The sequence below is a fragment of the Prionailurus viverrinus genome, chromosome B3 (genome assembly GCF_022837055.1).
Source record: "Prionailurus viverrinus isolate Anna chromosome B3, UM_Priviv_1.0, whole genome shotgun sequence".
NCBI lineage: Eukaryota > Metazoa > Chordata > Mammalia > Carnivora > Felidae > Prionailurus > Prionailurus viverrinus.
Genome location: NC_062566.1, coordinates 67,388,788 through 67,449,735, shown reverse-complemented (window position 1 = coordinate 67,449,735; position 60,948 = coordinate 67,388,788). Strand labels below are relative to the sequence as shown.

The 60,948-nt window shown below is 50.2% G+C and overlaps 3 protein-coding genes and 1 pseudogene across 17 annotated transcripts; 1 reads left to right on the top strand and 3 right to left on the bottom strand.

Moving 5' to 3' along the window:
- Nucleotides 1-1,097: 1,097 nt before the first annotated feature.
- LOC125167422 (cytochrome c-like) lies at nucleotides 1,098-1,405 on the bottom strand (annotated as a pseudogene).
- Nucleotides 1,406-8,558: 7,153 nt separating this feature from the next.
- Nucleotides 8,559-23,154, top strand: ZNF219 (zinc finger protein 219). 7 transcript variants are annotated; one of them, XM_047861475.1, is made up of 5 exons: nucleotides 8,559-8,712; nucleotides 19,637-19,728; nucleotides 20,021-21,428; nucleotides 21,738-21,869; nucleotides 22,095-23,154. In XM_047861475.1, the coding sequence occupies exons 2-5, from the start codon at nucleotides 19,723-19,725 to the stop codon at nucleotides 22,694-22,696; spliced, it is 2,148 nt and encodes a 715-aa protein (XP_047717431.1). In that variant the 5' UTR covers nucleotides 8,559-8,712; nucleotides 19,637-19,722; the 3' UTR covers nucleotides 22,697-23,154. The 7 variants fall into 7 exon arrangements, with proteins under 7 accessions (XP_047717431.1, XP_047717432.1, XP_047717434.1 ...); XM_047861476.1 differs by lacking the exon at nucleotides 8,559-8,712 and adding an exon at nucleotides 14,309-14,408; XM_047861477.1 differs by lacking the exon at nucleotides 8,559-8,712 and adding an exon at nucleotides 14,485-14,510.
- Nucleotides 9,380-12,119, bottom strand: TMEM253 (transmembrane protein 253). 6 transcript variants are annotated; one of them, XM_047861522.1, is made up of 7 exons: nucleotides 12,037-12,105; nucleotides 11,774-11,917; nucleotides 11,314-11,424; nucleotides 11,165-11,221; nucleotides 10,736-10,846; nucleotides 10,471-10,617; nucleotides 9,380-10,108 (listed from the first exon to the last, which is right to left on the bottom strand). In XM_047861522.1, exons 2-7 carry the CDS (start codon nucleotides 11,879-11,881, stop codon nucleotides 10,028-10,030), a joined length of 615 nt encoding a protein of 204 aa, XP_047717478.1. In that variant the 5' UTR covers nucleotides 11,882-11,917; nucleotides 12,037-12,105; the 3' UTR covers nucleotides 9,380-10,027. The 6 variants fall into 6 exon arrangements, with proteins under 6 accessions (XP_047717478.1, XP_047717476.1, XP_047717477.1 ...); XM_047861520.1 differs by having other exon boundaries at nucleotides 9,380-10,617; XM_047861521.1 differs by having other exon boundaries at nucleotides 9,380-10,617; nucleotides 11,774-11,912; nucleotides 12,037-12,095.
- Nucleotides 23,155-23,662: 508 nt separating the features above from the next.
- ARHGEF40 (Rho guanine nucleotide exchange factor 40) lies at nucleotides 23,663-42,736 on the bottom strand. Of its 4 annotated transcripts, XM_047861465.1 has the most exons (24): nucleotides 42,509-42,736; nucleotides 39,767-39,964; nucleotides 37,933-39,178; nucleotides 37,628-37,795; nucleotides 37,379-37,499; nucleotides 36,695-36,791; nucleotides 36,503-36,583; nucleotides 36,269-36,385; nucleotides 34,843-34,938; nucleotides 34,646-34,761; nucleotides 34,140-34,266; nucleotides 32,381-32,503; nucleotides 32,135-32,278; nucleotides 31,027-31,637; nucleotides 30,660-30,891; nucleotides 30,233-30,319; nucleotides 29,185-29,400; nucleotides 28,297-28,467; nucleotides 26,894-27,071; nucleotides 26,024-26,128; nucleotides 25,655-25,798; nucleotides 25,020-25,150; nucleotides 24,317-24,363; nucleotides 23,663-24,068 (listed from the first exon to the last, which is right to left on the bottom strand). In XM_047861465.1, exons 1-23 carry the CDS (start codon nucleotides 42,509-42,511, stop codon nucleotides 24,322-24,324), a joined length of 4,554 nt encoding a protein of 1,517 aa, XP_047717421.1. In that variant the 5' UTR covers nucleotides 42,512-42,736; the 3' UTR covers nucleotides 23,663-24,068; nucleotides 24,317-24,321. The 4 variants fall into 4 exon arrangements, with proteins under 4 accessions (XP_047717421.1, XP_047717422.1, XP_047717423.1 ...); XM_047861466.1 differs by lacking the exon at nucleotides 30,233-30,319 and having other exon boundaries at nucleotides 42,509-42,705; XM_047861467.1 differs by lacking the exon at nucleotides 42,509-42,736 and having other exon boundaries at nucleotides 39,831-39,945.
- Between the last annotated feature and the right edge of the window lie 18,212 nt (nucleotides 42,737-60,948).

Sequence of the window (60,948 nt, the reverse complement as noted above, 5' to 3'; positions counted from 1 at the left end):
GACAATGCAGAGCCTGCCTGGGAGTCTCTCTCTCTGCCCCTCACCCTGCTTGCTCTCTCTCTGTCTCAAAATAAATAAATAAACTTAAAAAAAAAAAAAGAAATATATGTGCCCAAATCAGATGTTCTGACTTATTTTTTCATGATATGGCTTTCACCTCCTACTAGTGTTTTCATTTATTTATTTAATTTTTTCCATGATCTGTGATTTTGTTTTTAATTATCTTAAGCCTTAACACATAATTTACAAATTTGTGTTGATGACATATCTCCTCTACTTTAACCCACGAGTTGGCAATAGCCATTATCAGTCATACATATATATGGTAATTCCACAGTTGTGTTTTAAATAGCTGTTTAGAAGACAACCCCAAATTATAACTTAGTAAAGAATTCACAAGCCAAGCCTGCTGCTATACCTTATACCTGAATTTTAAAAGCATCTGACCTTACAGATCATCTATAAAATGTGAGAATTGCTAATATTCTTGATTTAATGTTATACATTAACCACACTAAAATGCCTTTCATTAAGCAAAAGGCAACATTTTAAATGGCATAGTTAAGACTAAAAAGATAAAGTGGACATTGCCAGCTTATCTTCAGCCCTTGCCTTTAACAGGCTAACAAACAACTTGAAACACAGCTGAGTCTTGCTGTTCTGATACAGTGAAGGGATTTCCTTAGTATTTAAATATATTAATATAATATAAATCTATTTTATATAAATCTAAATATAAAATTATAAATCTAAATATATACATTTGTATAAATCTAAATATAAAACCAATCTCCTGTAAGTTTAAACATGGAATTTACCATCTCTGTGAGAAGCTGAACATTATTAATTAATTCCAATCTATTTTTCGAAGGGGAAAATGGGGACAGCACTTGCTGAACCAGAATTACTATCAAAGTTTAAAAAGCTGATCACATTCATTTAACCACAAACTAATCTTATTTAAATCAGGACTGTCCAAAAGAAATAGTCCATGATCTGAATTCTGGCGTATGAGATCAATTTAAACATGGTACACATAAAAAAAAAAAAGTCATGAGACATTTTTGTTTTGTAATAAATAAGGCAATCGCCAAATATTACTCCTTAGTAGCTTTTTTGAGATAAGCTATCAAGTCTGCTCTTTCCCCTGCCTTCTTAATGCCAGAGAAGATCATTTTTGTTCTAGAGTATACTTCCTGGGATTCTTCAAGTACTCTATCAGTGTCTCCTCTCCCCAGGTGACTCGTTTGTTCTTGTTGGCATCCGTGTAAGAAAATGCAGGGGCTTGACCTGTCTTTTGCCCAAATAAACCATGGAGATTTGGCCCAGTCTTGTGCTTGCCTCCCTTTTCCACAGTATAGCACTGAGCACACTTCTGAACAAAAATCTTGCCCTTCTCAAAGTGACCCAATTTTTTTTTTAACGTTTATTTATTTTTGAGAGAGGGGAGAGAAAGAGAGTGAGAGTGGAAGAGGGGAAGAGAGAGAGGGAGACACAGAATCTGAAGCAGGCTCCAGCCTCTGAGCTGTCAGGCTCAGACTCTGGGCTTGAACTCACGAACTGTGAGCTCATGACCTTAGCCGAGGTCTGATGCTTAACCGACTGAGCCACCCAGGTGCCCCTCAACATCACCCATTTTTAAATCACTCTTTGGTCGTGCATGAAATGAAGGTGCCTGCTCATAAACCATGGGCCCTGCTATTTATTTTTTATTTAAGTAATCTCTATGCCCAATGTGGGGCTTGAACTCAGAACCCTGGGATCAAGAGTCGCCAGCTCTACTGACTGAGCTAGCCAGGAGCCCCCCCTACTAGTGTTCTAATTGTTTTGCCTTCTCAGTAATGTCTGCAACAAACAGCACTGACCCCCACCCTCCAGCCCATCACTGAGTCAATACTGTCATTGTCATCATCATCATCATATCATCATCATCCCTGGGCTAATCAAAAAGAAAATAGTGAGAGGCCTAGGGGCACCTGGGTGGCTCAGTCAGTTAGGTGTCTGACTCTTGATTTTGGCTCAGGTCGTGATCTCACAGTTTGTGAGATCGAGCCCCAAGTCAGGTCCCGGGCTGACAACATGGAGCCTGCTTGGGATTATCTCTCTCCCTATCTCTGTCTCTGTCCCCTCCCCATTTGTGTGTATGCTCTCTCTCTCTAAAAATAAAAATTAAAAAAAATTAAAATTGTGAGAGTAAGAGGGTGAAGTGCAAAGATAGGGTGGAAGTGTCTATCATAAACATTAAAATTTTTTTTTAAATGTTAAGGCTGCATGCCAATGCCACCTTCCTCAGATTGCTGACACTGAAGAGTGAAGGGAGAGGATGTGGGAGATGGCACTGGAAAGGCAGGCAGGGGCCAGGTCATAGGGGTCATTGTATCATTTTTAAAAACTTGAATTTGGTGCATCTGGGTGGCTCAGTGGGTTGAGCATCTCGCTCTTGATTTCAGCTCAGGTCACAATCTCACAGTTTGTGGAATCGAGCCCCAAGTGGGGCTTTGCGCTGACACTGAGGAGACTGCTTGGGATTCACTGTTTCCCTCTCTCTCTGCCCCTCCCCCGTTTGCTCTCTCCCTCTCTCTCTCTCTCTCTCCAAATAAATAAATAAACATCTAAAAAAATAACAAAATAAAAAAACTTGGACTTGATTTTATAGGTGATGGGGACAACTGAAGGGCTTTTAAGCAGGGAAGCCATGTGGTCACATTTGTGTGGTTACATGGAAGATGTATAGGAGAAGGACAAGCCTGGAGGCATAGAAACTTTATGAAGCTTTTCCTGTGGTCTAGGTGAAGAAGTGAGGGCTTAAGGTGGGGCAGTGGTGAAGGAGAGAACTGATTCAAGAGCAGGAGGAGAATCTATAGAACATGGGGAGCATTTGGCCATAGGAAATGAGGGAGAAGAGTTTAGCATGCAGCTTGTGTAACCAAATGAAAATATCAGTTAAGACAGAAAATTCAGAGGAGGAATAAGAGGCGGACAGTGGGGGTAGGATTTCAGGCTTGGGATGTGCAATATGGCTCTTGTAGGCCTTTGTACGTCTCTTCTTTTTCAGTATAAGAATCTGGGTGAAGTTAGACATTAAGTTCTTGAAATCTTATATCTCTCTAAGGCATTGGTTTTCAAGGAGGAGGCTGTTTTGCTCCCCAGGAGACATTGGCAATGTCTGAGACAGTTTCAATTGTCACAACTGGGGGGGGGGGGGGGGGGGGGGAGGGGTGCTATTGGTATCTAGTGGTTAGAGGTCAGGGCTGCTGCTAAGCATTCTACATTCCCCAGGACAGCCTTTCACAACAAAGAGCTATCTGGTCCAAATGTCAGTAGTCAGGGTTGATAAACTCTGTTCTAGAGACTAGAGGAATCTTTTACACCTTACTTTACAATTTTGCCCAGGGCCAGGCATTCAAATTAGAGAGGATGGATGTGTCAATTAAAAACATCACCATTGATGAAAAACCAAATCCTACTGTTGTAAAATAAATTAGAGGTCATCTGGTTTTTTTTGTTTCATGTTTATTTATTTTTGAGAGAGAGAAAGAGATACAGAGCATGAGTGGGGGAGGGGCAGAGAGAGGGAGACACAGAATAGAACCAGGATCCAGGCTCTGAGCTGTCAGCACAGAGTCTGACGCGGGGCTTGAACTCAAGAACTGTGAGATCATAACCTGAGCCGAAGTTGGACGCTTAATTGTCTGAGCCACCCATGCACCCCAAAGGTCATCTGTTCTAATCATTCAGTTGATATATATATATATATATATATATATATATATATATATATATAAATGTTTATTTATTTATTTTGAGAGAGAGAGAGAGCATGAGCAGGGGAGAGGGGCAGAGAGTGAGAGAGAATCCCAAGCAGGCTCCACACTTAGTGTGGAGCCCAACACAAGGCTCAATCCCACGACCCAAAGCAGGCTCTGTGCTGACAGCAGAGAGCCTGATGAGGGGCTTGAACTCATGAGCCATGAGATCATGACCTAAGCCAAAGTCAAACGCTTAACCGACTGAGCCACCCAGGCATCCCCAAACAAGAAAACTTTATAAAGGCAAGGTAAAATAGCCAAGAATCAACAAGGAGAACTTATTAATTTTGGACAGAATATAGGAAAAGTTTCTAATGAAAATAAACCGAAGATTCAGATGATATGTAGAATAAAAAATAACATGGAGTATAAAATAATGAAATAAGGCAGAAAAAATATACACAAAGAAGGAAAAACAAAAGAAATGGAAGACAACTCCCATTAAGTAAATAGCATCTGAATTTTCAAGAGAAGCACTACACACAGATGGCTTAGTAGCAAGCCATCTAGTGTGAGGCCCTAAGAAATTATACAAGGAGGCCTTTCCCCCTGAATTTTTATACTGGGGGAAAGCTGGTTAAAATAAACACCAAGGCTGTCCTCTTCCTCCTCCCCTTCTAGGGTTAGGGGTAATGGGGTTGTGGTACAATCAGGGCTCTCCATAAAAAGGTGAACATACAGAAAGTATACGGGAGGGGCTAACATGAGGGGCAGTTCTACACATTTGCTTTAACAACTGGAATGTTTTTAATACAGTATTATAGTGGGAAAAAAAATAGCACCAACTAAAAGTGTTTTCTGCCTTTCCCCTCTTGCAGAGTCACTGCTCAGTCACAAGTAGCCCAGATTCCCTGTACCCTAGAGAGGGGCCTCTGATCAGTACAGGGCACAGATCCTGTCATGTTTACAGGAAACGTTGCCTCACACTGACAGCCCTGCCTCTGTACTGTACTGCTCAAACCCGTCAATCAAATACCGAATTTGGAGGAGCATGGGCTGGGCAAGCCAAGATGAAGCGTGGACACAAAGCAACACCGAATGGGCCTAGCCAAGAAAAAGGAATCCAGAAACCCAACGGGGTAATCTCTCCTCGCTGAGATTAAGAACATCCCAGCCCTGGGATGGTAGAGGCAAGAGGCTGCGGATCATTCATCCGAACAGGCAAGCGAGGCGATCTCCCATTACTCCTGGGTAGTTGACGGTGGCTCAAGTCCAGCCCCGCAGAGCAGACACGGAGGCCTGCTGGGGTGAGGAGGACACGGAAGGGCCCTGCGCCTCCCGCCTGCTCGCCGCGTCCAGGTTCCCCGCCAGGCCGCGGTGCCTCGGCCCTGGTGGACCCGCTGCAGGGGAGGGATATGGGGAGCATCTCGCTGCTTGAAGAGGTTCTTTCTCCAACTGAGCCCCTGCCACACGCCATTACCTTGCGGGAAGACTCTTTGTGAGACCTCGACCCAGGCAGCCAAGAGGCCACGAGATGGCAGCAGAGGACACAGCCCAGCACAGAAACCCTAAACCATTTGCAAAAGCAGATATTTGATTTGGGAGATACCGTCTGTTGTCTATAATCTTGTATTCAAGGCCAGAAAAAAAATGACTGAATTTCAAAGAAATGAGGGCAAAATTCATCAACACGGAGAATTTCTCAATCACCACAGAATTCAGCTGCATATGAAGCCACATGTGAATCGGTCATTTCTACAGTGCTTAAAGCAAGGGATAGGGGTCAAGGCCTTGAAAAACTGACGTCAGCAGGAACCTTGTCACAGTCACTTCTTTCTGTGAAGTTCCAATAGGCAGTAATTCAAGTAAAATATGAGTGACTTTCACAGAGGCTGCCAAAGTGATAAGGGTGATTGCTGGGAAGCATTGTAGCAAAGCAGAATGCTTTCCCGCAGCAGCCAGGACTCTGGAGACAAGCAGTGTGGGGGAGAATAATGAAGATCACAGGATGTCTCAGACCATCTTCATTCGCAGCTGGGAGAAGATAATGCATATGGAAGGGGCATTAGTAACACTGAGACTAAATCTCTGATCTTCTGACTTCTCATCTAATCATCTAATGCTCCTTCCATTCTAACCCCTCACCTGCCCCCAACACCAGTTGTTAAAACTAAAAATATCTCTAGACATTGCCAAATAACTCCTAGTGGGCAAAATGCCCCCTCCCTGAGAACTAATGCTGTAGAAAGATATTGATTTAAAAAAAAAAAGAAAGAAAAAAAAAGGTTAAGAACACAATGTCTCTCCAAGAGTCTTGAATTTCAGAAAAGACCTCGAAGGCCTACAAGAAGTGTATCGCACACCCAAAACCTGAATTCCCATCATATGTTTGAATAACAAGGAGACTAAAATTGAAAGACTCTAGGCTGAATCTGATCCTCAATTTGAAAAGAAAAATATTGTTCTCAACATTGAAAAAATGAAAAAAATTTTTTTAACGGTTTATTTATTTATTTATTTATTATATTATATTATTTATGTCTCACACGAGAGACAGAGTGTGAGTGGGGAAGGGGCAGAGAGAGGAAACATAGAATCTGAAGCATGTTTCAGGCTGTCAACACAGAGTCCAACAGGGGGCTCGAGCCCACAAACTGTGAGATCATGACCTGAGCCAAAGTCAGACACTTAACTGACTGAGCCACCCGGGCACCCCTAAAATATTTTTTTTAATGTTTATTTATTTCTGAGAGAGACAGAGAGACAGAGACAGAGAGAGAGCATGAACGGGGAGGGACAGAGACAGAGGGAGACACAGAATTAGAAACAGGCTTCAGGCTCTGAGCTGTCAGCACAGAATCCTATATAGGACTTGAACTCACGGACCGTGAGATCATGACCTGAGCTGAAGTCGGACGCTTAGCCGACTAAGCCACCCAGATGCCCCTCAACATTTTAAAATCAGAAGAGCTCACATTTAACAAGTTAGGATTTCTGACTTTTATAGGAAAATTGGAACTATGCCAGTACCAGGCCCACAGTCCCACATTTGCAATAATTGGGTAGAGTGGAGTAAGGGTAACTGAGGGTAACATCTTTTTTTATTTTTGAGAGAGAGAGAGAGATGGGGCGGGGGGTGGGGTGGTAGGGTGTGAGAGAATCTGCTGACAGTGTGGAGCCTGAAGCTGGGCTCCATCTCATGAGCTGTGAGATCCTGACCTGAGCTGAAACAGAGTCCTATGCGTAACCCACTGAGCCACCCAGGCGCCCCAGAGGGGAACATCCTGAAGTAGAATGTGTGCTCTCTGGTTTGCTACAGTTGCCACCAATCCCTGTTACTTCATACTCTATCTCTTTCACTCCTTTACGCTACTCCATAACCCTGTAGGCAATTTATTTTCAGCCTCTGGAGTGCCTTGTAGTTTCAAAGTATTTTTCCATGTGTGATTTTATTTATTTGTTATTCCTTGATATTCCAATAAGGCAGAGACGATAAATACTATGATTATAACCTCCATGTAAGCAAAATGTAGTTCCAAAAGGTTGACTTCCCAAAATGTACACAACAAAACCAGAATCTAAAGTTCCGGGCTCCCAGTCCAATTATTTTTTTGAAAAGTTTCTACAAAGAACTGCATTTAGGGGTGCCAAGCTGGCTCAGTGGGTGGAGCATGCAACTCTTGATCTGGGGTCTCTGAGTTCAAGCCCCATGTTGGGTGTAGAGATTACTTAAAAAATAAAATAAAATCTTAAAAAAAAAAAAAGAACTGCATTTAGTGGTTCATGTAAAAAAAAAAATTAGAGGTAGATATAGGCATAATTGCTGGAATGGATGAGTTCCAGCTGCTAAGCTGTTCAAGAATCACCACAAATGATTTAACATTTTTCCTTTTAATGAAATATTTCTGCTTCACTTCTTCCAGACATTTGAAAAGATTGCCCTTCTAGCCCTCTTCGAGTTGGGTGTGGCTATATGACTGGCTTTGGCCAATGAAGTGAGTGAAAGTGGTGTATGTCCTGTTGAGGCAAAAGCATTTAAGATCCCATGAACAACTCATGCTTACTTCACTCGGGTGGGGGTGAGGGACTCTAAGTCTCATGGTGATTTAGGTAGGATCTCAAAATGGTAGTGCTCTAACAGCTTGGGTACCTTGAGTAACTTCTAAAGAGTAGAGCTCACTGCCAGACTACTCTAGACATGTACTGTGAGACCAACATTTGTGGTTGAAAGCCATTAAGACTTGGGCATTTTGGGAGCGCCTGGTTGGCTTAGTAGGGAAAGCATGTGACTCTTAATCTCAGGGTTGTGGGTTCAAGCCCCACTCTGGTCACAGAGCTTACTTAAGGGAAGAAAAAAACTGGCGCATTGTTACCAAAGCCTAGCCTAACCTGACTGATAAGGTTCATTTGTACAGTGGTTGAGCTTCTCCAAGAACCAGAATTCCTAGACTTCTGATCCTATCACTAAAAGCTGTCAATCCTATCTGGAAGACACAGTGAATTGTGTGTGTGTGTGTGTGTGTGTGTGTGTGTGTGTGTGTGTGTTTACCCCCAATTTCCTCATCCACCACCATCTTCTGACTTTGAAGAAAATAATTTTCGGAGTCTTGCACGCATAAGCTCTGCATTATTGTGGCGGTTAGACTGGGAGGAGAAGGGGGAGGCCCAGATCTTGTTTTCTCCATTCAAGAGCCTAATTCCAGAACTGTCTCCACCCACTAGTACTCACACAACCTTGTCATAGGGCGACTATCACCACTCCCAAGGTGTCACAAACAGGAGCTCTGCCACTGGCACCACTGCAATGTCAGGGCAAGGCAGCCAGGCTGCGCTCTTTCCTCACTGATGCCTGGCCTTGACTAAGTTCGGAGAAGCAGCATTCTCTAGGGAAAGAAGCCTTCTCAAGTGGGAACAAAAATGAGTGTGAGGCGCACACCCATCCTGGGCACTATGTGAATTTGGGGTGAGTTCTCTTAGTACTCCAGCTGTGGTCAATTTCTAGTTTCTCTAGCGGCTGGTGCTACTGGGTCTCCCAGTTTTCCTGGGCTTTTCTCAAGCCCACTTGAGCTTGTCATCTTTGCACACGTGCAAAGGTCATAAACTGTGGGGGTTGAGCCCAACCAGAGCTTCAGCAACCGGACGCAGCCGGGATCAAAGGTCGGCGGGGCTGCGAGAGGCTGAGCCTGCGCAGTCCCGCTCCCGCCTTGGAGAGAAAGGGTGGCAGCAACGCGGGCTCGTTACACCGGCGTGCTCGCAAGAGGCGGGAAAATTTTAGCTCGGGTCGCCGCGTCCTTTCCTCTTCTTGCCCCGTCCACCCGTCTGCCCCACGCGCCTGTCCTCGTCCGGCACCGGGGCCCGAAGGGAGGGGGACGAGAAGGGCCTTGGGCTTCTGACTCATCATCTCCAACCCCTTTCTCGCGCGCGCTCCAAGTCTCAGGACTCTGGATTTGGGCTCTATGGGAGGGGGCGCGGCGCCAGCATTTGGGGCACGCAGCTTTGCCGAGGGCCAGCTCCCAGCCCAGCTCGTCCCCGAAGCTGCCAGAGGGAGGGCTGTGGACCCACAGTCAGCTCTCAGTTGCCGTGATTGGGGCCGCGGCGCCCCCGCGCAGGATAACCCGCCCGGCTCCTCCCTGCACCCAGGGCCAGTGGTCGCGTCCGAGGAAACTCTCGGCTAGGCCCCGATTTACAACGCCTCGCGTCACTCAGCAGATGCACAGCGCCCCCATCCCGGAGGGAAGGCTCTTTATTTCCCATCAGGCCAGGGGGCAGAGGGGCATCCTGGGACTCGTAGTCTTTGTTAGAGTAGAAGGGACCGGGATCGAAAGAGAAAACTAAAGCCCCCGTGGATTGACTTCTAAGAGTGGGCGCATACGGGAACCCGGGCTTGGAGTATGGGATTGTGAAATGTGGAAAGAAGAGAAATAAGTGAGATGAGACAGATGCGAAGCTGTATGGGGAGGCTATGGGTAAGGAGGGGAAGAATGGAAGGGAGAAGTGGGTACAGCTGAAAGTTGGCTTAAGGATGTCCTGCAGGCGGGCAGCTTTTCAGGCTAGTGAGGTGAGGGAATACTCTGGTTTAGGTATAGCTTCTCCTAGCGAGGAAGGGGAGAGAAAGGGGCCGAGTCCGAATGAAATTGAAGGCACTCCACTGGACTTCTTGTAGGTCTCAGAGGACTGACTTCATCTAGCTTCTGAGTTCTGTGGAGTGGGGACAAGAGGGTCTGGAAACTGCTCCTGACGGGTAGCAGAGCAGGACTTGTCTGCCTCCCCTCGCCAGCTCACTCATTTGTTCCATTTGCTGTGCTAGCCACCGTGGGGCCATTCTCCAAATCAGCAACTTCCTCCAACTCAGAGAGACCCTAAGAGCCAGATGGGTGTGAGGGGAGCAAACTGTAGGGGTGAGAAAGGGGGGAATCCCAGACAGAAACAACTTCCTCCTGTTCTTCCATTTTTTCTTGTTCCAATAGTCCTTCCTTTTAGGCACCTTCCTAACGCTGTCCCACATTTCTAGTCCCAGGCATTTAGACGCCCAGCTCCCTCTTACCCACCACTATGAGAGAAACGTCTAAAACCAGAAAACCAGTTTCTGGCTACAACTCCTTCTCCCTCTCCACCTCCCACCAACCCCATGGTTTTCCCTTAAGTGCCACTGACCACAATAGCCAGTGAAAAAATCAGCTGCTAGGTAACTGCTCCATACTGTCCTCCAAGCCCTGAATACCTCCTGCAGCTCCTGGTAGTGCAGACTCTGGGTCCGGCAGCATCCTGGCTTCCTCTGGCTCAGCAGGAATAGGGAGTGCGCTGAGAGGAGCACTCCCCCTAAGGTGAAGGTCTCAGCGCTGAGCTCCACCACCAGCAAGCCAGCCAGCTGCAGGTAGACAGGGCTGAGAATGCTACAGGGGACCCAGCACCTGTTTGCTCTTGCCCCTTTCCCTCTCCATCTCCTCTTGCCTCCTCATCCTCCCACCTTCTTTATTCACCCATACCTGGGAGGGGGCAGTTGGGGCAGGCCCCAAGGCTGTCTTCATCACCTCGACCACCACCACGATGAAGCCCAAGATCAGATTGAAGATGTTGAGTATCATCATGGCCTGCACCTGCCAGTGAGCCAGCTCAGCTCTGCGCAGCCTAGGGAACTCATTGCAATCCCAAGCCCCACCTACAGCCTAGCCCCAAAACAAAACTCAGCTCCTATTCCTCCACCTCCAAACAGGGCCATCAGCCCTCTAACTTTCTTGCTTTCTCTCCTTTTGGGCCAGTCAGGGGCAGAGAGCTGACAGGATTAGTTAACATCTAGCCACTTCCTGGGCTGAGTCCTGCGTGTGCGTGTGTGTGTGTGTGTGTGTGTGTGTGTGTGTGTATGTTTGGTGGGGGGCAGTGTTGGAGAACAGTGCTGTATTATCTTCCCCTCTCACCTTCCAGAGGCGGGGTGATCTGCGCAGCTCAAGGGTAACCATCCCAGTGAGGAGACCCTGAATGTTGAGAAAGGCAAATGTTGAGCTCTACCCCGTTAGGGAGGGGCTTCCAAGATCTTCCTTCCACCCTTCCTTGTGGTGGGTCTTACCAAAGCTCCAGGCACAAGTGGCAGCGCTGTGGCCATGTGACAAGCAGAATTCAGGCAGGCAACAGAGACAGCAAAGGGCATCACAGCCACAGCCAGCCATAGCTGGCTCACCTGGAGGCCAGACACAGGGGAGTTGAAGAGGATCCAGAGATCAGCAATTGGGAGGAATGCATGTTGGCAGAAAGTAGTCAACCAAGGACAAGTAAAGGAATGGGATATTATTTAATATTTTCTGCCTCCTGTCCAATTTTAGTTACTTACCTATGTGTTTTCCCCACATGATGGAAGCTAGTTAGAGATTAAGGGTCCTGCTTCATTGTTCTATGCCTTCTCCACCCTCCTCCCACTCAGAGCCTAGCACAGTTTCAGGCACATGGTGGGTGCTCCCTAAACATGGACGGAATTGAATTGGGATACAAGTGGGCATGCTGAACCTTGGGGTGGGGCAGCCTGGCCTCACCGCCAGCACCAAGAGGTGCCCACTCTGCCTGTGCCTTGCCCAGTGCTGTAGCTTTTCCAGACGAACACTGGGTCTCTCCTGTTCCCGCTGGGCAGCTCTCTCCTCCATGGCTCCCTTGACCACTGGAGTTCAGTGCTTCCTAGGCTGGGAGAAATGCATTATGGCACCTAGCAGGAGATAGCACATGCAGCAATATCTCTTTGAGCTGTCCCTCTGCCCACTTCTAATATCCAGGGAGTTGAGCCTCAGGGCCTCACACCTACCTAGTCTGAAGGAGCTACTCCAAGGAGATGGGGCCCAGCCTGGCCTGGAGCTCCTAGCAGGGTCTGGTAGCTTAGAGCAGACAATAAACTTGTGCTGGCAGAGACAGGCTGTCAGGGCTGGGTGTGGTGGGGCAAAGGTCCCCATGAAGGCCTAAGGATCCAGGGAGTGGCCATGGGCAAACCCAACCTCAGTTCATTCCACAAGGCAGTTCATTCCTGCCTTGCTCTGTCCTTTCTTGTTGCCCCCCCCCCCCCTGCCCATCCTGAGTCTTCTGATTGTTCACCTCATCCCCATGGACACTACCACCCTGGGCCTCAGTTTCCCCACATTTCCATCTAATCTTTCTCCTCCCCTTGTCTGGTTTTTGTTTGTTTGTTTGTTTGTTTGCTTCCTCTTCAAATTACTGGCTGTTTCTAGGGAAATCCCGTATTACTGTCCAGTTTGGTCCCCTGTCATTACCACTTGCAGATTTGTCTCAAGACCAGGCAAGGTTTAATTCCCCTGCCTTTCTGTCTCTTACTTTCTGGACAGTTTCTCCTCTCTCCTTCCTTTCTTGAAGGATTTACTTTGGATTGGATACTAAGTAGATGGGGATCCCTACTTATAGTGGGGATTGTTTCTCACTCAGTGTTAATTTGCAGCTAGATATGTATAAAAGATTGTCCCTAAATGGTCAGTTTTGGGAAGGACACCAATGAATATTTTTTTAAGTTCATTTTAAAATTTATTTATTTATTTTGAGAGAGAGAGTGTGCACAAGTGTGAGTGCAAGCTGAGGAGGGCAGAGAGAGGGAGGGAGAAAATCCCAAGCAGGCTCCGTGCTGTCAGAGTGGAGCCCAATGTGGGGCTCGATACCATGACCCTGGGATCATGACCTGAGCCAGAACCAAGAGTTGGACACTCAACGGACTGAGCCACCCAGGCACCCCTACTGATGAATATTTTTGAGAGACAGAAGTTGCCTTGCAGTCAGGTGCCTGGACTAGAATCTCAGGTCTGTCACTCCCAGCTGTGTGAACTGGGATACACTATTCTACCTATTTGAACCTCACTTTGTTCAACCTGAGTGATAAAAAGGGGGCTAATGATATGGCTATGAGAGGTTGTTGACTCGTGGAGGGTACTTAATAACCATCAGTGGTGTGATGAGGTCACACTGATGTGCCTGATGCCTGTGTACTAAAAGCTTATTCAGAAGCTAAGTTGGGGGGGGCATTTATTTCTACAGTGAGAAGCAGAACCAGCTAGCCCCAAATATATACTCTATGGAGCAAAAATAGGAAAGACACATCTTGGTGCAGAGCCTGAGATCTGAAGAAAACCGAACCTATGTTCAAATCCCAGATCTACCAGGGTGACCTTGGGCAAATTACTTAATGCTTTCTTATCTATAAAGGGAAGTTAATAATACTGATCTCAATACAATACTCAAGGGGTTGCCTTGATTATTAAAAGAAAATGCAACGGACTAGCTCAGCCCAGTACCTGGCACATAAGTGCTCAACAATTGTTAGTGGCTATTATCATTATTATTACTGATGGTAGAAGACTGGGCAGAAGACTCCTGGGAGTTAGTACCAAGAGGCAGGGTCCTGGATGGCAAGTGGCCCTTTGAAAGCCACTTCTGTCCTGCTTAGTGCTGGTCCAACACTCACTGGAGCATTGTGTCCACTTTTCTTTCCTGTGGAGTGGGAATCACATTTAAAGGGATTTGGAGAAGTTGTGTGTCTACTCCCTCTTCAGTCCCCATGTGCATTAATTCTATTTGGTGGCAATGGCCTTACAGAATTTGAAATGTTAGGCTTGCTCTGATGATCCCTGAGCTGGTAGGCCAGTGGAAAGAGACGCTTCAGCTTCATTCTCCTTACCTGTACATGTTCAGAGTGTTATTGTAAGGATTCTACACTATTAAATATGTAAACAGGCATTCGGTAAATACTGATAAAATCTGAGTGTACTATTTACAAATTTGTAGCCCCCGTCTAGATTACAGTCTGCTCATAGGAGGGTATCACAACCCCCCTCATATGTTCATCCCCCACAGTGCTGAGCATAGTGCCTGGCACTTAGTAAGCAATCAGTAAATATTTGTTGTATTGAAGAGCCATTAAAGTGACTTAAGGAGTGGAAAAGAGAATTCGAGAGGAAGGAGCAGGAATTGTTTATCAAGAACAGAAAGGACCGAAGAGTAACTTTAATAATGTTTCTTATACGGCAGACATTAACTATCTCTATAATCGCCCCTCCTCCTCCTCCCCAAAAAGAGAGACAGAAATTGTAAGGGAGAGGCTTTGAGATAAAACCCCAGGAAGAACTTCCCGAGTCTGTGCATGTTGGGGCAGAAAGAGCGGCAGAGCCAACTCCTTCCCTGGTATGTCCGGGTTTAGGGTGGGAGGGGCAGTCCGGCTTGGAGGCTGGGGGAAGGACGAGATGACCTTTCAAAATCTCTTCCAGTCTCCCGTTGGAATCGTCTGTGCGTCCCACCCCCGTTCACTCCCTCCCTCCCTCCGACAGCGCCCCCAGTCTCCAAACTGCCCGCACCCCGCCCCTGGCGGCCGCCTCTCGCGGCTCCCGGGGTCCCCAGCTCCCTGTCCCCGGAGCCAGAGCCCCGCTCCCGCTCCCGCGCGGCTCCCAGCCCCGCCGCGCCGCCCCCCGCATGCTAATGGCCGGGCCGCCTCCCGCCGCACACAATGCGGGCCAGGGCCGGGGGCGGGGGACCGGGGAGGGGGCGGGGGCCGGGCCGGGGGCGGGGGGGCCGGGGCCCGGCGCATCTCCCCCGGCCCCACGTAACGCTGACGCCCGCGCCGCCGGCCCGCCGCCCGCCGCCGCCGCCGCCGCCGCCCGCTCCGCCGCCGCCCGCCCGGGGCTCGTGAGTAGCCGCTCCCCCCACTCCCGGCCCCCCCCTCCGCCACCCGGCCCCCGCCCCCGGCCCCCTCCCCCCCACCCGGAGGGGGGGCCCGCTCCGCGCGCCCGGCTCGGAGCAGGTGCAGGGGGCGGGGGCGGGGGAGGGGCGCCAGCTCGGCCCCAAGCAAACTTCGCCCAGAGCTCCTGGGGGGGCGGGGTGGGGGCGGCGGCTTCAGAAGCCGGGAGAGCTGGGGGGCCTCGAGGAAGGGGGGGGGCCAGGTGGGGAAGACGGGAAAGCGGACACCAAAGGGGAAAGGCCAGCGTTGGGGGGGGCGCGCGGGCGTCTTTGTAGGGGCCCGAAGGCAGGGCGCGAGGGGCCTGGGGGTGCAGGGCGGCTGAGCCGGGAGGGAGAGTGGATGAGCGCCCCCCGGCCCAGGTAGGGCTGATGGAAGAGGGGGAAGGGACCCAAACTCTCCCGGAGCGGGGGGTGGGGGAGGGGAGAGGATGGGGGGTGCTTCCCTCTCTGCGTCCCAAACAAAGTGTCACAAAGAGCTCGGCCGGCGGCAGCGGCGGAGGCGGCTGCAACTCAGCTTTTGTTCTCCCGGCCCGGGTAGCTGAGCCCTGGCCTCCCAGTCTCCCAACCCTGCCCCCCCCCCCCCATCATCCTTCTAGCTTATCTTCCCCGGGAGGGGACTGGGGTGCTGCTGGAAGAATCTCTTGTGCAGGATCACAGGTCCTGCCCTACTTGCCAACCTACTTCTGGGAGGGAGATTTTCCCAGAGGCTCTTTTGCCCACCCCCCCACCCCCTAATCTGAGGACTGAGGCTCATATGGGTGCTAAGGCTCTGACCTTTCTAGGTTCAGCTCCAGGTAAGGGGACTTAGGGTTGGCTCTATGCCCCCTCCCCAAAATCAAGGTTCTCTAGAACTTTCAGAAGAGGGGTCAAGTTGGGACATGCCTCTGGAATAAGATTCACTGTGGTGGGGTGGCAGTAGGTCAGCAGGTGAACCTTCCTCTTGTCTCCTGCTGCACATTTGGAGTCAATGACTGAGGTGCCATGCCCCCAAATCAGGACAGTGAGGATGGAGGGAAGGAAGCTTTAGCAAGGACTCAACGTAAAAGATGGGCATGCTGTGATGTGGGGTCAATTTAGAGGAATTCCCTGAGCAGTAAGGTTCAGAAGGCCATGGAGAGGAGACCATAAAAGTGAGCTACTGGCATGTGGTTGTGTGATAAAAGTGATCTTGACTCTAGACCCCCTAAGAAGCTCTCTTTCTTTCTAACGTCATCCAGTGTAGTGTTAATCATAATTGGTAGTGGACTTCGGAGGTGTAGGGTTCTCAACAGAGGGAAAAACATCAAGTATTAGAAATGAACAATGACAGAGGCTTAGTTACAACTATACCTCAGAAATCCTGAATCCTTGCCCCTTACACTCTGACTCTAAAAACTTTTGAACCACAGACTTGAAGGACAATCTTCTAGGTCCTTCAGTCAGCAGATGCTTCTTCTTCGTACCTGACCTTGTTTCTAAGACTCCTCTCACCAACCCTTCCATTCTTCCCTAACTCGGTTAAGGTTTGATGGTCCACATCCCCCTTCCCCACCAGCTTTCCTAGCACATAAAAATAATTGGCCTGTTACTTTAGAAGGAATTATGATCCCTAGCCCTAGCCCTATATCCCTATAGAACCCAAATAAGGTCCAGATAACCCCTGATTCCCAGTGGGAGTGGAAAGTAGGTCAGTACTACTGTCTGGCCAAATCTCGTGGATGGTGTTTAGGGCTTGACTATAGAAAACTCTAATTATTGCTCACAGGCAAAACATGCATGATCTGGGTTCTAAGCCAGTTCATAGATCTTGGACCCTGTCAGTGCTGTCTTCTGTTGAAAAACAAACAAACACAAACTCATGGGATCACATGCCTGGGACCTGCTTTTGTGCAGAGATGATTCAGGAGGTCTTGACTGGGCCTAGGAAGGTGTCTAAGTGGGTTTTGTTGATTTGAGGCTACCCTCTGGGGTACCCTGTTTGGGAATTCACCTTCAATTTGGGCCTTCTTATGTATCACTTTTTTTTCTGACCTGGAAAATGCTATGTGCAAAGCAAGTCTTTGTTTTTGTTTTCTTTTGGAGAAGGAAACTTTGCCCTGTTCCTGCTCTACTTGCCTTATATATGAGGTCAGCCTCCCATGAGGTATTTTGCTTGCTGTCCTACAGGCAGTTTTAGGGGCCCTAGAATCTTCTCAGAATCAGAATATGTGCCCATAGGTTAGTCAGCTATGACCATGCAGTATTCCCAGCCTCCCCCCCCCCCCTCCTCCCCCACCATCTGCTTCCTCTGAATATACCAGATTGGCTGTACACCAGGATGTTCCGGGAATCCCCAGGAGAGCAACAGAATGTGATGGACCCAAATACGATGCCTCAGTAACTCATTCCAGGATGTACAAACTGTAACTGTCAGGACACTCCTTATAGCTAATTAAAATTCTTCTAGTTACATCTATTTTCTATTACATTTATCTATTTTCAGTGACATCCAAAAGGCCAAAATAATCCCTCTGGTATCACTGTTCCCCCGGCCCGCTTCCCCATGGTTCCCAGATAGGAATTTTTAAAAATCCTCTAGCTTTTCTCAGTGCTTTATCTGTGGTGCTAAAATGGCAAATGTGGCCCTTCTAGCACTTCCTAGCTCTTTCTATGGTACTGAGGTGGCCAAAGTGGCTCCTCTGGTAGCCCACTGCACTCTCCATGGTACTGAAGGGATGACCATTTATTTCAACATCCCTCTGGGGTCCAGAAGAGTCCTGTGACTCAGAACCACAAATTTTCAAGCTGGAAGGGACCATCAGTATAAATTAGTTCAACCTTCTTGTTTTACAGATGAGTAAACTGGGAGGTTAAGTGATTTACTGAAGGTTGCAGGGCTATTAATAGTCAGACTGGACCCACAATACCCTGTACTCCTTGGTCCTACTCTTTAATTCACCTTTCCTGACACTACTCACTGAGTCTAGCTGGGCTCTTAGTCTCAGGAAAGGGGTTTATTTGGAGGATCCAGAAGATGACCATGGATGCTCTAATTTGGAACTACAGAAATGCAAATATTAAAGATGGTGGTGGAGGTTGTTTAGTGACCCTTGGATGAGGACACTTTGCCAGTCAACCTCCTGTTCATAAAATTCCCTTAACCCAGATTTCACATGTAACAGGTACCTGCCCCTTCATAGACTCTTATCACATTCATTAAATGTCAAAAATTAAAGAAGGCTTGGACCTCCAGAGGCTTTTCTCTTTGCTGATAAGGAGGGCTGACTCCTGGCCCAGTTCTCTTCTGTTAAAGATCCTTAAGCAAAGTAATGCTTGAGTCCTTTTCTTTCTCAGTAACCCATTTCAGTTTCACAATGGCTATTGTAAGGAAGTTCTTTATATCTCAAATATTCTTTCTATCTCAGGCAAGAAAAATAGGTTAGGTCTACATTCATCTGGCCTCGACCAGACACAATTCTATATGTAAGTAGGAAGTTAGGCTGGCTGACTTCTGGTTGTCCTCTCAGGCCTATTTCTATGAATGTTAATTCTGGGGTTGTTTCTAAGTCCTAATGCTAACCTCTGCAGCTTAGAATCAGGAGAGCCCTCCCCCCCCCCCCCCCCCCCATCTTCTCAGTGCTCTTCTCCTTCCTCAGAACTGGAGCTCTGCACATCCCAGGCCCAGGGAATTTCAGCCTGGAGAATTTTAACCCTTTCCTGCTCAGAGCATGTGCTGAGCCCCTATCTGTGCAGATGGCCCAGCCCCGCCCCCCGTCCCTCACTCCAGCCTCTTGAGCTCAGAGCCAGTGTAATCCTCCTCTTGTGTGAGGGAGCCTCTCCCCTGCAGAGAGGAGGAAAGCCTGCCTCGGAACAGCCCTGGACAAAGGGGCTGAGATGCCCCATCAAACTGCAGGCTCCAAGGTTTGAAACACGGGGATGAATCCTATCCGGTATTTGCAGTTTTTAACCCCTTTCCCAGGCCAGCAGAGCCCCTTAACTTCCACTCCTCCCCCAACTCTCTCTTCATTCCCTCTCCCTCTGGCTCTCTCCCCCTTCATGCCCCTCCCCCTCTGTCTGTCTCCAGACTCTCTGCTGCTGGGAGGTGTTTCTCTCCCATGCATGAATGAGTCTCTGTAATGAATGGAAATGAATGGATCAGGAATCCAGGCGGAGGGAGGGAGAATGAGGGGGAAAAGACAGAAAGACAGGATAAGGGCAGAAGGAAGGACTGTGGAGTATGGAAGGTTGTTTGGCTGGCTGGTCAGTTAGGGGTCTGAGAGCAACTAGTCCCACTTGGATAACTGGGGAGCATGGCAGGCCCACCCCATTTGCTCATCAAGCTGTATAGTCCGACTTAAATGAGAGAGGGGTGTATTGTGATGGTTTCCACCACCAGGGGGTGGTGATGGTGGTGGTAGTTGGTGGTGGTGGTGGTGGTGGTTAGTGGCAGAGGTGGTGGTGGTGGTGGTGGTTTGGACTAAGCATGTAAAATGAATAATTTGGGGGAAGACAGCTGGGTTATCAGGGAGCCTGTGGGCTGGGCAAATCAAGGAGTACAAGTTTTGAAGACAGTAGTCCCCTCCTGTCTCAGGATACAAGGAAGGAGAATGAAGGGATAGGTTTCAGCTAAGAGTGCTAAGAGTATGGGGTTGGGGGTGCCTCTTTCCACTGCTGAAAACCAGGGCTCATCTTTTCCTCCAAATCTGTCTCCCTTGCTTTAGCTCTTCAGCACCTGTTGCCTTCACTAGCAGCTTTTCCTCCTCCTCTTCCCTGCACTCCCAAGAACCAAAGAATGTGAAGGGGGTCCATGGAGGTGAGTGAAGAAGCTCTGGCTTGAACCTGCAAGTACTTACAACTATACTCCTCCCCCTCCCTGTTTCTCTCTCTCTCTGACCTCCCATTATTAGAAGTTATGTCTGTGGCCCCAACAGCTCAATTCCCATTCACATCCCACCTCCCCCACGGTGAGTGGGAAGGGCACTTGGTGTTCTTGATTCAGGCCCCAACCCACCCTCCCTCAGAAGAGAGACAGGCCTTCTGCGCCCTTGCTTTTCCCACAGCTCTCCGTTCTCCACCCCTTGCACTGTTACCATCTTTTTTCACAGGGCTCACGTCCCCGTGCCCCGGGCGGCCACTTAGCGCCCTCGCCGCCAGCGTTCGACGGCGAACTGGATCTGCAGCGCTACTCCAACGGGCCAGGCGTGAGCGCCGGGTCTCCAGGGATGGGAGCAGTGGGCTGGTCCGAGAGTCGCGCAGGCGAAAGGCGCTTCCCCTGCCCTGTATGCGGGAAGCGCTTCCGCTTCAACTCTATCCTGGCTTTGCACCTGCGGGCGCACCCGGGCGCCCAGGCCTTCCAGTGCCCGCACTGTGGCCACCGCGCAGCGCAGCGGGCCCTGCTGCGCTCTCACCTGCGCACGCACCAGCCCGAGCGCCCGCGTAGCCCGGCCGCACGCCTGTTGCTGGAGTTGGAGGAGCGCGCGCTACTGCGCGAGGCCCGGCTGGGGAGAGCCCGAAGTTCAGGGGGCATGCAGTCCACCCCTGCCACCGAAGGCCTGGCGCGGCCCCAGGCTCCTTCGTCGTCCACTTTCCGTTGCCCTTTCTGCAAAGGCAAGTTTCGCACCGCGGCGGAGCGCGAACGCCACCTGCACATCCTGCACAGGCCCTGGAAGTGCGGCCTGTGCAGTTTTGGCTCCAGCCAGGAGGAGGAGCTGCTGCATCACAGCCTGACGGCCCACGGAGCTCCTGAGCGCCCCCTGGCGGCCTCCTCGGCTGCGCCCCAGCCTCAGCCTCCACCCCAACCTGAACCCAGATCGGTCCCAGAGTCTGAGCCGGAGCCCGAACGTGAGGCAGCTCCCGCCCCCGCTCCTGCTGCTCCCGAGGACACCCCAGCACCCCCGGAGTTCCGCTGTCAAGTGTGTGGCCAGAGCTTTACGCAGTCCTGGTTTCTCAAGGGCCACATGCGCAAGCACAAGGCCTCCTTCGATCACGCGTGTCCCGTGTGTGGCCGCTGCTTCAAGGAGCCCTGGTTCCTTAAGAACCACATGAAGGTGCACGCCAGCAAGCTGGGCCCGTTGCGTGCCCCGGGTCCTGGTTCCGGGGCGGCCCGGGCCCCTCAGCCTCCTGACCTGGGCCTGCTGGCCTATGAGCCACTGGGCCCCGCGCTCCTCTTGGCCCCAGCACCCACTCCGGCAGAGCGCCGTGAGCCTCCGAGTCTCCTGGGCTATCTGAGCCTGCGAGCTGGCGAGGCCCGGCCCAATGGTGAGGGCGCTGAGCCTGGGGCTGGCCGCAGCTTCGGAGGCTTCCGCCCACTGCCCTCCACTCTCCCGGCCCGGGCTCGCCGGCATCGCGCCGAGGAGCCAGAGGAGGAAGAGGAGGTGGTGGAGGCGGAGGAGGAGACCTGGGCCCGGAGCAGGGCGTTGGGCCCTCTGGCTTCACTGCATCCCCGCCCAGGCGAGGGGCCAGGGCACTCTGCGCCTGCCGCGGGGACCCAAGCAAGGTCCACCGCCACGCAGGGTATGTAAGGGGTCTTTTCTCTCCAAGGTTTCCACACCCTGGGCCCACTCTGATGCCACCACTGCCCTCCTGTCCCCTCCTTTTAAAAAGACCTGTCTCTTAATTCTCCATTTTTTTTCGCTCCTGGAGGCCACTTTTCACAGGCACAGCACCACTCACAACAAATCCACCCCCTCAGGTTCCCTTAAATGTACTGTTTGCTTCTGGGCCTGGAGGGGAAGGAATCCTAAAGGGTGGGTGTGGGGACGCATGGCCCCGATAGGGTTAGGGCAAAGGGCCATTCTGACTTCCTTAATGTGTGTATTGCAGAAGAGAATGGGCTGTTAGTTGGAGGGTCCCGGCCTGAAGGGGGCCGGGGAGCCACAGGAAAGGATTGCCCCTTCTGTGGAAAATCTTTCCGCTCAGCGCATCACCTTAAAGTGCACCTGCGAGTGCACACAGGTGAGAGGACCAGTCTCTGGGGTGGGGAGGGAATTGGAGGGCAGGAAGAGAGATGAGAGGGGTACCAGGTCCGCTTGCTGCTTTGTTAAATCAGAGGGGGTGGGGTGGCAGTGTTTTTTGTTTTTTTTTTTCTTCTGGTCCAGAGGGGTCTGTACCTAGAGCGAAATGTGGGTGGGGGTGAGCGGTGATTGTGCCTCTGTGACCCTGTCCCACCCGTTTCTCCAGGCGAGCGCCCCTACAAGTGTCCGCACTGCGACTACGCGGGCACCCAATCCGGCTCGCTCAAGTATCACCTGCAGCGCCACCACCGAGAGCAGAGAAGCGGAGCAGGCCCCGGACCGCCCCCGGAGCCACCGCCCCCTTCCCAGCGGGGTTCCGCACAGCCATCGGGAGCCAAGACAGCTCCGCAGCCTGCGACCTGGGTGGAGGGCGCGGCGAACCCCCGGCCCCCTTCGAGCGCTGCGCCGGGGTCCCGTCGGAAGCCTGCCAGCCCCGGGAGGACCCTGCGCAACGGGCGAGGCGGTGAGGCCGAACCCCTGGACCTGTCCCTGCGGGCGGGGCCAGGAGGCGAGGCTGGGCCGGGGGGTGCCCTCCACCGATGCCTCTTCTGCCCCTTCGCCACTGGAGCGCCTGAGCTCATGGCCTTGCACCTGCAAGTGCACCACAGCCGCAGGGCTCGGGGCCGCAGGCCGCCCCAGGCCGATGCGTCCCCGTCCTACACCCCTGTACAGTCGGGAGAGACCCCTCCCAGTCCTCCGCAGGAAGGGGAGGAGGGCCCCGGGCTGTCGAGATCAGGAGAGGCGGGGCTGGGGGGACAGGAACGGTAGGGAGCCCTCTTAGGGGCGGTTAGCTTAGTGAGCTTACCCCGCGGGAGCGGGGGAGCGCTAGAGGTAGTTGGGTAGAGCAGCCAGCAGGGGGCAGCGTGGGACCCATATCCCAGCCCCAGGCGGACCAGAGGTGGAGGGGGTGGAGGGCGTAGGAGGGTGGGCGGGCGCTACCCACCCAGCCCAGGGGAGTCACAGTGCCTTAGAAGTGGCAGGGGTGAGGATCAAAGAACGGGGTCCCAGGGCTGGCAGAGGGCTGTGTCCCTGTTGAGGAGCCGCTCTGCCAGTCTTTGCTGGTCCATAGGCGTGAGAGTTTATTTTTGTACAATGGGTGGGGGTGGGGGGCACTGTACCCTTCTAGCCCCTTCAGGGGCCCTGTAGACGTCGCTATTTTTGGTACGATTACTGTCATCCCTGTCGCAGAGTTGTGTCCCCAATAAACAGGTGTCTTGAGGCACAGGGCACTGTGTCTGTCTGCCTATGTCCTGTCCTCCATCAGCCATTTTGTTCAGAAATAATTCACTTCAGGCACTTAGTAATCACACCCAAAGAGCTTAATGAGAAATGAGGAATCTTGGGCTTTACCCTCAAACTTTTGGCTTCAGCAACTCTGGGGCAGGGCCAGGAATTAGCATTTAACAAGTAGCCTAGGAGATTCTCATGCACTGTGGTCTAAGGACCTCATTTTGAGAACTGCTGGACTGTGCTGGATCCCAGCTTGACTGTGACCAGCTCAGCCTCAAGAAGTAGGTGCAGTGAGAGAGGAGAAACTTCAAAGGGTGCACTGAGCCTCTAGACGCCACTGTGAAGAAGCACATTCTCCTACACCCAGGGCCTGTACGGGTACTGGGTACCTCGAAGCCTTGGTTTTATTTTCTGTGTTCTAGTTAGTGGTTGGGGAAGGGGAAGTGCTCAAGTTAGCAGTATCACCTCAATGCAGAGGTCTGCTCTAGCTCTGCTGAGACAAAGCGTGAGTAAATACATTTAATATAACAATAGTATTATAATAACAGTAATTACATGTATAAAGTTTGCAGTTCCCCACCCCACCCTCCTATAATGGTTTGCATAGCTCTGTTTCCTGTGACACCCCAGAATGGAGTCACCAGGAACAACAGCTGACCTGGCAGAGATGAGTGTTCTCAGGGAGAGTTGGGGTGGGATGGGACGAAGGGGAGAACTCAGGCTGACATGGAACCGTGTCCTGGGAGTATGCAGCAGCCCAGGATGGGGCAGGACTGGATGAGGGATCATACTCCACCTCCAGAGTATGAAGGCAAGCAAGTGTGGTCACTCTGGTTCCTGCAGGAAGGCACTCGGCTGGAGAGCGCTAGAGATAGCAGCGGGGAAACACGCCGGTCATTGGACCTCCTCTCTGTCCAGGAAGCAGAGGAAAGGAAGCATTCAGTGCCCTTCCAGTCCTCCACTATGTCCCACTGCCATCCCAGCCCAAAATGTGCTGAGAGGGAGGCTGGAGCCAAGTTCTCCATCTTCTCTAGAAGCCAGGAGAGAAGAGGGAGATAGGTTGGGAGAGGGGAGAAGCTGACTTCCAAGCAGCCGGGAGGAGGGCAGCACGCGCAAAAGGGAAGGCATGCTGGATGTAGTGAAGGGGTAGGGACTCACCCAGGTCACAGAGGTGTAGTGGGGTCGCTCAGGGCTCGGGCATGACTCTGCAAGGAGAGGAAGTGCAGTGAACTTAAAGGCTAAGGAAACGTCCTCTTTTCTATACTCCTCCCCATCTCCTAAGCCTGCCAATTCACCTCTCTGTCCTCCTCCTCAAAGTTCCTGAATTTTGCTGGTTTAATCCAAGTCCAAATGCTGTTGGCATTACCCCCTTTCCATCCACTCCTGCACTATGCTTTTTTTTTTTAATTAAGTTTACTTTTTTTTTTATCAAGTTTACTTATTTATCCTGAGAGAGAGCATGAGTGGGGGAGTGGCAGAAGGAGACAGAGGGAGACAGAGAGAGAATCCCAAGCAGGCTCCATGCTGTCAGCACAGAGCCCAATGTGGGGGGTTCAGTCCCACAAACCACGAGATCATGACCTGAACCGAAGTCAAGAGTCGGACTTTTAACTGACTGAGCCAGCCAGGTGCCCCCTATGCTCTTTACTTAAGATTCCTTTTTACTTCTGACCTTGATGCCTCTCAGCCAAGCCTGTGGGAGAGGAGGAAGGCAGACTGGACAATATATACAACCTGCGGTCTTGCTGGGTGCACAGGCTCATTGGTTCCCCCTGCCCCCGTGGGTTGAATGATCAGAATATCCCACCCAGAAAGTGGCTGAAGAGATCACGCCATTCCCAGCCCTAACGCAGGGACTTACCTGCCGGGACAGCCCTAAGATCCCTCCACTGGCCAGAGTGGGAGTGCTGCTCCCAGGGTGGGGGGGTTGCAGGCTGGGGCTGTTTCTTGGTCCTGGGGACACATCTCCAGAAGAGTCAAGTGTTTCTGGGGCTGGAGGGGAAGCTAGGGTGAGAGCAGGGTATAGAACCCCTCTAGATTACCTTAAGCAACCAAGCTGCTCCATCAGGGAAGAAAAAGCTCCATAGCAACAGGAAGCTGTGAGTCACCATAGCAATCCATTTGCAAGAGAACCCCCCTACCAAGAGGCAGGAAATTGTCAGCAGCATCATTAGAGCAACCAGGGAAGAAGCGACAGGAAACTATAAGGATTGCCGTGGTGAACCAGGAGGGTACAACAGGAAGCTGAGCAGTTTCCATAGAAACTCAAGGAGAGCTAGAGAGAGAGGTACAGAGGAAGTGCTTCTTAGCAACAGGCTGCTGTAAGCATTACCCTAGCAACCAGATGGAAAGCTCTTTTAGCAATGGGGAAGCTGTACATAGTTGTCATGGCAACTGGGCTACTTGGCTAGAAAAAGGAATTGCTTAGCAGCAAGCAGCCTGAATATCACCACGATGACCCAGCTGTTGAGAGCCACCCCTTGAGAGGTGCCTCACCCAGGGAAATTTGCTTGACGTCCAGATCCCAGGCCTCCTCCTCGACGCGGGCAGGCAGGGAGCAGGCTCCCGGTGAGAGGCCGGGAAGGGAAGGGCCGGCATGCTCAAAGGATGACACGGCCACGGAAGCCCGGGTGCGGGCGGCTGCAGAGAGGGGGGGTGGTGGTGGGGTGGTGGTGTGGGAAAGCCCTCCCGGCTCTCTGAAGTGACCCTCAGTCTCATAGAGGGCCTCCCAGTCAGTCCCACAATTTCTGGGAGGACATGTCCACTCATTACCCTTCCTTACTTTTCCACCATGCCTCCCCACTGTGCCCTCACTCTCAAGGTCTTGACTTCTGGGGGCCACCCCCCCAGCACTCTGGCCCTCACCTCTTCCAGTGAGCAAGGCACTCAGCGTCCGCTCCCCAAGGGCTTTGATGTCCAGGAAGGGTTTATTCCCAATGCCCATGGAGACCATCTGCTGCACTCGGAGCTCTAGGGAACAGAGACCCTGTTACCAACCTCCTTCAGCCCCTCTTCGCTCCAAGCCCTAGCACTGGAATGGGAGACACTTCTTTTGCTCCTTGCCAATTCTCATTCATCTGGTATCTCCTATTACTCTTGCTGTCGACTGTTACTACACGGATGGTGATGGTGGTCCTAGACTTCCTCCTCAGACATCCGTCTCTTGTATCTTATTTGTTGCATTCTGCCTATTTGGCATTCCAGCCACCCACCTTCTAATACTCACCTTCTGCCCTTTATTGTGGACATTAAGAGCAAACCCCTCATTTTTACATACATTTATAGTTTACCAAGTGTATCCATATATATCACCTTATTTAATCGGGCCTATCACACTAAAGTGTAGCTGTTACTTTCCATTTTTCAGATGAGTGGAATGAGGTTCAGAGAATTATAAACAAAAATCCAGCCAAAAAACCCCAAAAAGAAACACACGTACTGGTCTAGGTCACCCAGCAAGTACATTCTGGACCCCAGGTCCAGTGAGCTGTCCCTCATTCCCTTTTGCCCCGCCATTTGCTCTTGCTTTCCTGAAATTGGTAGCTTCCTCTTTCCTTTTGGTACACCTTACACTAATTTCTATGTCAGCAATCTCTCTCAAGTCAGATCTTGAAACATCTCCAAAGTCATTCTTTCTCCATCCCACACCCTGTTTCCCAAGTGGTCTCCACATGCTCTGGCTAACCTGCCATAACCTTGACCCCAAGCACACCCTCCCCTGGCCCTGCCCGGTACCCTTGTTGTGGGCTGCTTGTCTCCACAGCAGCTGGGCAATAGAACTGGTCCACTTGAGTTTGATCTCTGGTGAGGCTGCCTGCAGAGTGTATGCCTCTCGTGCACGCCGCCGCCGAAACCACAACTCAAAGCAGAGGCCGCTGTCACCGATGTTTTCTGTTAGCCCCATGTCAGCAGTCTGAGAAAGAGCGGAGGAGAGTGGGTGAAGACAGAGTGAATCCTGGCTAGATGGTACCACATGGAAAAGCACTACACTTAGCTTGGCATCTGGTGGATGTTCAGTAAATGTTTGCTCAACACCTACCATATGCCAAGTGCTCTACATGTAGGCTTCCTAACAACCATAATTTACAGACGGGGAATGCCCAGAGACAGGAAGCAGCTTGCCCAAGGGTTTATCACAGCTTAGCAGAGAAAGAGGGTTCAAACCCATGTCTACATTATTCCGAACCTAGGCTTTTTTCCCTATACTGTACTCGCCCCTAAAGAGCTGAAACGAACGTAGGGGAGGAAAGTTTAGAAACCCTTAGAATCATGCCGCACTGCCTGACCTAGGCCTCTAGGTCTATTTTATTTTATTTTATTTTATTTTATTTTATTTTATTTTAAATATTGATTTTGAGAGAGAGAGAGGGACGGAGAGAGAGAGAGAGAGAGAGAGAGAGAGAGAGAGAGAGAACGTGCATGTGTGGGGGAGGGGAGTCTTAAGCAGGCTTCACGTTGTCAGCACAGAGCCTAACGTGGGGCTCCATCCCTCAAACTGTGAGATTGTGACCTGAACCGAAAACAAGAGTCAGGTGCTTAACTGACTCAGCCACCCAGACATCCCCTAGAGATTTTATTTTTAAGTAATCTCTACACCCAACGTGGTGCTTGAACTGACAACCCCAAGATCAAGAGGTGTATGCTCTATTGACTGAGCCAGCCAAGTGCCCCTAGGATTAGAGGTCTCTACTGATGTTTATCTGAATACCAAAGCTGTTTCCTGAAGCAAGGCCTCCCTCATCTTGGGTTCAGTTCTACTTGTTCCATCAACTCAAGAGATAGATAGATAGATAGATAGATAGATAGATAGATAATAGAGTCCTCTCTCCTGACCCCCAGGGACCACCCCTAACTCAGAAAACATATATTCTTAATGGAAAGGTCCTCCTCCATTCTGGGTTGGAATGCCTCATGAGTGTCCCACATGAATGACAAGGAAAACCCCAATGACAGTAACAGGAGTTTCTATCACTCCCCCAACACCTTAACCTGATGGTTGATTAAGGTCAAAGCCTGTTTTAGATGATGCAGATTCTGAACCTCGGCTGGGGTTGAATGTCCAAAACATCTTGAGTTCTCAAGAAGAGCATGGCTTCTTGTCCCGTCCCTCTCCAAATCTCCCCTTTCCAGCATTGTACCTTAAAGGCCTGCTTGTAAACAAAGGTCTCTGACCCCCCCTCAGCGCCCTTAAGCTTGCTGAACAGGAGGAGATGCTCAAAGAGAAAGACATGGCGAAGGCACTTCTTTCGACCACAGATGACAGTGAAGGGGTCCCGGTGCAGGAGCTGTCCCTGCTCCTTCAGATCTGTCTGGAGAAAGGAAAAGGAAAGATAATTGGCCCTGGAGCCCTTTGAGTATATTTTGTGGGGAGTAAAAATGAGATTTATAGGGCAAGGGGCCTAATGTACTGGTTCTCAGGCTGAGTTAGGAAATCAGTGAGGGCCTTGACCTAGAATCCATCCATGGTCACCATGCACAGTGCACCTGACCTAGTAACATAGCCCTGCCTTTCAAGACAGAAGGTACGCTGTATAGTAGGGTTATAGCCTCCCCCTCCCATAGTGTGGTTACAGGGTTATAGTGGGGAAATCTTTGAACGTTGGGGATAAAGCACCATTCTGACCCAGGAAGAGAATCAGCAAAGAATTGGAAGGGGAAAGAGGTCTATCCTATAGGAGGCAGGTTCCCTACCTATTCTGGAACTTCTGGGCTAGAAAGAAACTAGGTAGGGGAGAATAAGGTATGTATTGGGTGTTGAGGAAGAACAGAGTAGATAAGGAAAGAGAAGAATTGGGAATGGAACAGGAAAGCACATGGGATGTCAGGCAGGACATAGCTTCTTTATTTATAGATGAGGACACTGAGGCCCAGTGAATTTCAGTGACTTGACCAAGGCCATCTAGCTGATTAGGAATTAGAGCCTGGGCCCTCTGACCTTGAATCTAGTTCTCTTGTCACCAGCCACACTGCATCTAAGGCCACAAGGCTAGACCGTTTGAACTGGAGTGATTGAGCCACGGCCTTACCTCGCAGCCACGCACTGCCTCCACGGCCAGCAAGTCTCTGCCACGGGTCTCCTGTTCCCGGAGCAGCTGCACGGCAGCCCCAAGAGCCTGGCGCTCAGAACTCAGTTCAGGCCCAGCTTCCCTTAGGAGCTCCTCCAGGAGCCGCCCATACCGAGCAAGCTGCTCCAGGGGCTGCTGCAGGGCGCGGGGCAGGTAAGGGCCACTCTCTGTGGAGCCCTAGTTGGGGAGGAGACAGACAGGGATGAGGAGGGTGGGGGCTGGAGCTGGTGGGGGCTGAGTTCTGTAGGGAAGGTGGATGGTAGTCCAGGCTTTCAGGGGTAGATGAAGCCCAGATACAGCCAAAGGTAAGATGAAAACTTTCCCCAGGAAGAAAGCAGGTAGGGGGCCTGCAGGAGAGTCAATCATCCTCTATCTTTTTTTTTTAAAAATTTTTTTTTTTCAACGTTTATTTATTTTTGGGACAGAGAGAGACAGAGCATGAACGGGGGAGGGGCAGAGAGAGAGGGAGACACAGAATTGGAAACAGGCTCCAGGCTCCGAGCCATTAGCCCAGAGCCCGACGCGGGGCTCGAACTCACGGACCGCGAGATCGCGACCTGGCTGAAGTCGGACACTTAACCGACTGCGCCACCCAGGCGCCCCTCATCCTCTATCTTGAAGGAGAATGAAAGAGGAACACAAATTATCCCTTACAGTCTCTGGCTTTTAACTTTAACATCACTTTCGTATCTTTTGATGTAAAGTCTTTTGATCCTCAGAGCACTCTGTGAGTTAGACAGAGTGTATATTGCACCCATTGACCAGATGCAGAAACAGAGACCCAGAGGAAATCAAGAGTCTTGCCCAAAGTCCCTCAGGATAAAAATGCATGCTCACTTGGCTCCCAGGCCGGTGTTTGTCCCACCCTCAGCAATTCTGGGAGCTTATTAGTAGTTGATGTTCCTGGGCACATCCAGGAAAGCTTTCTTTCCCTGAGAGACTTTGAGGGTGGCATGTTTTGGGTACTCCTGACCCCTCTCCTTCTCATGAGGGTTGGAGCAAAGGTTACCTTGGTTGGGGGGCCAAGTGCAGCCAAACCATTCTCCAGTTTGTGTCGGTGCTTCACATACTGGGCATAAAGGCTGAACTGGTCCCCCTGTGCCAGAAGGGAAGAGACAAGCCATTATCTGGTGAGAGACAAGCCTCTCCTTTTCCTCCTCCCCATCCTCACTACAACGCAGAGGAGAGACGGGCCACTGGGTCTGCCTAGGAAACGACCGGCTTCCATGTAGTGACTGAAGGCCAGGCTGCACTCGAGGACAGGGACACAGGCTAAGGAGATCCAGAGGGGCCCAGAGAACAGGACTGGGTCCCAGAGTCTCGGACCACATACTTTGGGAGGTGGCGGGGAATGGATACTGAGAAGGAGGGACAAGTGGATGGGGCTGAAGCATGAGAAGGGAGAGGACCTGGAAGAAGTTTGAGGGGTCACTCACGTGGCGAAGAAAGCAGGCCCCAATGCGCAGGGGGTGGGTGGCGCAGCCCTGAAGCTCCCGTAGGAAATGTGTCCGGTGGAAGCTGCGAAGCCTCTCCCGCGTACTCAGGGCGGCAGCCCAGGCGCCCCTCAGTTCAGGAGTCAGCTCAGGCCCAGGTGGCACTGGCTCACTCAAGGTGGCCACGTACTCTTGCTCACAGGCAATCAGCTCAGACACCAGACGCTGCTGGGCGCTGCAGGAGCAACAGGAAGTAGTGTCAGAGGAGGTGGGGGGACGGGAGGGAGTCACCACCTCCAACAACTTCGTAGTCTTTTCCTGCTGGGCCGTTGGGCCTGCCTCTTGGGCACTGATTGGCCTGGGCTCTCACCTGATGCTTCGCTTGCGCTCCATCCGGGGGGTGCCTACTCCCCAGGGCCCATCTGGACCTCCAGCTCGGCCCAGCAGCACATGTTCCCGGGGTGAGCACGTCCTGTCGACCACCTCAGTACTGGTGACTTCCAGGCCTCGGATCAGCACGGTCCTTGGAGGCCTGCCCTCTGCCTCTGGAGCCAAGTCAGGGCCCTCCTCTTCACAGTCCTCCCCACAGGGCGCCAGGGAGCAATGGGATGGGGCTGCACGTGGCCCAGGGCTGCTGGGGAGCAGCAGGGAGCTAAGGCTGGGCGAGGGGCTGTGGGGGCCCCGGGAGGCCCCTCCACTGCTGGTGCTGTCTGCCCGTCGTCGCCGGTGGCCCTGTGGACTCGCCTCCTCTCCCAGGTGTTGCTGAATCCTCCTCTCCAGCTCTTGGCAGCGGGCCCGGCAGCGGCCCCATTCTCGCAGGGCTGCAGGGCTGCCCAGGTCCAAGGCCAGGGCCCGCATCTCCTGGAAGGTGCCGGCGCTCGGCTCTGGGGCCCGCCGCAGGGCCAGGGCTGCTAGCACTGCCTCCCGACCCGGTCCCGCTCCTGCCAGCCGAGCAGAACCTTCATTCACCCATTCATGTGCCTGCCAGGCCAAAGCGGGTGGTCGGGAATGGGGAGAGAAAGAATGAGGTTCTGTGCCACTCACACATGCTGCCCAATGACAGCTCCTGTCCTCTTTTGCTGCTGGCTTCCCAGTGCCCGTCACCCTCTTAGTCCTCTGAGAGCACTCCCTTCACTATCCCAGCACCACTGCCTAACCGTGTCACTCCAAGCTGGTACAGAGACAGAGGGGCCTGGATGTGAGAAGAGCCAATACTTACCCTGTGTTTATCAGTGGCAGGCTCTGTACTAAGTGCTTTTATATATTACCTATGTCATCCTCACAGCAGCCCTGTGAGGTGGGTGCCTATGGAGGCATGCTCAAGTTTAGAAACTTGTCCCAGGTCACTCAGCAAGTAAGTGGCAGAGCCAAGAATCAAAGGAGATGGTCTCCTGAGTCCCTGCTTTTAGCTACTACCTGATCAGCTTCTCCATGCAGAAGGCAGGCAATGGTGGGCCCAGAAGAGGATCTGCACACACCTGCTGGAAGAAGCGCTGTAGCCGCAGGGCCCGATGGAGGCCACTCTCAACCTGCTCCAGCCGCTGTTCAAAGACATCCAGAACCTTCTGGGAGGTGGTGTCCTCCTCCAGGGCCAAGGCCTCCCGGGCCTGGGCCAGGCGCTCCTGAAGAAGGAAGGCTGAACTCAGACCCCATCCTCAGGCCTAGTCAGTCTGCCCCTCCTTCCCCGCGTGCTTCTCCTCACCTGCCCCTCTCCCCCTTCTCACCTGAACCTCAGTGCTGAAAGCCCGGAACTGTAGCTCTGTCTCTTGCAGGGCAGACAGGGAGTCCCCAGGCACAGCAAAGCTTGCTAGCTGCTCCTCCCCAGGGCCTGAGAGCCACTGTAGCACCTGAGACAGACAAGGGGGCACAGCAGGGCCGTGAGGGAGAAGGAGGCCATGTGGTGGGAAGGAGAGCTGAGATCCAGCTCCAACCCCACCACCCTAATCCATGGACCCCTGGGTAAACCATTTCATATCAGCTGTAGTGTGGTAATGGTAACATTGGTTGGTAGTAGTTCCCACAAAGGTCTAGTGAGAGATCATTTGTAAAGCACAAGAAGAAGGGGAAGCTGGGCTGGCAGGGAGCACTGAGGGAGGAGGATGAGGGCTCCAGGGCTCTGTCTGCAGGTGACATAGATAAAGCTGGTGTGGGCCTGAGGTGGATGAGGATCCTCTGGATAACGGAGGGAGCTGGGAGAAATTTCACATTCACTGAGTCCAATGACAAGTGGGCAGGGGTCCCAGGGGCCTGGCTTGGAGAGACAAGACAGTGCACGCACGTGTGTGTGTGTGTGTGTGTGTGAATGTGGGTGCGTGTGTCCACCTCTAGTTGCCTATTATGGCGATCTAAGGACTCTCATATTAGTTCTGGAATATTTAACCAAAAAGGGATGGTAATATTTTCTTCTGAAGAAAGGCTGGAAGCTGGCATAGGACAGCCTGAGGAGAAGTCTGAGAATGTTCCTAATAATTAGAGCCCAACCATAAACACTTCTCTGTCCTTTGCTGAATTCATTTGGTCATCCCAACATCCTTGAGAGGTCAGTGTCATTATCATCCCCATTCTAAAGATGCAGACTTGAGAACTCAGAGACACTTCAAGATCTGTGCAACATCTCATTCCTAACAGAGCTAGAACTCAAGCTGGGAACTTTAGACTCCAAATCCTGCGTGCTAACGGTTTTGAAATGGGGAAAACAGCTAACAAGCAAGCAAACAAACAGTAAGAGACACAACCCTTTGGATACTGGGATGGAGGAAGGCACTATGTGAAAACCCCAGAAAACAGAAAGCCCTGTCCCCCACTTTGACATTGACTCTGCGATGACTCTTCCCCTGATGCCCACATGCAGGTCCATGAGGTGTTCACTCACCATGCCTGGGGCTCTGAGGGAACAATCAGATTGCAAACCACCCCCATACCCTACATGTTAGAATGATCCCTGTGGGGCTCTTAACCCCAGGAGAATAATGAAGGTTCAGAAAAGCCAGCCTTATCCCTGAATCTTCCCCACATAAGAAGCCTTAGCATCTTCCATTGCCCTCTCTTTCCAAGGTGGAGGAAGCTGGGACCTTACCAGCCTCAGGTTTGGGGAAGACATTGTATAAAGAGTTGAGGGAGCTTGGGTAGAAGTGTAGTTAAAGAGCTGGTACCAAGAGACATTTATTATTTTAAGCTATTAGGCACGCTAGAATCAATCAGCTCTTCCCAGAATCCCCTAGGGCACCCAAGCATCTCACAGTCTCTAAGGATTCTTGATCAAAGATCGACAGTGGGGCAGGGGAGATCTGGCTTCTCTTCTTTGCTGGTCCTTAGATGCTATCTCTCCCTTGTTGAATCTCACACTGACCAGACCATCCTCCAGGGTGGGGTGAGAAGAAGGAGGTTAGGAGAACACTATCAACCATAAATGTCAGCAGAAAAGGGAGTGCTGGAGGCCAGGCTCCCGGGCCAAGTAAGAGAGGTCTGGGGGTCCAGGCCCACCTGCTGGAGTCGGTGTAGACGCTGCCTCCGCTCCTGCTCTTGTACATGCAGGTTGGAGAGGCGCACGAGCTGGTGAATGGCTTCATCCACCTCCTGGTACAGTGTAGCGGGGCCAGGGCCCTCCAGCCTGGGGAAAGAGAGGGGCAGAATGAACTATTGCCCTTATCAACCTTTCCCTGCCCCCACTCCATTCCATCCTTGCATCTTAGTATGAGATGTAGCACAGCATCGTGGGTCAGAGTACAGGCCTGGATTTGAATCCTGACTGAATTACTGACTAATCTTGGCCAAGGCATTTAACATTTGTCATCCTCCAAATCCGTCTGTAATCATAACTAGCACCTAGGGATGTTATGTGAAAATTATAATAAGTGGAAATGCATACTCTCCTGTCCAGATACCTGCTCAGTAAGAATTATCTGGCAGCTAAGGTTTATTGACAGCTCTCTGCTGTGTCTCCACACCCCCATGTCCACCCGCCCGCCCCCTCCCACCCCCCCTCATACTTGCTGCTATGGGTGGAGCGCAGCCTCATCAGGATGGCTCCCCCATCCCTCTGCAGCTCCGTCAGTCGGGGATCTGCCAGCACCTTCTGTAGGGGCTCAAGCATTCCTACAGCCTCCTGGGGGCAAGGAGCAGTTGAATGTTGGTGTTCCACTAGAGAGCCCCCATCCCAACCCTTTTGTCCCATCTCGTTTCCTACCTCTCCTTCTGGCTCTGCGGCTCCCTCCAGCTCCTCAATGGCTTGCCGCACAGAGCACAGCACACCTTGACACAGGAGGCACAGCCTTGCCACTTCCTGAAACACACACACAGGGATGGAGGTGGGGCAGTCCCAGAGACTCTTACGGAGACAATGCTCAGTTAGTTTCTGACTTTGTTGTTTACTAACTGTATGACATTAAGCAGGTCCAGAAACCTCCCTGAACCTCAGTTTCCTCAACTGTAAAGCGAGGACAAGACACACAGGATTTTGCGAGGTTTAAAGAGATGATGCCAAGTAAGCACTTAGCATGGGACTGGTACAGCATACAGCGTAGTAAATGTAAGTCTCCTTTTCCTCTGTGAGCTAGGTGTTCACCCTATAAAACGCTCCTCTCTGCCTGTTCAGACTGACATCCCCTTTGATGCATAGTTTAGAGACCATGTTACAAACCCTCTTTCATACTTAGCTCAGATCATGTTCACCTGTCTTTTCTTGAATATTCACAGCACTTAGATTCACAGAATCAGAGATTATATCACAATTGCTCTATTTTTTTGTTGAAGACCCTGAGGCCTGGATGTTGGTGCAGGGAATAAGTGCAGAAAGGGTACCATCTCTGGAAGTGGGGTACAGTAATTTGTCCTAGGTCACATGGAACTAGAACCAGACTTCATGACTGTCAGCTCATTCCAGAACCCCAGTAAAACTACCTTACACTCTTCTCCAATAGCTTCTTACTTATGTCCCACCAAAAATCATATGCTGCTTGATATCACATTAAGAACCTGTTTAACAGGGGTGTCTGACTGGCTCATTCGGTTAAACATCTGACTTCAGCTCAGGTCACGATCTCATGGTTCATGGGTTCGAGCCCCGCATCAGGCTCTATGCCGACAGCTCAGAGCCTAGAGCCTGCTTCAGATTCTGTGTTTCCCTCTCTCTCTGACCTTCTCCCTCTCAAAAATAAATAAACATTAAAAAAAAAAAAAGAACATTTAACATACTCCTCTCATGTCCCCGGTAGCCCATGGTACATGCTTAATACTTTGATCATGGGTTGTGAGCCATAAATACTTATTGAATTGAGGGGCCTCTGGGTAGCTCAGTTGGTAAGTGTCCGACTCTTGATTTCAGCTCAGGTCATGATCTCACAGTCTGTGAATCGGGCTCTGTGCAGACAGCACAGAGCCTGCTTGGGATCCTCTGTCTCCCCCTCTCTTGCTGCCCCTCTGTGCTCACATACTCTCTCTCTCTCAAAAATAAACAAACATTTAAAAAAACAACCTTATTGAATTGAATGGAAAGGAAATCACTTTTTCTCAACCCCATGGTCATGTCTCAGATCTGCCCTCTCTCTCCCAGAATTTTCTGAGCTGGGTCATTCCTGGCTCCCAGTGTCCTGGGTAGGGGTGGTGAAGCTTACCTGGTGTGTCTCTACCCAGTAGCTGGGCGAGGGTTCCCTGTGACCTCCCAAGTCCCACGGCAGCTCCTCTGGCTTGGCCACTCTTTTCAGATCACTTTCTGACACCAACTCAGCGCCCTGTAGACATGTGAAGGCAGGGGATTCTGGCCTGGCCACCCAGGGGTTCAGGGACCAGCCTGGGGCTCTTCTCTCTCCACTATTAAGGGGGACTAGCTGGGAGTGAGGAGCTCAAACCTGAAGTCCATAGAATTCAGTCAGAGGGTCATCATGAGTGAGAAGCAGCAGACGCTGAATGAGAGGAGGGTCTCCTGAGTCCTAAGGGCAAAGAAGAATAGCCCTAAACTGTAGGCAACTGGGTGCCATTCCAGGCCACCGGGGAAGGGTTATAGTCAGGAGAAATACCTGTGTCAAGGGGTGGTTGGTTACCTGAAGTTGACTTAGAACAGGAATGAGTGCTGGAGGCAGTGGGGGTGCCTTTCGAAGGTCCAGCAGGATGGACAGCCCCAATATCTGGAGATCAGGCCTGTGGGGGCAGAAGAGCCAAGGAGGGAGTGTGTATGCACCTGTGTGTATACTGAAGGGATAGTGGCCCGGGGTCTGGCTTTACTGTTACTAGTTCTCAGGAGAAGTTAGTTCCTGGTACTTTTGGGAAGCAATGGGCAAAAGGCCAAAGTGTGAGTCTGTGTCCAAGAGGCAGTGATCTAGCATTCAGGAGTCTGTATTCACATGGCTACTAAATCATAGGATCATGGTCTGAAAAATTAGGACTTCAATGCTCTGGAAGGGTGTGAATTCAATTTCAGTCCATAGCATGATGCCTACTAGGTTCTTGGGGCTTAGTAAATAGTTGTTGAGTGAGTAAATCAATACCCCGATAATCTAGGTAGTGCCTTAGGGTATTGAAAGTCAGCAATGTTGACTTTGAGGATTAATGAAGATATCCTGGAGGTTAGAGGTCAGCAAGGTCAGCAGTCAGTGACTTAAAAATGTGAGGGGTGAGGAAGTAGGTATCCTAGACATCAAGAAGTCAGTGTTCTGAGAAGAAAGGGGGCCAGGGTCCTCATGACCGGGAGGTTAATGTCCAGGGTGCCACTGCTGGGCCTCGGTTACCTGAGCAATGAGTGGAGGTAATGAAGAGCAGTGCTCAGCATGTCTCGAGAGGGTGGGGGTTCTTCAGGAGGGCATGGTGGGGTAATGGTCAGCAGAGCTCGCCCACTCTGGTCCGTCCCTCCTGGGGACACAAAATGGACAGGCTGTCCTGGCTGGGGGCAGGCCTTGGCTGCCTCCCATCCACCCTGCCTCCCTCGACAGCCCACCCTGGTTGCTTCTCTTTCCCTCCTAACACTGATGCCCACTGACCAGTCAGGACAAGGAATCCAGATGCCATCAAGTCCCAAGCTACATCCGGGTCATCAGAGATGGAGACTGAAGAGGCCTCTTCTGGGACACTGTCCCCTTTCATTTCCTGCACAGCCTCCAAGGGTGGTGTTGGTGGGTCTGATGGAAGCCCTTCTGGACCTGTGGGTCCTGCACAGACACAAGCAGAGCTGTTGGGCCCGAGGTGGGGAGGGTTCTGGCTGTCAGGTTCCCAGCTCCTCCTCTAGCCCCCTCCCTTGGCCCAAGCTATGCTGACCCTTGCCTTACCGGCTCTGGTGCCATCTCACCTGCCATGCATACTAGGCTGGGGCCCTCCTGCTCCTTCTTTCTGGCCGTCTCTTCTATAGGTCCACAGGCTTCTGGGGGCCGAGACTCTTTTTTGTCTGCTGGTCCGAGCTCCTCTTTCAGCTCAGACTCTGGCTTCTCTGAGCCTTTGTGCTCCTCCTCAACCGGGCGGCATCCTGGAAGCTCCTGCTCATTTGGCGGGGGCAGACTGACATGGACTTCCTGATGGCTGGACTCTTCCTTGTCCCCAGGGCTCAGTGGAGCACTGTCCCCTCCTCGGCTAAGAGCCCCTCTGCCTGCAGCACGTTTCTTTCTCCTGTTTCCTTTGCCTGTTCTCCGAGGGGTGCCGGGTGGTCCTTCAGCCCCCTGGCCTGCACCTCCCCCAACCTCCCCTGGCCTCAGTAAGCAAGATTCAGAGGATTCCCCCAATGTCTCTGCTGGAGACTCAGATACCTCTAGGGCTGTCGCTTCTGGGAGAGCCTCAGCTCCAGGCGGAGACCCAGGGGAGGCTCCAGTGCTGCTTCCCTCACCAGGTGGGCGTGCCCCATCCTGGTCCCGGGCCCCCAGACCCTTCTGGTGCATCCAGGCCCGGTGTCTCCTGTGCCGGCCCTTTCCTCCAGCACCCTTTCGGGTGGGTACCGTCCGGGTCCTGGAGAGGCCCGAGGAGCCCTCAGCATCTGTGGGGCTCCCCCTCGCAGGCAGTGTCACTTCCAGCAGCTCCACATACTCGCCCTCGGGTCCTTCAGCGGGGGCATTGTGCCCATCCCCAGGACTCCGGGTGCCCAGGGCCTCCTCAGGGAGTGGAGGGCTGGGGAGCCCTGGGGGTCCAGAGGGCAGCTCGGGGGGCAGTGTGCTTGGCCGATGTCCAACCATGAGGCCTCCTTTGTGCACAAATCGTGGGCAGATGAGCTCTGCCCAGGGCAGCCGCTGAATGCCAGAGGGCGCAGATAGTAAGCAAGTACTGAGGCGACCTGTTGGCCGGTCCTTATTGATGCCTTGTAGCCACTCAGGTGTGAATAGGTAGGCACAGGCCTCATTGGGCACAGGCAACTCCTGTACCCGCCCGCCCCCTGGGGCCAAGCACTTGAGTGCCAGGCGGGGTGCTTGGGCTGCTGAGGGCACCACTTGCAGGTAGAAGTCTCCTGGACGTAGCAGCTGCCAGGGCAGGGCTGCAAGCTGCACCACCACCTGCTCGTGCAGGCAGAGGGGCCAGCCCTCATGGAAGAAGAGGAAACCGCTGTACTGGGCCTGGGGAGAGAGGTGGGACTGCGCTCAGGCCCCCGCTGATGAAGCCAGCAGGAGAAGGCAGTTAGAATGGGACCACCCTAGGCAGGGCTGGCCTTTGGCCTGATAGGTCACAATCCCAGGGGAGCTGGAGGGATGGTCATGTAGCAGAGGAAAGGATTGGGACTGTTCAGTTTTCTGCTAGTAGGAAGCTTCTCTAGCAAACTAGTTCCATGCGTGGGAGGGTAACAACTGAGTCATTACATATGGTATGGTCAGCAGATGCCATTGTCTTGGAGGGATCAGAGACTCTTAGGAGTCTTAGGAGTCTTTATATCGGCAGAAGTGAAGGATCTCTGTTGAGTCCTGTTTGGGGGAGCTAGTATCTTGAGAAATCCATATGAGGGGGGAAATGTCTGGAATTGGGTCTGATGGGACTGTGGGAGTTGATATATTTTTTAGGGGTCAATATTTGGGGAAGATGAGTGTCTGTGGGCATTAGTATCTGAGTGGCCTGTGCCTCTGGGGGCCATCAGTGTTGGGAGCTGGCATAGATGGAAATTAGTCTGGCTAGTCTCTGAGGCGAGACAGTGGGTCTTAGGGGCCACTCACACAGGCTTCCTGCTGGACCTTGGCAAGCAGGTGCTTGGCGGGCACCAGGAAGTCCAGCGTGTACCTCAGCGCATCCTCCCGATAAGTCCTCTCCACCACCTGGAACACCTGGCCCAACAGTGTGGGGGCCGTTGCCTCGAAGGGCGGGTACAGGGCGGCCAGCGTGCTCTGCACACAGTCTTCCACTGGCTCGGGCTCCTGGGAGAGATAAGACGGGCTGCAGATCCTTGGAGAGCATGGCTCCTGGTATGGGGCTGGGAGTGACTCCCAGGGGCCACCTCATACACATTATGTGCTCAGAGAGGACACTCAGGAAATGGTGGCTGAATGAGCCTGGGATGGCCCCGGTGGGACTGGATCAGTTAGAGTGCACAGGACTAGTGGTGTATTCCACACTGGAGCTCTGAGACGGTGGCTTTGGAGGGCCAGGGAGAATTTTTGGTGAATGTCTCTGATCTCAGGGCCATTCCTGGTTCTTGAGTTGGGACGACTGCATAGGGACTCCTCAGGGAGAGGCAGGCCTCTGGGCCACCAGAAGATTCAGTGATGGCTGAGAGAGTTCTGAAGGGTGGAGGGCTTTCACACAGCCATCCTATAAGCCCCTCCTCACAGGGTCTACCATCTGGGGAGCTCCATCTCAAGTGGAGGTGCCACCATCCATGAACAATCATCTCCTAGAGATGGTCATTGGGTGGGAAGAAGGAGGACTAAAGGGCTGTCTGTGGCGTCTTTCTAGCAAACTCTTCCCTCTCAGAGTGGCTCTAAAGGTATCACCCACTTCCCCACATGTGGGATTGGGTTACAAAGAACGGGGTGGGTACAGCTGAAAGAGGAAATAGTCACAAAAGGGACATGTGGGGAAGGGAGGAGGCTTCGATGTTATGTATTTTCTGATTCCAGTAGGACCTCTCCACCAACTCCACCTGTAGCCACTGTCTCAAAAGACTCAGCCCTGCTTTCTCTAAATTTGCCTCCCTAGGTGAATCAATGGGTATCTTTCTCCAATGTGTACCCTAAACAACTACTCCTCAGGCTATATTCCTTTGCAGACTAATTTCTCTTTCAAGATGGCTTTGAAGTTCTTTGTATCAGATTTGTTTGCTCTAAGTGGGCAAGGGGATGCTCACTGCCGTGTTCATCTAGTTCTTTATGACCACCCTCCCCCAGTCTTGTCTTTGCCCTGCAGACAAAACTGCGTATTTTACCAGTTGCCCATCTGTCCTGACCCTCTGAGAAGCCAGGGCAGCCACTCCGGAGTCGGACATTCAGTGCGTCAGCGCGGAGACCCAGCCCCAAGGTGTGTGGGCGAGCAGACAGACCCCCAGTGTTCCGGGGACCCGGCTAGCGGCTAGCGCAAAGAGGGGCGGGGGGGAGGTGGGAGAGTGGAGAGTGGCGGGGTGAGGCAAAGTGGGCTGTCCGATCGGAGGCCAGGAGGGGGTAGCTAGAGCTGGAGCAGCGAGGCAGCTGCAACCCATTAGGGGCGGTGAGCTCATGGCTGAGCGAGAGTCTCAGCCACAGGAAACTGCAGCGGCAGGAGGGGAGGAGGGGTCTGGGGTGGGAGGCGGCGGGCAGGAGCACAGAGACCGGGCCTCCAGTCGGCCAGGACCAAAAAGGAGACCAGAGAGACTGAGTCAGCTCTCCCTGGCCCAGTTCCTCTTTTTTCTTGCTCCAGCCTCCCTGCCAGGGGGTGCCCTTCCTTCTGTAGAGAAGCAGCCCCGGTAGTGCTCCTCCCCCCACCTCCTTGCAGTGAGCGCCCCCTGGCAGGGCCTCCCCCCTCCTCCACTCTTGCAGTGAGCGCCCCTTTAGCCTTGTACCTCCCACCCCCCTGCAGTGGAGTGGGCGCTCTCTCTGGCAGTGCTCACTACTTGGAATGATTCTTCAGAGAGAACTTCTGGAGTGAAAGTTCCCAGAATAGTGTCCACTCCTGTTGGTAGGGGCTCCCCCTTAATAGTGCCACCCTGCTTCCTGTGTCCTAAGTTGCTGCTGCCAGAGTCTCCTACCTCCTGCGGGAAGCTCCCGCTAGTGCTCCCTCCCCTCTGCAGCTGAGGACTCTAAGACAGTGCTTCTGTTCCCTGCAGCGAGAGCCCTGGGGCACTCTCCCCAGACCCCCCCATCTCTTGTCTGCTCTGGCAGCGTCACGCCCCCTCCCCACTCTGTCCACTATCTTGAAGCAACCCGTCTTTCTCCACGGGAATTTCCCTCTTTGGCCACGTCCCTGGCCCCAGCCCAGCCACAGCTGTGGCCGGTCCCCCAGGGCCGGATGGGTGGGCCCAGCTCACCGGGCTGGGGACTGGGATGGAAAATGGTGGTTCCAGGCAGGTCAGTTCTCATGACCCGAGGCCGGGCCCCTTCCAGGGCCACTGCAGCACCAACCCGCAGGGGTCTCCCGCGGGTAAGGAGCTGGGACCCGGAGGGGGAGGGAAGATCCTGCAAAGGAAGGCACAGGTCGGGACAGAGGAGGGCGGGGGGAGGCGTGTGGACTGGGGGAGCGACCAAAGGGAGGATGGGGGAGGGGGCGGAGAAGAAGGGAAGAAAGAGAGTGAGAGCAATACCCGGTGGGGACAGAGCCAGACAGTGGGGCAGACAGACCAAAGAAAAGAAGGGGGGGATGGGCGGGAGGAGAGTCCCAGAAGCGCTCGACAGACCAAGGCAGGCGCTGGAGGCACTGGGCTGGGGGCTGGCGGCCCCGAGCGGGCTGCGCTAAGGCAGAGGGGGACACCGGGGCTGCGACGCCGGACTCACCATGGCTCGGCGCGGGGCCGCGTCCGACGCTCGGGCGGGCGGGGCCGGGCGCGCCGCCGCCTCCCTCCCGCCGCTCGCGTCTCGCCGGGTCTGGCTGGGGGACAGCTCCGGCCGCGGTGGCGGATCGGCCCGCCCGGGCTCCCAGGCCGCGGGGCCCCGCCAGGGAGGGCCGAGACGGCCGCCCCTCCCCGCCCCGCCTTTCAGTGCCCGCCTCCGCCTCCGCGCCGGACCCCCTGCCGGGACTCCTTCTCCCGCGCGGAGCTTCTCCGCGGCTTCCCCGACGCCCCAGCAGATCTGCCTCCCTCTCCCGCAACGCGCTTCCTCCTCCGCCCCGCCCTCCAGTGGGCAGCCCCGACCCTGGCCCTCGGACGCCCGCCTTGCCGAGGATGCCCCTCTTTTGCCGCCGCCGCCTCGCTCCCTGCGGGATCAGTTTAGCTTCCGCAAGGGACACTCCAGAGTGTGGGGCGTGCGTGAATTTTCTGGGGTACCTAGACTAGGACTGGGGTCCTTTGGTGGCCGGCGCCTCCCGTCTGTAACTCGCCCGGGAACCTGTACTCCCCGTGGTTGCCAGACTTCGGCAGCACCTGGAGCTCGGAAAAGACCCCCAGGCCCCTGCCGACTCTGGTGGAGCCGAGGGCAGGGAAATCAGGGGATTCCTTCCACCCTCCAGGGGCTTGCCCGCCCTCTTTCCCTCCCATCTCCTTCGGCCTCGAGCCTTCTGGCTCCGACAATGGGCTCCTCTGTGCGGCCAGGGGAGGGCGGAGGCGGGGGGGGGGGGGGGATAGGCGGAATTAGGGAGCTGGGAAGGCTTGGGGTGGGGGGTGGGGGTGAACATCGTGACGGAAGGGGAGCAGGGTCTTCGGATCAAATCCTCCTGCAGGGGTGTGCACTTTGGCAGACGTTTTCTGAATTCTTTCCTCCCTGCCCCTTCCCTTCTGCATCATGTCTCTCCACTTTCGGCTGGCGGAGGGAAGGCATCAGACACCCCGCCCCTCTCCCCGAGTCAGATCCCATGATTCGAAAGACCCTTCCTTCTTATGGGGGTGGCGATACAAGTCTCCCAAGGTCGCTAGGGCTCAAGGCGGTGAGGATGGTTATCTGGCGCAGCAGACAAAGAGGGGTAGTCTAGTTAAGAAAGTTCTAGTCTCACCCATCCTCCACTGCGTCTGGATGTGAAATGAAGCCCCTGCGAGGGTTTCCCAGGAGAGCAGGGGAGGCTTAGGCATAGACGGGAGGTGCTTTTGTTCCTCCTGCGAGCGGGCAAAGGGAAGCCCTGTAGGGGGTGGGGGTGGGGGGCGGCACTCCCCAAGGGTGGACGTTTGAGAGGAGATCGGAAAGCTAAATAGTCCCCAGAGAGGGGCGTGAAGGCATGTGCCACTGCGGTTGGGGGCTGACGTTTGGAAAACGTCCTGCCAGTGGGTGCAGCACCTGTGAGGCCAGGAGGCTGGAGCCTCTGGGCAGTGGTTGGAACCGCTGGAGAAGAGGGCGTCGCCTAGGTGATGAGCTCTTCTTTCACTACCTCTGAAAGCTAAACTCCATCCTTTCTCCACTCCACTGGGTCTGGAAAAGAAGAGAAATTGTTGATTCTTCTTGGAGACAAGAAGATCCCTCTGCTCCATGGTGTCAAAGAAAAAAAAAAATCGAGGGCAAGCAAACTTTAGTGATAATGTTCCCAGCAGAGTTAGAGGTAGGGAGCTGGAGTTCATTTCCACCACTGGGTTATGGGCCCTGAAGTCAGGGAGACTCTCTGGCTTCCTTGTAATTAGTGCTGGGGAACTGGGAGAGTGAGATTTTGCTACCCCCTGGTGTCCACTTTATAAATGCTGCCCAGTAGCTGGTTACAGAGGCCAACATTTAGGAAACTTTTGTAGAGAATATATTATGAACCTTATTCACTTGTTTCAAATCCAACGGACCCATTTCCAGTGTTGGGAAAGAGTCTGAACTTTCCCTTACCGGGTCTTACCTTCCTTATACTCAAGCAGTTGTCTGGGAAACATTTGGTAGAATCCAAGTTTCCCACAATTAGGAAGTGGACATAAATTGAGCTGGCTCTGGGAGTTCATGCACTCCTGGAAAAAAAAAAAAAAAGGGTGGATCATTTTTTTCAATGGAAAAAGGGGAGCCATTGAAATTTTTTGAGCCTGCAGGGTGATGGAGTTTAGTTGCAAGTTCTGGGATCCAGTTACTCCTTTCCAGAATTTTTTTTTTTTTAGTGTTTATTTCTGAGAGAAAGAGAGAGAGAGATCGCGAATAGGGGAGGGGCAGAGAGAGATGGAGACACAGAATCCAAAGCAGGCTCCAGGCTCTGAGCTGTCAGCACAGAGCCCAACACGGGGCTTGAACTCAGGAGCTGTGAGATCATAACCTGAGCTGAAGTTTGATGCTCACCCAACAGAGCCACCCAGGTGCCCCTAGGAGTTGTTTTAATCTGTACTAAATGAGAAAGATTTTATTTTAGTAAGTAAAGTGAATTTCCTTATAATGGTTAAATACACTTTCTGCAAGAATGCAGGCTGTCACCTACAGTGTGAATGCGTGTGGTATGCATGTGTGTGCAATAGAATGTATGTTGATGAGTATGTTTTGGGGAGATGTGAAGGGGACAGATGATATGGGAGGAATTGGAAGTTTGGAACAGCCCAGGCTTTGAAGCCTTCTCTTGTATTCACAAACAGTTCTCATCATATTTCACCAATTTCAAATTCCTTGGAGCTTACCAAACTCCATTTTATAGATGAACTTCTGGCTTATTGAAGTTAAATAAATTTTCTGGAAGGTGCACAGTAAGTAGAAAAGCCAGGATTTGAGCCCACGCAGTCTGACTCCAGAGTCTTCACTCTCAAACACTAAGTTACAGGGTTTCGTCTAAACTGTCAGAGTCCAGAAAAGAAGCATATTGAACACTACATCACCTTTTCTATCATCTAACCAGCATATTAGAAGATGTTTATTTTTGTAATAGCCAGTGCTGAAAGAGCGTCTAAAAGTGACAGACACATCTCTGTGGGTCAGAGAATAAAAATCCTTTTTTCCTATCTGTTCTAGAATAAGCAATAGTTAAAATAATCCACAAGAAATTTCCAAAATGTTTTTTGTAGGGAAGTAGTGTTATCGAAACATGAGAGAAAGTGGAAGAAACATTTGTTTCTGTAATGCTTATTACCCACTTTCTGTGCCCCAAGAGATGTAATTGGCATTCTAGGTAGGCTTGGGACCATAGGCTCCACTCTTTGTCCACTGGGAGTGGACTCTTTGTTCACTGGGAGTGACCAGGGCCCTGCTTTGGTCCCGGGCTTCCAGACAAGGGGGAAGTGATGAAGGACCACAAATGGGAATTGTAGAGACAAGAAGGGACAGACTTGAGAGAACATGTTTTTGTTACCTGTGCCTTCCAAGGAAACTGGAGCCAAGCCTTAGTTATTTTAGGATAAGAAATCTGTGTAGTATACAGTACATATGTTAATACTGTTTTTTGTTTAATTCTCCCTTAGTTTTGGCTTTATTTTATTGGTAATATTCCTTTAAAAATGTACAACTTACTTTCTCTGAGCTAGGTGTCATCAAAGTCCACACCACCACCATCTTGTCTGTGCTGGTGAATTAGTTTCCATACTGGTTGATGTTCTGTACTCTTACTTCCTGAGAAGCCATTCTCTGCAACCCGTCACCCAGAGCATCTTCTAAAAACTCCAGTCAGATACCCTCAACCCCTTCTAATGGCTTCCAATTTGCATATGGATCATTTTCTGCCTATCTCTCTGAGTGACCCTCCAGCCCTAGTGGCCTTCTTCCAGTTTTTTAAACATGCCTTGCTTATTCCTAATTTGGGGTCTTCTTATTCTCTTTTTCTTCCACCTGGAGACTTCTTTTCACAGTTCTAGGGGGCTGGCTCTCATCCTTTGGGATTTTACTAAAGTGTTGGATTTTCAAATCTCTTCCATGACCACCTGGTCTAAAGTGGTCTTTCACCCATCGTCCCTTCCAATGATGTTATTTTGTTTTGTTTTCTTCACGGTATTTATCTCTTTTTGATTATGTATGTATTTATGTCCTGTCTCTCATAATAGGTCCACCAGCTCCACCATGTATCATTTGAAAATAAGTTCCTTAAAGATAAGGACCTTTGTCTATTTTGTCCCTGCTGTGTCCTAGATAGTGTCTGACTAGATCCCAAGAGATATTACGAATCCAGGTGAAAATGGTAAGGGGAGCAGAAAGACCCACAGAACAGGAACAGTGGTGGGAAGAAGAGAGAGGTGAAAACCATGCCCAAGTGGTGCCTGAGGCCTGGAGTCTGTTGCTTAGCTCTCCTTTCTCCCTGGATTTGTCCCTTACAAGTTCTTTGTTTGGTGGTCAATGTTTACAAGTGGAAAATACACAGGAGACAGAATTAAAGCCAAATGTGGGATGCAGCCACTATGGAAAACATCATGGAGGTTTCCCCCAAAATTAAAAATAGAATTACCATAGGGTCCAGCAATTCCATTTCTGGGTATTTATCTGAAGAAAACAAAAACATGAATTCGAAAAGATATCTGTGCCCCTATGTTTGTTGTAGTGTTATTCAAAATAGCCAAGGTATGGAAACAACCGAAGAGTTCATTGATGGATGAATAAATAAAGGAAACGTGGTGTGTGTGTGTGTGTGTGTGTGTGTGTGTGTGTGTATTTGTATGAATATTATTCAGCCATAAAAAGTGAAATCTTGCCATTTGCTACATGAGTGGATCTTGGGGGAATTATGCTATGTGAAGCAAGTCTGAAAAAGACAAATACCATATGATCTCACTTATATGTGGAATGTAAAAAAACAGAACAAAACACCACACACACGCACACACACAAACACAAGCACACAGAGAACACACTGGTGGTTGCCAGAGGTGGAGGGTGGGCAAAATGGGGGCAGGGGGTCAAAAAGTACAAACTTCCAAATATAAAATAAATAAGTCGTGGAGATATAATGTACATACAGCATGGTGACCATTGTTAATAATATTGTATATTTGAAAGTTGCTAAGAGCAAATCTTAAAAGTTCTCACCATAAGAAGGGCACCTGGGTGGCTCAGTTGGTTAAGCGTTCAGCTCTTGATTTTGCCTCAGGTCATGATCTTGTGATTTGAGAGATGAAGCCTCATGTCACGCTCTGTGCTGACAGTGTAGACGGAGCCTGCTTGCGATTCTCTCTCCCTCTCTCTCTGTCCCTCCCCTGCTTACACTGTCACTCTCTCATTCAAAATAAATAATTACACGTAAAATTTTTTTTAATTAAAAAAATTTTGTACAAGTTCTCATCACAAGAAAAAAATTTTGTAAGTATGTGTGGTGGCTGTTGTTAACTAGGCTGTGGTGATCATTTTGCAATAAATATGAATTATGTTGTATACCTGACACTACTATAATTATGATTTGGTTATAAAAACAAAAAACAGGGGTGCCTGGATGGCTCAGTTGGTTGAATGTCCGACTTTGGTTCAGGTCATGATCTCAGGGTTAATGAGTTTGAGCCCTGCTTCGGGCTCTGTGATGAGAACTCAAGAGCCTGGAGCCTGCTTTGGATTCTGTGTCTCCCTCTTTCTCTGTCCCTCCCCAACTCGTGCTCTGTATCTCTCAAAAATAAATAAATGTTAAAAAAATAAATAAAATAAAAAAAACAAAAAACAAATGTGGAATGTCTTCTGGGTCACATGTAGGCTCACTGAGCTAGGTGAATCTGGAGGAAGCATGGCTTGGAGAGGATGTTCTGGAAGGCTCCCAAATTCACTTATGGCCTTTTTTGATGAACAAAGCCAGAGACTGTTTTATATAGTTGTAGTTCATTTGAAAGTACAGTTTTAGGGGCACCTGGGTGGCTCAATCAGTTGAGCGTCAGACTTCGGCTTATGTCATAATCTTGTGGTTCATGAGTTTGAGCCCTGCATCGGGCTCGGTGCTGACAGCTTGGAGCCTGGAGCCTGTTTCAGGTTCTGTATCTCCCTGTCTCTCTGCCCCTCCCCTGCTTGTATTCTCTCTCTCTCTCTCTGTCTCTCTCTCAAAAATAAACATTAAAAAAAGTTTAAGTACAGTTTTAGGGGTACTCTTGATTTCAGCTCAGGTCCTGATCTCACAGTTTGTCTGTTCAAGCCTCATATCAGTCTCTGAGCTGACAGCGTACGGAGCCTGCTTGGGATTCTGTCCCCCTCTCTGTCCCTCCCCTGCTTGCTCTCTGTCTCACTCAAAATAAATAAAAGTAAACTTTAAAAATATTTCCAAATGAAAAAAAATAGTTGTATATTCTGATTTCTTCACACAGCATTGCCTGTACACATTTCCCTGCATCAATATGATTTTTGTGTGTTTGTCTTCAGTCAGAGTGATGACTTTTGCTGCTTCAGTTAGAGCACTATGTAGTTGCCAGTCATTTATTTAAGTCACTCTCAATTTTAGGACTTTGTATTATTTCTAACTTTTCTCTGTTACACAAAGTGTAAACAGATGTGCACCAATTTACTCCTCCCCACTTGGGGTTATTTCTATTGAGCATATCTTATGGATATTATTGGAACTAGTGGATCACAAAGGGGAAGCCATTTTATAGCTCTTGTTATTGTCTGGTGAGCCAATATTTGGAGGGCAAGGGTCGTGAAACTCCCTTAAAATATTTCAGAGGTTGGGTGTGAAGAACAATTGGGTTTATTCTGTAGGGCTCACAGTGACTGGGCATCGGCGAATTGCTGCAGCGACAGAGATGTAGATTAGTTTCTATATAGGACAATTTAAAATATTTAGAGCTGCCAGAAAATGGCACAGGCTGTCTCCACAGGTAGTAGATTCCTCCTCTCTGGAAAATGTTAAACATAATGAGAGTTTAAAAAAAAATTTTGTTTTATAAGCTTTCCAGATTTGCAATCTGTATATTTTCCTAGCCCCATTCCTTTGCTCTGAAAACAAGTTTTGTTAAACAAACACTTATTAAGATCTAACATGTGCCAGGTATATCTAGGGGCAGCCCGAACCCTCACTGGATGCCTCCCAGCAAAGTCCTCCAGGGGCAGGCAATCTGGGAATTACAACAGCATGAAATCATCAGTCCACCCCACCCCCAACTTCAGAACTGCTAAGCCGGTGAGTGCAGATTTCTCTCCAGTTCCTTAACATCTCCTTTCCTGTGCTCACTGACTACTTGTAGGCCTCTGCCCATATTCTACCCATTCTTAAGAGCCCTTACTACAAAACTTTCTCTCTATGCCATGCCTCCAAACCCAGTACCTAACTGATTGATTCCAAGTAATTGTTACATTGTCTTTTTTTTTATTTCTGCCAAAAATATATATGTATTTAAAATTGATATATTTTTTTTAAGAAATGGGGAGTTTTTGTCCCCACAGTATCTCTAATTGGTGGAATATAGCACTCTTGATTCCACTCATATAACTTCACCTCATCACCCTGAACATGATGGGTATTTTTTACACATACAAACTCTCTCTCTCTTCCATGCAAGCAGCCTGATATATTGATGGAGCCAGTTGCTTAACAATCTGTTGTTGTTGGTTTTTTTTAAGTCCCCTACCTAGTAAAATGTAGTCTTAAAACTCCAAATTTGGCCAAGGAGGAAGAGCCCCAGTTGAGGATGAAGACTCAACCATAGTCCCTTGAGTGTTACTTTTTCTTGGAGATACTTTGCTGATGGCCTCTGCCAGCGCCACACTGGCCTCAGGGGAGTCCTGCTCCCCTTTCTCAGTTTCTCCGGAATGCAAGTCAGCGGAGTGAGCCACTGGGAGGCAGCGTGGGCAGAGGAGGGAGGGCACTGAGGAGAGATACAGTTCCAGGTTTTGTTCTGGTGCTGAAGCCGCCCGCTGTGGGTCTTGGGCCTGAGCCTGGGTCACTGCATCGTCAGTGACCACCCTCCCTTCGAAGTGTTCAGTAACCCTAACAAACATGGGAACACCAGAAAACACAATTACCAAAGCTCACGGTTCACCGTATAGATGAAAACAGTGTAGAAAATGGACTGGTCCTGTGGTGTCAATGTGAATTTTTAAAATGTCCTTTTGGTTCCCGGAAAGAAAATATTCAGAGGGCTACTCTGGCTTTTAAAAATTTATGTTCCCTGATGCCTGGATGGCTCAGTCATTTAAGTGTCTGACTCTTGATTTCGGCTCAGGTCGTGATCTCATGTTTTGTGAGATCAAGCCCCATGGTGGGCTCTGTGCTGACAGTGAGGAGCCTGCTTGGGGTTCTCTGTCTCCCCTCTTTCTCTGCCCCTCCCCTGCTCATGCTCTCTCTCTCTCAAAATAAGTAAACATTAAAAAAAATCATAAAAGGGGATGCTGGGGTGGTTCAGTCAGTTGAGCGACCGACTCGGTTTTGGCTCAGGTTATGATCTTACAGTTTGTGAGTTTGAGCCCTGCCTGCATCGGGCTCTATGCTGACAGTGCAGAGCCTGCTTGGGATTCTCTCTCTCTCCCCTCCTGTGTGAGCCAACTGTCTCTCTCTTTAAGTAAATAAATAAATAAACATTAAAAAATAATAATAAAAGAAAATTTATGTTCCTTATATTAAAAATGCAAATCAGAAGCCCAGTTCTTCCTTAAGCTTTTATGTTTAATTTATAAACAAATATAATTTTTAAAAGGATTCTTCAATTTTATTTATTTATTTATTTATTTATTTATTTATTTATTTGAGAAAGAGGGCTGGAGTGAGTGTGGGGGAGAGAGAATCCCATGAGAAGCAGAAAGAGAGAGGGAGAGAGAGAGAATCCCACTCAGGCGCTGTGCTGACAGTGTGGAGCAGGACTTAATCTCATGAACCATGAAATCATGACCTGAGCTAAAATCAAAAGTTGGATGCTTAACCAACCGAGCCAGCCAGGTGTCCCACAAACATACATTTTGATAATCACTTCATATGCTTGTATTTGATGACTATTTATACATGTACTATTTATACATGTAGTTAATAAGACTACTTTAAACATTAAAAAATATATTTTACACATTTAAAATATTCCATTCTTATAAAGTAATTCAGTCATCTGGCAAACCAACAAGGCATTCCTGAATCCCTAAAACACTAAAATCTAAACAATTTATAAATATGGTGATTCAATTTTGTTTCCTTCAATGTTCTAAAACTAATTTTATTATTAATTTTTTTAATGTTTCTTTATTTGAGACAGAGACAGAGAGACAGAGCATGAGCGGGGGAGGGGCAGAGAGAGAGGGAGACACAGAATCTGTAGCAGGTTCCAGGCTCTAATTGGTCAGCACAAAGCCTGATGCAGAGCTTGAACTCATGAACCATGAGATCATGACCTGAGCTGACGTCGGATCCCTAACTGACTGAGCCACCTAGGCACCCCTCCAAAACTAAATTTAAAGCAAAGTTCCACCTCAAATCACCCATCTAAACCAATTACACATTTTAAATTAGAATTGTAAGGCCAGTTTATTACTGTAATAGACTAAATTTTCTTAAATACTTAAAATACCAAATATGCACAAATTACTTCATATAAACATATTAATGCTACGTGTTTGATTCTTTTAAATATTTCTATCCTTAATTTAAAAAGTTCTGCATGTTAAAACAAACTTACCTACTAAGAAGTAATTGTGTTGTCTTACATGGCTGGGGAGCCCCTTCTCAAGTGACTTTTCGGAAACATGTTCTCAGTGGCCCAGCAGAGATTTTGTTCCAAGACTTTTGGGCAGCTTCTCAGGCCCCAAACTGACCCTCTGAGCCCTCCTTCATGGATGCTGTGTCATTACACTCTGAATGGGCCAGTTTCACAGTCAAAGGCCCCCAAGGTTCAAGTTACACTTCATCTAATTCTTCAACCTACACACGGAAGTCAGAAACTCCCACCCAGGTTGCTGTACAACTTGTTTGGATATAATTAATCTATTGAAGGATTTATTCTTTTCTGAATTCTTTCCACACTCTCCAGCTTCTGAGGACTCCACTCTTATAGATACTGAATGGTCAAATTTGTCCTAGTGTTACCTGACTCTGGTTATAGCCTCCGTGGTATTCCAGAAACATGTAACAGGGGGATTTGTATTTAACAGAGAATGGGTTTGCTTAGTTGGGATGAATGAGGGAAGTGGGAGAAAAATGTTATAGAATCTATTTGAGTCATTGTACTTTCTGTTATTGTTTGATGATGTTTCAAAGGTGGTGTTTTTATTTGCTTCTGAAGCTAGATAATGAATCCTTGATTACAACAATTTGTGTTTGTCTAACTCCAAATTACAGCTCCCCTCCAAAGCCATCGCATGTGTTGGGCACATGTTAGGAACCCAGGATATTTGGAAACAAACAAACAAATCAAGAGCTTTTGTGCCCTCTTAAGGCAGCACCTGGGATAAATGGTGAATTACCGGAGAAGGAAACAAGAATGAGTTGATACAGGTGTCTCTTAGATAAGGACCTTGAATGATTGAGTATGTTTCTACCAACCAAGACTGAGAGATTGCAGGAGGAGGGGCAAGTTTGGAAGCCAGGCAGGTCATGAGCTCAGTTCTGAGTGTTTTTCTTTTTCTTTTTTTTTAATTAAAAAAAAATTTTTTTAAATGTTTATTTAGTTTTGAGAGAGACAGAGACAGAATGCAAGGGGCAGAGAGAGGGAGACACAGAATCCAAAGCAGGCTCCATCCAGGCTTTGGGCTGTCAGCACAGAGCCTGACGCGGGGCTCAAACTCATGAGCTGTGAAATCATGACCTGAGCTGAAGTCAGACACTCAACCGACTGAGCCACCCAGGCACCCCCTGAGTGTTTTTCTTAAGATGCATACAGGGCATTGAGGAGGCTAGTAAATGCAGCTAGATGGCTTTACATGTCTGGAACTTGGGAGATCAGGGAGAGAGGTAAGATTTTGGGAACAGGTAAGTGGCAATTGAAGCCCTGGATGTGCATCAAGTTACTCAAGAGAGTGCTGTTGTGAGAAGAAAAGAGAGCTAAGAATAGGACCCTGAAAAACACCATCATTTAAGGTGCAGACAGAGGAAGTAGAGCCTGCCCACGACACTGGGGAGATGCCAGATGGGTAGGAGAATGTTTTTCTCTCACTTCCAGTATGTCTTCCTTGGTCAAGAGCACAGGAGTGGCCAGATAGCGATGGTGATGGGCAGGGTACAGTATGGCAAGGCCATATTTGGGGTGGGCTAGCATGGTGTGGTAGGTCACAGGGAGCTCTGACTTAAATCTTTCTAGAAAGCAGGGAGGGGGGCTGGGAGTCAGAATTGTTGGATTCTCTGCTTTCTCTGCCACTTCATGTTTCTCCAAACATCCTTTGCTTGTTCTGAGCCATAATCTGTGGAGGCAAGTCTCTTTCAAAATGTGAGAAGGAAGCAGAGTTGGTAGAGGGAAGGAGGGAAGGAGAGGTTGGTTCTCTGTTGAGTGTTCACGTGTGTCGATGTGTTTGTGTATGTTGTCCACACACGTGCACATGTGTGAACGTGTCCCTGTGTATGTATATGTGTATGGATGTGTATGTCTTATATTAGTATTTATGTGTACATGTGTGTATAATGTGTGTTTTTCTCTTGAAAACAGGAAAAGTATAGAAGAGGAAGCATCCAGAAACTCTTATGCCAATTCAAGAGTGATTTTATGTTAATTGAATCTAATAATAAGAAATTTGGTCTTGTGTTTTCTTTTTTTTTAAGTTTAGTTATTTTGAGGGAGGGAGAGAGCGGGGGAGAGGCAGAGATAGAGGGAGAGAGAGAATCCCAGGCAGGCGTTTTGCTCAGTGAGGAGCCCGAGGCAGGGCTTAAACTGTGAGATCATGATCTGAGCGGAAGTCAGGAGTCAGATGCTGTTTTCTATATGTGTATGTTCTATTTCATTTTTCTAGTAATTCACCTTATTGTATTTTACAAAAGCATGGGTCTGGCAGATTGCATACAAAACTGCTCCTTCATCACGGTTAGGGAAACACTAATTAGGACCAGATCAAGATTCTCGGAAGGTCCTGATTCTGAAATTCCCAAGGGAGAGAGACTCACTTCAGAAATCTGAGGTTCCTGCTCTGGGTCTTATCGGTGATCCATGAGGACGAACAAGGGGGTCAGACCTCAGACCTGACTGGCATCTGGGGGCATCACCTGCTCTCCCTCCCCTCCGTCTCCTTTACTCGAGATGGGACCCCTAGGCAGGTCTCAGGTGGGTGGGAGACAGACCCTGCTGGACGTCCCAGCCCGAGGCTGCTCAGGATGCTGCCCTCCCTCCTGCCTGCAGAACAGGTACAGCTGATGCCTGAAAGATAAGAAAGGGTTTCCAAACCTCAGTACTTTCCTGGGATAGTAACACACACTCGTGAGGAAGACCCGAATCTCTAATTGCAGCAAAACCAGGCACCTTTGTCCAATACAGGGAACCCAGTGATAATTCTCCTGCTTTTTTTCCTTGGATAATCTCCCCTGCCTTGGTCCCTCTGAACTGTCCAAACACAGCCCTTCCAAGGCCTGAACTTGGTTAGCATTTGTAATTTTATATTCCTTTTCTTTAAAAGGGTCTTCAACATTATGTATGCCCTGGGCCCCACAAAACCTGGATCCATCTTTACTGAGGTCCTCAGTGCTTGACCCCTGAAGGGCCACACGGTATCACACACAGGAAGCAAGATAAACAGCAGTGAAGGGCCAAAGACAATGACTCCTCTTTCTGCATCATTGGGAGCATCCATAAAATCCCCTATGCAATTAAGTGTGCGTGAAGTTGGGTGTGTGGGAGGGAAGTGGAATTTACAAAGAGGGTAAGGATTAGTAAAGAACTGGAGGGTGGAAATGTAGCAGCAATGTCCAGAGTCTGCAGAGCTTAGGGTGGGGCCTTGGGGGGGGGGTGGACACCGGCTATAGACAATATTATTGAAGTGCACAGTGACCAGTCGACACCAGCTGGAACCAGGCCGTCCTCCTGTTATGGAGAGACACGGGCCATGACGCAAGGAGTGGCCAGTTGCTTCTCTCTGTACAGCAGTCTGGGTACTTCCCTGAGGTGAGCTCACATGTAGTTAAGGACACAGGCCCTTGGCTCAGGTGGCAGTTTTCACAGCCCTTCTTGCAGGCTACAGTGGGGGTCTGACAGGTGGCGGCCGATGAGGGAGCAGGAGGCAGGCAGAGGGGCCAAAGCACAAGCTAACACCCAATCCCCTCCCCAGGTGGGATCTGTGTGATATTCCTTGGACAAGGAACAAGAAAAAAGGAAAGGGGTTTAAGTGTTTGCCAGGGTGATGTGGGAAACTAAGGCAAGTGGAAAACTAAATTCCCTTACTGCCTACAGCCCACTGACAAGTCCTTGAAATCGGCAGAGTGACCTCCCTCTAGGAGCTCAGCTGCCTCAAGGATGACACTTTGCTGGGGCAAAAGAGAACCTTAGCTTAACATTATCCCAACCTTGAGGATCCTTGAAGTCTACTTCCTTTATCTCAACTGTCCCAAGATATATGCTGGCAATCATACTCCAAGCTTATGCCCCCCCCCCCATTATACATCGATATATCATACCGATGTACATAAAGGGCCTCATGACTGAGGTTTTACTAAACGGTAATAAATGGCATTTCCCTAGCAATAGCTAGTCCCTTGAGGTCCTGGAAACCTTGCTTCCAAATTCCTCAGGTCTATCCCTGACCCCCCTCCCAACCTGAACATATATAACGAGTTACCATCAGGACCCCCAGTGCAGCTCTTCCTGCCCATAGGTCCTGTCCCCGTGCTTTAATAAAATCACCTTTTGCACCGAAGAAGTCTTCAAGAATTCTTTCTTGGCTGTTGGCTCTGGACCCCACGAACCCCCCTGTCACCCCAAAACTTCATCAGCAGCCACACTGGAGAGGCTTCATGCAGGAAAGTGTTGAGGTCTTTGCAGTGTTTTGTGTACTTGTCGATGTTGCCCATTGCGGTGTTGCACCCCTGCTGCATGTGCTGAGTTTCAAACCACCGAGCTGCAGTCATGTCGCTGGGCTTGGCACTGACTGGGACCTCAACTGGCCACAGCCCCAGGAGCAGCCCAGAGGGCATGATCCCCCTCTGGCTGCTGCCCTCTCTCTTAGGGGAGTAATGGCATGGAGGAGGAGGAGGAGGAGGAGGACACCATGGGGACAGCCCCGCTAGCCTTTCCAAGAATTTCATACCCCCAGGCAAGTATTGCAGACCTTCTAAGGCAGACATTTAAGAACACCACTGGAATTTTATTGTTCAGTCTCCGCAGATAATGTGCCTTTTTATGCCCTCAATAAATACTGACATTGTTCATCCCTCTTAAGAGTTTTATGAGGCGAGTATGATTATTTTTTTAAATGTCTGAGAAAAGTTGAGAAAATCGCCCATCATCACACAACTAAAGAGTGTCAGACAAGATTTTAATCAACGCTTCTCAGTTTCCAATGCCCCTATTCCTTCCATGTGCCCATGTTTCTTCTTTGAAACTCTGAAACATCAGACCACAGGGGAAACCAATCTTGGAAGAAAAATGGGCTAAGTAAGGGTCCACACCCCACTCTCCCAGGTTAGCTCAGGAGTTCCTGAAAGAGTCAGCATTAAGGCTGGGGAGTGAGGCTAATGCCTTTCTGTTCTTACAGAAGCTAGAAAAACAGTCACTTCCAGTAAGAGAATCACTGTTCCAGCTGGCCAAGCAACATGGTGAGTGGGGTTCTTTTGTGGCAGAAATTTGCCCTGTTGGAGAGAGTCTTGGGATAATAGAGGGTTAGAGCTGGAAGAGTCCTTAGAAATACCTCGATCAACTCCTTCTTGTACCAATGAAGGAGCTGGAGTTTGTGAAACAGCAAGTGCCCTTCCCAAGGCCGAGTGAATGGCAGAGCCAGGGCCGGGAGCTTTCTGACTTTCAACCCACCCCTTTGGTGTGATGCCAGGCTGAAAAGGGAAGGAGAAAATGGTTCCCATGGAGGCAGAGCACAGTGAGTGTGTCTCTGTTTGTAGTCTTAGGTGGTGCATGAACATTGCCTTCAATAGTTCTCTTATGATCCCTGTGATAAAAATTTAGGAGGAAGTCTTGTATTAGAGCAGGGAGGTAAATAAATTGTTTGTTTCTCTCCTTTTCCAACAGAGACCACAGACTTCAGGCTGAGTCTTCAACTGAAAACAATATCTGGGTAGAATTTTTAAAAATTGGATGACGTTGGGGCACCTGGCTGGCTCAGTGGGTAGAACATAGGACTCTTGAACTCAGGGTAATGAGTTCAGGCCCCATGTTGGGTGTAGAGATTACTTAAAAAATTTATAATTAAAAAAAAAATCAACGGTGCTTTAAAAAAAACCCTAAAAATTAGATGACATTCATTAAGCTTATTTTTTATTTACTAAAAAAATGTTTTTTTATGTTTATTTTTGGGAGAGAAAGAGAGAAAGAGAGAGAGTGTGAGTGGGGGAAGGGCAGAGAGGGAGGAAGACACAGAATCCAAAGCAGGCTCCAGGCTGAGCTGTCAGCACAGAGCCGGATGTGGGGCTCCAACTCACGAACTGGGAGATAGTGACCTGAGCTTAAGTTGGACTCTCAACCGACTGAGCCACCCAGGCGCCTCTCATTAAACTTATTTTTACTCGTATTTATTAAGTGACACCAGTATTCCTTGAAATAAGGTGTTGCACAATTTCATTGAAAAAGAATTATCTGAGGGGCGCTCGGGTGGCTCAGTTTGTTATGTCCAGAATTCGTGATCCCCAAAGACCACCAGGGAGCCAAGTCCCTGGTGCAAAAGCAAAGAGCCTTTATTCGAGCTAGCTCAAGCTCAATCCCCTACCTGAACGGAGGCAGCGGTGAGATACCGGAGAGAGAGCGGGTTTCAAAAGCACAAAGGTTTTATAGGGATCATGGCCTCAGCCGATTGGCTGGGGAAGGATAGAACAATGGCTGCCAAGGTGTGGTCCCAGATCAGCAATTATCAGCTTCACCTGGAACTTGTTAAAAAGGCAAATGTTGGGGCGCCTGGGTGGCGCAGTCGGTTAAGCGTCCGACTTCAGCCAGGTCACAATCTCGCGGTCCCTGAGTTCGAGCCCCGCCGCGGGCTCTGGGCTGATGGCTCAGAGCCTGGAGCCTGTTTCCGATTCTGTGTCTCCCTCTCTCTCTGCCCCTCCCCCATTCATGCTCTGTCTCTCTCTGTCCCAAAAATAAATAAACGTTGAAAAAAAATTAAAAAAAATGCAAATGTTGGGCCTGGTGGTCACAGACCTACTGAATCAGAAACTCTGGGGGTGGGGCTCAACAATCTGTGAACAACTCTTCCAGGAGATTCTGATGCACCTGAAGTTTAAGAACCACTGTGTCTGAGGATCTCTAACATGTTTGGCCTCAGTGTATACAGAACATTTCTCACTGGTCACCTATTAACCATTGGCTGTCAGCCTTGCTGTGCTATATAAATACCTAGCACCAAACACCATCCCCAGAGACTCTGATTAATTGGTTTGGGGAGGGGTAAAATGCTCCCAGGTCATTCTAAGCCTGGACAGGATTGAGGGCTCCTGCCTCTGGCCCCTACCTGAGAGAAGCCCTCCCTCTTCTACTCACACTTTCCACACCTCTCACACTTCCTTTCTTCCCACCTCAGACTTCAGAAGAATTCATCAATCGGTAGCCTGCTTTCTTAGAAAACATAAGTTACTCAAGAGGAGGAGGCGTGGTCTGAGGTTTGAGCGGGAACCTCTTTCTGCGGCCATGTCAGGGACATAGTCGCTAGTCGGCCGGCCTAGGTCTGCTCTTTCAAGTTGAGCATCTGACTTTGGTTTGGGTCATGATCTCCTGGTTCTTGAGCTCCACCAGAGTCAGGGTCTCTGCTGTCAGCGCAGAGCCAGCTTCAGATCCTACACCCCCCACTCCCTGCCCCTCCCCGGCTCTCGCGCACGCGTGCTTTCTCTCAAAAATAAATAAACATTAAAAAAAATAAAAAGAACTATTGGAGCTAAATGAGTACATATGTATTCAGTAAATTATAATACTGACAGTAAGGGGATAGTGCAACAGTTGTCAAGGGACCAAGCAAATGACTGCAGTGGGGCGCTTGCTCTGGGCTTCTCAAGTCCGTGTTACTGTGTTGGCTCTCACCCAGCATCTCAAGCTCTGGGATTTGTGTGACTTCACTGCCTTTGAGATAAAATGTTCCTCAAAGTTGCAAAAATCTCCAAGGCTGCTAGGATCTGCATTGCCAGAGGCGAAACTTCTGAGACATCTGTCCCTCCGCCTCCCAGGTGGAGCCTGGTTGCCTTTTCCACAGCTGGGATCCCTTCAGGCGCTTCTCCCCACAAAGCTAACAAAACATTGATTTTTGTGCCCAGGAGAACATTATCCAGCAAACAGTTGACTTGGGCCCCAGGGAGCAAATATATATATATAACTATATATATATAGTTATATAGTTATATATAGTTATATAGTTATTTATCCAGGAAGTCATTTCTCTTTTGCAGGCCCTCAGCTGAGCCTCTCTCATTGGGATGGGAGGATCACCAAGTGGTTATTCATCAACAGTCGCAGACTCAAGCGTCCTGGATGGGGATGGCAGCAGGGGCCAAGTGCTGGCATTAACATTTTGTGCTGACAGGGACGCCCCAGGGGGCTCAGTCAGTTAAGCTTCCTCCTGATCTCATGGTTCGTGAGATAAGACGGGCTCTGTGCTGACAGCTCCGAGCCTGGAGCCTGCTTCGCATTCTGCATCTCTCTCTGCCCCTCCCCCATTTGTGCTCTGATTCTGTGTCTCAAAAGTAAATAAATGTAAAAAAAAATTAAAAAAATAAAACATTTCGTGCTGACAGAGATGGCTGACCACAGACTTTTCAAGCCCTGAATCCAATTAAGTTGCAAACATGCTTTCCCTCAGGTAGGTGCTGACCCTGCAGCTGGCCAGCCCCACTCAAGGAAGCCTGGGGAAGGGCTTCCTTTGTGTGTTTGATCCTAGTCATTCGTCACAAGTCTTTCCAACTGCCACAGTCTCAGGGCCCTTATGTCCACTAAGTGCTAGAGGCTCAGTGCCCAGGGTCTGGGAGGTTTCCAAGGGCCTACGCGTTCCAGACTGGGAAGAAAACTATACGGAGTATGGAAAGCGTCCACTGCAAAATCTCAGATTTAAAATGTGTACTTACCTGCTACCACAGGAACAAAGCCGACTTCATCTATTTTGAAATTTGGCAGCTTTGGCAATTTTGGCAACTTTTTTGACAAAAAGTTGATCAGATTGCAAAACAATCTTAGGTTAGATTTTCTCATCTTATAGGCATTCCCAGGTACAGCAATGGCAGAAGGAGTGGTGCCAGTTACAAATTATTTGCGGTCGATTTCAAAAATAAAGTTTTAAATATCATTTCAGATACATTTCTGCAAGAACGATGTTGAATGAGGGATATGTATATTAACTATATTCAATGTGATACAGTGTTAAGGTGCCTAGGGTGGTATGGTGGCATGAAACACGGGCCTACTTAAGGGTCAGGTCAG

Bases quoted from the DNA above. Each gene is read 5' to 3' on its own strand.
- TMEM253 (XM_047861520.1), bottom strand. From the start codon at position 11,881: ATGGAGGAGAGAGCTGCCCAGCGGGAACAGGAGAGACCCAGTGTTCGT. The intron at 11,425-11,773 runs GTGAGGCCAGGC...TCTGGCCTCCAG, and splicing joins GGCACCTCTTGGTGCTGGCG to GTGAGCCAGCTATGGCTGGC. The intron at 10,847-11,164 runs GTGAGAGGGGAA...GCTCACTGGCAG, and splicing joins GATCACCCCGCCTCTGGAAG to GTGCAGGCCATGATGATACT.
- ZNF219 (XM_047861475.1), top strand. The intron at 21,429-21,737 runs GTATGTAAGGGG...TGTGTATTGCAG, and splicing joins AAGGTCCACCGCCACGCAGG to AAGAGAATGGGCTGTTAGTT. The intron at 21,870-22,094 runs GTGAGAGGACCA...CCGTTTCTCCAG, and splicing joins GCACCTGCGAGTGCACACAG to GCGAGCGCCCCTACAAGTGT.
- ARHGEF40 (XM_047861465.1), bottom strand. The intron at 39,179-39,766 runs GTGAGTGGCCCC...CTCTCTCCCCAG, and splicing joins AGGTCCAGCAGGAAGCCTGT to GCCCAGTACAGCGGTTTCCT. The intron at 36,386-36,502 runs GTTTGAGCTCCT...ACATGTCTACAG, and splicing joins CTGAATTCTATGGACTTCAG to GGCGCTGAGTTGGTGTCAGA.